The sequence below is a fragment of the Lactuca virosa genome, chromosome 3 (assembly GCF_052849685.1).
Source record: "Lactuca virosa cultivar CGN04683 chromosome 3, Lactuca_virosa_CGN04683_v6, whole genome shotgun sequence".
Taxonomy (NCBI): Eukaryota; Viridiplantae; Streptophyta; class Magnoliopsida; order Asterales; family Asteraceae; genus Lactuca; species Lactuca virosa.
Window position 1 is genome coordinate 419,972,229 of NC_136428.1, and position 72,089 is coordinate 420,044,317.

The window sequence follows — 72,089 nt, forward strand, 5'->3', positions numbered from 1 at the left end:
GCCTATCTATGTATAATAACAGTTAAATAAAAAGTTTGGGTAATTTTGGAAACTGTTTTCTATTTCTTTCACTTTTTATTCGAATAAATGCTCAAAAATCATAAAATATAATTAAACAGCTTGGAAATCCATTTTTATAATTTTCCCAGCTTAGTATTGTATAATAACAGTTAAATAAAAAGTTTGGGTAATTTTGGAAACTGTTTTCTATTTATTTCAATTTTTATTGGAATAAATACTCAAAAATCATAAAATATAATTAAACAGCTTGGAAATCCATTTTTATAATTTTCCCAGCTTAGTATTGTGTAATAACAGTTAAATAAAAAGTTTGATAATTTTTATCCTTTGAATGCTATTTCCGTGAATTTATGATGTAATAAAGACTTAAAAATTTGGAAAATTTATATTCCAATGTTGTAATTAATCGCACGATTTGTAGAATTTCATTATTTCAGAAAAAGTGTAACCAATTAATATAAAATCAAATACTAAAACATAAATTGGCATTTCACTATATGTAGAATTTAGTATATTAGCATTAGATTTCGACATGGAAACTCACTAGTGTGTGTTTGATGTCGTAGGATCCCGGTAGTAAGACGTTGGTGCATTCCGAAGTACCACTTGTACCTACTCGAAACATTGTGAGTATTCACGCACTCCCCTATTTTCAGTTTTTATGTTTTGGGGTGGAAAAGCATGTCCCGAAAAACTATTATTTTAATGTTGTATTTAAATTGATTTGTATCAAACATGATTGCTATTTTATTGCTATGTCTCTCTATGTATGTCTATGCATCACGGAACATGAGAACTTATCGTACTAAGGCCCTTCCCTTATCTCTAACCATTAACTCTTTGAGCCAATGGTCATTATGGATAGCGCTATTAGGAATTGACAACTCTTCACTCGCCCGATTGCTGGAGTGCATGATACCATATTCATCTATGGAACGATAAGCATAGATCTTGATAGGGCTTCAGTCATAGGTTTGGTTGAGACTCATTGTTTGCTCATACACATACAAACTCGTTACACATTATAGCAATAAACTTGTTATCTATTATGGCAATAAACTCGTTTATCAATTTTAGCAATCAACTTTGTTTCTCATTATAGCAATGAACTTTGTTCTCATTAAAGTAATGTACTTGTATTTATGAAAAAGTCTTATACCAAATCTTGATTTTATAAACCTGTGAACTCACCAACTATTTTCATAGTTGACGCTCGTTTTACATGCTTTTTCAGGAAATAATTAGTAAGTGGATATAGAGATTCATCATCATAGAGCATGCTGCATCGTGTGGAAGTTATTTTATGAAGTTATATTTTGAACAATGTCATTTTGGAAAACTTGTACTTTGTTTTGTTTAAGCTATGGGTTGTAAACTTTTAAATATTGCTATGGTGATGTATCTTTATCTTTTGCAATGAAACCTTTGTCGCTGTCATACCTTGCGTTTCCGCTTTAGCAGGGTGTGACATAAATGGTATCAGAGCTAAAGTTATAGAGAACATCGGTTTTTTTTTAAGAAAACACAACCTATAACTAAAACTTACAAAAAAATTCTTTTTACATCAAACATATTACTAGTATAATTAGGTCGGGAGTTGTATTATTGGACCTCGATTAAACATAGCCTGATCACCTATGTTTAATTAAGGAAAGATTTATACAAAGCTTGAGCTAATTATAATGGGAATATGTTCAACAAAAATATTTGAGAAAACTTTATTTCAAAAATTCAAAAAGGTTAATTTTGGTGTGTGTAAGCATTGCATATTATAGGTATACATTGTTATTTATTTCATATCTCATTGAAATTATGTCTCAGTCCACTATGTCAACATCGTCATCTTCCCACGCTGCCGCCTCAGCCGATGAGTCCGGCTACGTCACTATTATCCCTCGACGTAATCCCCCCGCCTCGGTAGAAGAAGACCCATCAGAGGATACGGAAGATACAGGGAACTCGGTGGAGATCAGCAATGACAACGCCCCGAGTCAACGACGCGAGGCATCACCTACATCAGTGTTGCCACAGCCGCCACTTTATGGGCTTCGTATTCGGAGGACAGCAAGGAAGAGTGTCCCTATCCCAGGAAGGATAACAACCAGTACAACAGGACTTGGCACGGCAGGACCTAGCGGGGTAGGACCCAGCGTTGCAGGACCGAGAGCACCCACACCACAGCAAGTCATAGGGATACCTGTCAGGCAGCCAGGTATGACCTCGGAGGAGTCCCGGAGATTGCAGTCGATGGTAGCGGGCCTCCGTCACAGTCTCGCTGTGATAGCTGGGCATCGAGAAGTTTTGGATGAAGTCTTGACAAGGATGGAAATCCTGTTTCAGCATTCGATGGAGGCTGCTGACACTGCTAGTGCTGCTAGATGAGTGGCATGTCGTGCGATGACCGCATATTATGTGCTTGTTGGGCTGTTACTGATTGTGGTGCTGATGATTCTTGTTGGGATAACGATTAGTGTTTGGTTCTGATTTCAGTATTTTATTTTATTTTGTCATGAAATGAAAACCCATGTTGGGTGTCTTTTGGGAAAGACATTTAAAACTTTATTTTGGGATTGATGTATTGGTTTGGTTTTAAGACAATTTCAAATGGTAATGAAGAATTTTATTTTATGTTTGAAAACTTTTACTATGAGGTCAAACCCTAGAATTTAATTGGTAAATGGTCGAATAAAGAGATTTTTCTTTTCTTTCTTTCTAAAATATATATGCCTAGTATTAATGCAAACCAATGATTTGACAACACTTACGGTTTTCAAAATAGTAGTGAACTAAATATTATACATTATTTTATGTATTTATACATATTTCTTCTCTTGTGTCTTAGAACCATGTCAGGAAGGCCTAATCGCGGGCGCCCGCAGAACGAAACACCCGATGTTGCTCAAATTGTAGCACAACAACTCATGGAAGCAATCCCAAACATTGTTACTCAAGTAACTACGGGTCTTAATGCTAACCAAGGAAGTAGTGGAGGAAATCGGGGAAACAATGAAAGAGAATGCAACTACAAGTCTTTTATGGCCTGTAAACCTAAGGAGTTCCATGGAAAGGAAGGTGCGGTCGGGTTGCTGAAATGGATTGACAGCATGGAGTCGGTCCTTCACATTAGCAAATGCCTCGAGCGCAACAAAGTTGAGTATGCATCTTGCCTATTCCAAGATAGGGCATTAACCTGGTGGAATACTCTAGTGCAAACCCGAGGCCGTACAGCGGCATATCAGCTAACTTGGGAAGACCTAAAGAAGCTGCTGATAGAGGAGTATTGTCCCAAGGATGAACTTCAGAAGCTTGAATCTGAATTCTGGAACCATTCTATGGTTGGAACACAAATAGAGAAGTACACAGTCCGATTTCATGAACTAGCAAAACTGGTACCTCACATGGTTACTCCTGAGGAGAAACGGATAGATCGTTACATCTGGGGTCTGGCACCAGAGATTCGGGGAATGGTTACCTCAGCAAACCCAACTACTATTCAAAGTGCAGTAAGCCTAGCAAATCGACTAACCAATGATGTGATAAGGATGGGAGCATCAACAAAGGAAAGCTCTAGTAGCAAGAGGAAGCCAGCAGATCAGGGAGAGAAGAAGTATGGAGGCAAGTCAGGGAGGAAGCAGAAAGTCTCAAGAAACTTTATGGTAAGAGCCCAGGAGCAAGAACCAGTGAAAACTCAGGAACAGAAAGTCATGGAAGTGCAGGAGCGAAAGCAGTACACGGGACCACACCCGAAGTGCAATAAGTGTAACTTCCATCACAAGGGAGCTTGCCCAGTGTGCCAAAACTGTAAGCAAACAGGCCATTACTCGAAGTATTGTAAGGTGAATAAGGAGGGAAAAAGGGCATGTTACGAGTGCGGGAGTATTGATCATCTCCGTAGAGCATGTCCCAAACTGAACAAATGGCCTGGTAACAATGGACAAGGCCAAGCCAGGTAAAACTTCCAAGGAAATCAAGTTGGACGGCCAAGAGGTGTAGCCTTTGTGATTGGTGCAGAAGAAGCTCGTCAGAACCCTGAAGTGATAACAGGTACGTTTCTCCTGAACAACCATTTTGCATCAGTAATATTCGATGCGGGAGCAGAAAGGAGTTTCGTTTCTTTAGCATTTAGACCGTTAATTGACTTGAAATCAAGAAAGATGAGGAATACTTATATTATTGAACTTGCTGATGGGTATGAAATTAGGGCCAATGAAATAATTCCTGGCTGTACTCTGAATTTAGCTGATAAACTCTTTAGCATTGACCTAATTCCTATCGAGCTAGGTAGTTTTGATGTAATAGTAGGAATGGATTGGTTATCCAAGAATAGAGCGGACATTGGTTGTTACGAGAAAGTCATCAGGGTACCTCTCCCCAATGGAGAAACCCTTATCATACACGGTGAGAAGCCAGGAAGAAGTTTAAACATTATATCAAGCATGAAGATTCACAAGTACCTGAAGAAGAATTGTATTGCATTCATGGCCCACGTGCTAGAAAGAGAACTCGAAGCTAAGCAACTCAAGGAGATTCCAGTGGTTCAAAACTATCCCGAAGTGTTTCCGGAGGAATTACCCGGTCTACCCCCTCACAGACAGGTCGAATTTCGGATAGACTTAATTCCCGGAGCGGCACCGGTAGCAAAAGCACCATATCGCCTCGCGCCATTCGAGATGCAAGAACTGTCCGGACAACTTCAAGAACTTCTAGACAAAGGGTTCATACGACCAAGTTCTTCACCTTGGGGAGCTCCAGTGTTATTCGTCAAAAAGAAAGACGGGTCATTCCGAATGTGTATTGATTATAGAGAACTGAACAAGTTGACAATCAAGAATCGATATCCTCTCCCTCGAATAGATGACTTGTTCGATCAGTTGCAGGGCGCTGCATACTTCTCAAAGATCGACCTCCGATCAGGATACCATCAACTAAGAGTTCACGAAGGAGACATTCACAAAACAGCATTTAGAACCCGTTATGGACATTATGAGTTCTTAGTCATGCCTTTTGGACTAACGAACGCACCCGCTGTTTTCATGGATTTGATGAATAGGGTCTGTAGACCATACCTAGACAAGTTTGTAATTGTATTTATCGATGACATACTTGTTTACTCACAAACCAAAGAAGATCATGAGAGACATCTGAAGCTAGTGTTGGAGCTGTTGAAGGAGCAGAAATTGTATGCCAAGTTCACTAAGTGTGAATTTTGGATTCGGGAAGTACATTTCCTTGGTCATGTGATCAGCAAAAGAGGAATTCATGTAGATCCAGCTAAGATCGAGGCAATCAAGAAATGGGAAGCCCCCAAAACCCCGACAGAAATACGACAGTTCCTAGGATTAGCTGGGTACTACAGACGCTTCATTGAGAATTTCTCTAGTATTGCTCAACCATTAACATCTTTGACCCAAAAAGACAGAAAATTTCTCTGGGAAGAGAAACACGAAGAGGCGTTTCAAATCCTGAAAAACAAGTTGTGTAATGCACCAATTCTGGCTTTACCAGAGGGATCAGAGAACTTTGTAGTGTATTGTGATGCGTCTCATCAAGGATTAGGATGTGTGTTAATGCAAAAAGATAAGGTCATTGCGTATGCTTCTAGGCAACTCAAACTGCATGAGAAGAATTATACCACCCATGATCTAGAACTAGGAGCAATAGTTTTCGCTCTTAAAATATGGAGGCATTATTTGTACGGAACCAAGTGCACCATTTATACCGATCACAAAAGCCTTCAGCACATCCTAGATCAGAAAATGTTAAACATGCGGCAGAGGAGATGGGTAGAGTTGTTTAGTGATTATGACTGTGAGATACGATATCACCCAGGGAAGGCTAACGTAGTAGCCGACACTCTTAGTAGAAAAGAAAGGGTGAAACCTTCCCGTGTGAGAGCTTTGGGAATGGTAATTCAGACAAACTTGAAATCTCAAATCATTGATGCCCAGGAGAAAGCTTTATTCAAGGAAAATCTTCCAGGTGAAACTTTACATGGTTTGGAAGTGAGATTTGAAACCAAACCTGATGGAGTTCGTTATTTTAAGGACAGGGTCTGGATTCCAAGGGTTAACGATCTGAGAGACATGGTACTAGAGGAGTCTCATCGATCTAAATACTCAATCCACCCTGGAGCGGATAAGATGTATAAGGATCTTAAAGAATACTATTGGTGGCCTGGAATGAAAAGGGATATTGCCTTATATGTTGGGAAGTGTTTAACTTGCTCAATAGTCAAAGCTGAACATCAAAAACCATCCGGCTTATTGCAACAACCCGAAATTCCCCAATGGAAATGGGAGCAGATATCCATGGATTTCGTTACCAAACTTCCTAGAACTTCTAAAGGTCATGACTCAATTTGGGTCATAGTGGATCGACTGACGAAATCTGCTCACTTTCTCCCCATTCGGGAAGACTTCAAGATGGAAAAATTGGCCCAAATCTACATCGACAAAATTGTTTCTCTGCATGGTGTACCCCTATCTATCATTTCTGATAGAGATAGTCGTTTTACATCTCGATTTTGGTGGATGTTACAGAAGGCACTAGGAACCAAGATAAATTTGAGCACAGCTTACCACCCTCAGACAGATGGGCAGACAGAGAGAACAATACAAACATTGGAAGACATGCTACGGGCGTGTGTCATTGAGTTCAAAGGAAATTGGGATACTCATTTGCCTCTAATCGAGTTTTCCTACAATAACAGTTACCACACGAGTATCCAATGTGCTCCATATGAAGCATTGTATGGACGCAAGTGTCGTTCGCCCTTATGCTGGACAGAAATCGGAGACAGACAGTTGACTAAAGTCGAACTTATCCAGGAAACATCTGACAAGATTGCTATCATCAAGGATAGGCTTAAAGCTGCTAGAGATCGTCAGAAAAGTTATGCGGATAATCGTCGAAAACCATTAGAATTCCAAGTAGGAGACAAGGTACTTTTAAAAGTGTCGCCTTGGAAAGGGCTTGTGCGTTTTGGTAAGAAAGGAAAACTAAGCCCGATATATGTTGGACCCTTTGAATTCATTGAAAGGATTGGTCCGGTAGCTTATAAACTCCAGTTGCCCCAAGAGTTAAGCGCCATTCACGACACATTCCACGTCTCCAATCTTAAGAAATGTCTAGCCGACGAAACATTGATAGTACCCCTGGAGGAAATTAAGATCAATGATAAGCTAAACTTCGTTGAGGAACCGATAGAAATCCTTGGCAGGGAGGTAAAACAACTTAAGAGGAGTAAGATCCCGATTGTGAAAGTTCGTTGAAACTCAAAACACGGGCCGGAGTACACCTGGGAGCGTGAGGACTTCATGAAGGAAAAGTATCCACAACTTTTCCCATACGATGACAAGCGATGACATAGAATGAATTTCGGGACGAAATTATTTTTAAGTGGGGGATACTGTGACAACTGTCAATTCAGGTCATTCTCGGACTCATGCATCTTTATAATAACCATTCATGCACATCATGCCATGGCCTAGTAGTATAAATTAGGTCAAAATCTTACATAAACTAGGATCCATCTAAGATCTAGGACTAATATACTTGACACTTACGATTCTAGTAAGTTGCTTAACTACAATAGGAAATGCCAATGCTATAATTAGAATGAAACTTTCAAGCTTTGTTATAATTGAAAAAGGGTATAAAACCCTAAAAATAAATTAAAATATTCTAATTATATTTCATTATGATGATGAATATCAAACAATATTCCAAAAACCCTAAGAGAGTTAAAAATCCAAATTTATAAATAATAAAGCTTAAAAACTTTATAAAATTTGGCTATAACTTTCTAATATCAAATTTTTATTAATCAAATTATGGATTATAATCATTGAAATAGAAATTAAATTATCATGCAATAATCATAATTTATTAGTTAAAAACAAGATTTTTTACAAATAAATCAAGAATTGCTTAATAAATATTTTTATAAAAATTAGGGTTTTTATAAAATTATTGGAGGGAATTTTATAAAATTTGAAATTAGGAGAGAGGAGGCCTAATGCATGATAGAGTCAGCCATTCTCCCCTCCCCATGCACTCTCTCTTCCCAAAACTCAATCATTAGACTTAAACCTTCACTCTACCTCTTCTCTCTTCACTCTCTCACACTCCACCCTCCTAACACACAAACTCTCTTCCTCTCTCTCTCTCTAACTCACGAAATTTCTCTCATTCCTCTGCCAAATTTCGAGATTTTGAAGACCTTGAGGTGTTCTTACTTCCCTCAAGATCAAAACCAAGGTAAACAACAACACAATCCTCCCTCATGGTTTCATGATTTTACTTCCTCTTCTTCATGATTTTCTCTACTCTTCGGATTCTATGCCCTTCCATGGCTAGAAATCCTTACTTTTCCCTTGAGGTTTGTAGATTCTCACCATAACACAATGTATGTGTTTGAGATGGTGAAAATCCGGGATCAAACCCATGCAAGGAGTGAAAATGATGCACATATGTTCATGTGACTTCAAAAACAAGTATTACATCTTCTTCTCCATTTCTTTTGTGTTCTTGCATGGTCAAAAGCATTTAAACCATTTCTAGTACATCTTGGATGCTCATTCACTCCATGCATGTGCTAGAAATCGGACCTTATCAAAGGCATGCATGATGTTCTTGTCAAAATGCCCTAAGGATGCACTCAAAGCAAATATGCAATCTGCCAGATTACTTTGTTCAACTTTGAGCGACCATAACTCGGTCATTTCTTAACCAAATCATGATATTATTTTTGTATAGGATAATTTCATGAGTTAACTTTCAAACCCAACTGGTCTTACTGTAAAATATTAAATATCCGATTTTTGGCAATTTTTACAAAATGGTTGCGCAAACAGCTCTTTTTCTATGATCACCATTTTTGCCTTGCATTATCAATGGCCTTAAACCCAACCATAAATCTGGGGAAAAATACTTTAGAAACTTAACATATGCAGTGAATGATGGTTGAAATTTCGTGGCTTAAAACCCCACTGAATGGGCTACATAAATTCATAAACTTCAGCCACATTTATATCTCATGCACCATTGCATGCAACATTTCTTAACTTGTTTGGGTTCAATACCCCTATTTCCCTTCTGAATAAATTTCGAACATTTTTCCTTTTGAAAGCCCTCACATGCATGTGATAATCTGTAAAATACCAAAAGCTTTTATCATTTCTTTGATTTATTAAAATTATTGCAAGAAAACAAGGGCATAAATCACCTAAAATACTTCCAGAGGTCTATAAATCCGGAATAAATTCATGGATGACCCCTATGGTGAATAATGACCCCTCACTAAATTTCATCGATTTTTGTTGCTGTTTGGTATGATTTCCGATTTTCTTTTTGTTTGGGTATAATAAATCACAAAACCACTTTAGAGAGTGTGAAAATTGTATCTAACAATTTTCGCAGCCCTTACCTGTGGTGGGTGACTAAGAAACATAATTTCAGAATTTTTCATCATGCCTTGCTATTTTCCCAAGTTTTGGTAATTATAATGGTTTAAAAATAGGAAAAATAGTTCTAATTATCCAAAATTCATGAAAATTTACCAGAACATCATGTTTTGCAGTAGGAGGTCACATAAAAATTTTAAGGATTTTTCTCCACTGTAAACTATTTTTCTCTTAATTTCTAAAGTTAATTACACTTAAATGCACATAAATACCCAAAACCGGATTATATAATATGAAGACCACTTTTAATATTTTTCTCAGGTTATTTATACTGTAAATGATGTTACAAAAATTTTTGGTAATTTATTTTAACTGTTTAATATTATTTCTTCAATTAAAGATTATTTAAAGGAATAAAACAAGGAAAAATAGAAATACCCACTGAAAAATATCTTTTATATTTTTCCCAGCCTATTTATGTATAATAACAGTTAAATAAAAAGTTTGGGTAATTTTGGAAACTGTTTTCTATTTATTTCAATTTTTATTGGAATAAATGCTCAAAAATCATAAAATATAATTAAACAGCTTGGAAATCCATTTTTATAATTTTCCCAGCTTAGTATTGTATAATAACAGTTAAATAAAAAGTTTGGGTAATTTTAGAAACTGTTTTCTATTTATTTCAATTTTTATTGGAATAAATACTCAAAAATCATAAAATATAATTAAACAGCTTGGAAATCCATTTTTATAATTTTTCCAGCTTAGTATTGTGTAATAACAGTTAAATAAAAAGTTTGATAATTTTTATCCTTTGAATGCTATTTCCGTGAATTTATGATGTAATAAGGACTTAAAAATTTGGAAAATTTATATTCCAATGTTGTAATTAATCGCACGATTTGTAGAATTTCATTATTTCAGAAAAAGTGTAACCAATTAATATAAAATCAAATACTAAAACATAAATTGGCATTTCACTATATGTAGAATTTAGTATATTAACATTAGATTTCGACATGGAAACTCACTAGTGTGTGTTTGATGTCATAGGATCCTGGTAGTAAGACGTTGGTGCATTCCGAAGTACCACTTGTACCTACTCGAAACATTGTGAGTATTCACGCACTCCCCTATTTTCAGTTTTTATGTTTTGGGGTGGAAAAGCATGTCCCGAAAAACTATTATTTTAATGTTGTATTTAAATTGATTTGTATCAAACATGATTGCTATTTTATTGCTATGTCTCTCTATGTATGTCTATGCATCACGGAACATGAGAACTTATCGTACTAAGGCCCTTCCCTTATCTCTAACCATTAACTCTTTGAGCCAATGGTCATTATGGATAGCGCTATTAGGAATTGACAACTCCTCACTCGCCCGATTGCTGGAGTGCATGATACCATATTCATCTATGGAACGATAAGCATAGATCTTGATAGGGCTTCAGTCATAGGTTTGGTTGAGACTCATTGTTTGCTCATACACATACAAACTCGTTACACATTATAGCAATAAACTTGTTATCTATTATGGCAATAAACTCGTTTATCAATTTTAGCAATCAACTTTGTTTCTCATTATAGCAATGAACTTTGTTCTCATTAAAGTAATGTACTTGTATTTATGAAAAAGTCTTATACCAAATCTTGATTTTATAAACCTGTGAACTCACCAACTATTTTCATAGTTGACGCTCGTTTTACATGCTTTTTCAGGAAATAATTAGTAAGTGGATATAGAGATTCATCATCATAGAGCATGCTGCATCGTGTGGAAGTTATTTTATGAAGTTATATTTTGAACAATGTCATTTTGGAAAACTTGTACTTTGTTTTGTTTAAGCTATGGGTTGTAAACTTTTAAATATTGCTATGGTGATGTATCTTTATCTTTTGCAATGAAACCTTTGTCGCTGTCATACCTTGCGTTTCCGCTTTAGCGGGGTGTGACATAAATGGTAGCAGTGTTTGTAGTGTTGGGTTTTAGTATACTACAGCATCCTATGGTGCACATACAACCCTAAATACCTTGGATCTATGTTTCTCTATTATACATGCAAATATGAAGTTTCCAAGATATCACCCTATACTAGCATACAAATACCATATACTTGGGTAATAAAATAGATAGAATACATACCTTTTTTATGTAACTTGTCTTCATGAAGCTTGAGTGCCTAGTGCCCCAAGTGTGACACCTCAAATGGTTCACACAACACCATGAGCACTTGGAATAACCTTGAGAATAAGGGTACTTTGGTTCTCTCTAGTGAAATCGGCCTTGCCCTTTTGTGTACACACACTAGTGCCAATTTCACCAACCAAGGACATCTTTATATAGTGTCGAGATTAGGGTTAAACCCTAATACCCATGACCTTTCATTTCATATGATCCATGGGTTAAACACTCCATGGACTATCCATGAAAGCTTAGCCCAACCTAAATGAACTTGGCCCATCACACACATATATCTTAGAGTCCATATTTAATTAGTTCATTTTGATCACTTAATTAATTATAAATTAATTCTTGATCAATACTAATTAAATAATATGATTATATATTAATATATTAGAACTTATAATATATTAATATAAATCACTAATATCCTTTTTCCTCATCTTGTCTATCCAATTGTCCCGATGCCATGCAACCCAAATGGACCATGCCGGGTCGGGTCAAGTCTTACCAATTATAGTTATGGACTTAGACATTAATCCAACAGTCTCCCACTTGGATAAGTCTAAAACTATTATTGAGTATGACTTCAAACCCCGACTAGCAATCGTAGCTCTCAAAAGCTTCTGTCGAACTCTGACCTTGCCGATGAACTCTAACCTTTGTCAATGACTTGTCCATTAGATAAGGGATCATATATTCCTCCATTCTAGATATCATATGGACTGAGACATGGATTATAAATCATTCTCTTTGTCCATTTTTTGTTTCCCGATTTTCGATTTATGATGACTGACTGATTGAACAAATCAAATCAGTCCTGGCTTGGCCAAGCACTCACATGTGTCATCACTAAATCATCGAGGGGCCCACAGATATCGCTTTTATCCCGAAGGTAAAAGGAATGGATAAACTTCGACTCATATGGCTTGTTCTACTACTTGTTGAATCATACACAAAGGCACGTTTTTTAACATCGAGTTACCAAATCCGTTTTCGTGCAATCAATGTATAACCAACTCATAGTAACAACTCATATCTCTAGGTTTGAAGAATATAAGATATTATCGTCTCATGATCACTCGTGATAAAATCCATGAAGTGATTCAAATGAGCGCGGGTTGAATCCAATACTCAGAACTTATGAGCACTCATGAGTGTTGTAGCACCACTTTGTCCACCAACTTGGACCTCTACAAACCAACCCATGACAGTCTTGATTCATATCTACTTCCAACATATGACCGACTGTGGATGGTTTGAATAACTTAATCATTCAGGAAGAGCGACTTAGTTATTCTGGAAGTCAAAACATGCAAAGTGAAACACAAGAATAAATGAATCAAATATGGTATCAAACCCTATGAATATAAATAAACACTTTTATTTATCACCATACTGATTACTCATTATTCATTGTTTCGGTTTTATCAACTTTATACTTGAATTAAAAACACTAGTTGTCCCATGCTCCAAGCATGTACACTATGTTTTTCTTAAACAATAGCTTTGCCATACACCAAGTATGCACTCTATGTTTGTCTATGATCCTTACTTTGTGAAATAAACCAATTGAACATAATTTCAATGATTCTAATTTCACACTCCCAAATCCTTATCGAAAAATGTGAGAATTTTAAATTCCTATCATTTATCGAAATCTGTTTAGATTTTAAACTTATATGCACTGACCCTCCTGTAATGAATATGTACAAAGTCACAAAAACTTGTCAACAGTCATTATAAGGTATTCCAATGGAGATCAACTCCATGGAAACTAAGTCTCATATTCAAAGTACATTGCTTTGGACATGCTTCTTGCATTAAGTTTTCTAATCTTACACAGATAACTTCCACCTATGGAGACAACTCCATATTCTCATTTTGACTATCACTTCTGAACAAGAGATGCCTCTTTTCAGAATATGTCAATATGGTCCTTCCAAAATTAGCACTATACTTCCAACTGTCCCTCAGCAACCAATCTTTGGTAAACCTCAGATTGTCCTCGACAATTGCTTAATCATTTTAGTCATATCCAATTCTAGACCTTTTCCCTTCTTAATGCCTCTGGGCATTTGAAAAAATTTAGAAATGACAAATATTATAGCACATGCAATCGATCCTGTACCCAAAGCAAATGGTACACGATTCATGATGTCTCACATAAAGACATGATTCTAGACCAGTCTTTTGCTACAATATTTTTATTTGCCATGTTTTTCAAAATTTGACTATGAAGAGGGATGTCGTAATCATAATCGAATTTTGAGAACGCAATATATAGAATTTCCTTAAGTTGAACCAATCCAACATGAAATTCATATATATATTCTTGACTAAAGATGATTAAGGTCTCAATCTAAGCCTTTAGAACTGAAATGAAGAATATCCTCTCCCTTAATTATAGCAAAACAACTTTTTCAATCCCTGCAGCCTCACGAATTGAAACTTTTGTTTTCTATAATTAACATTGCTAACTTGCAACACTAACAATAATTATCATGCTCCCACTAACATGATGATTATTAACATAACACTTATGCTCCCACTAGCTTTGACATGTACTCAGAAATCAGCTGGACTTCTAGAAATCAATACTTTATTGACTTTCTTACCAAAGTTCAGATTTCTGATACGAGATGCTTTGATAAAACTTTATCAAAATCATACACCTTTCCTTAGATAGCATGCATGTGTGTCTAAACAATTTCAGAACTATGAAAAGGGATGCCGTAATCATAGTCTCAATTGTTTAGACCTTTTGCCATCTGCTTCAAATCTACTTGGTGGAAGTGTTTCCTCACCATCATTTTCATGAATCGGAGAGAAACCTTATGACCCTTAGATTTTATGGTGTATGTGTTCTTATCCATGTGAATCGTCAAAACCATAGTCACAAGACAAGGATAATGACAAATCCAAACTCATATGGACTGAACTTATGCAATCTTAACTTCTTGCTACCTGGCAGTACAGGGCCTGCCATTGCTTCCAAGTTGTTATGCAACCAATTGAGAACTTTCAGAACTCCTATGCAAAGCCAACTTTAACTGGAATGGGCACATAATATGTCAACACGATAGGTTATAAACCTCAAGTCGTGTGCTAGTGAAGAACCTCAGGTTTTATTCTTGATTAGTTCTTGAAATTCTTTTTAGGATCTTTAAGACTCCTACTATCCTCTTGACATATAAGAATATCTTGCCAAATATTCAAGAGATAGTGCGGATATTTTATCAAGACAAACACTTCACACAATTGGCCTTAGTTGGTCTTTGTTTTATCCAAAACATCACAACTTACCAATTTCAAATGTACAAGAGTAGGACACTTTTACTCTTACATTTGACAAGTGTTTTAAACCTTTCTTTAAGATATGTCACTCAAGTTACAATCTTGGAGTATGACTCTAAGACTTGTTTTGAAACGAAGTATGACTCATCTTCTCGATTTAACCATTTCAACAATTCATGACTCCTATTCTTAGTCATAAGAATGCACTAAGATGTCCTTAGAATACCAATTGTGATGTGGTTCTTAAATCATTAAGATGATCACAAAACATGATACTAAAGTACTCTCCCATCTTTTCTGATTTTAGAAACTTTTATCTTTCTGCCTAATTTGATTCTTCTCATTCGTTCTGCTATACATTGAGACTTTTCCAATGTTTCAGAATTATACTTAATCTTGTAAGTATAACCATATTTACTAAACTTTAGTAAATCATGACGAATAGTCTTATCGATCTTTGTGGTGGACTTGACCAGTGCACAAGAATGTGTACTCGATCCCTTTAGTCCTTTACTTGATTCACACATCTATGTGAACAAGTCTTAATTTTCCAATGCTTGAAAGTTCACATTCATCATACTATTCAACTTGCATGATTCCAAGTTTCTATCCAACTGAAGCCTTGGGAATGAGAATCTTTCCTTATTTGGTACATTATGACACTACCACAAACGAAAGAATCAAGTCCATTTTTTTTCTAAATATTGCTATTAATGGAATCATATAAACAACCATTTTTCACAAATGCCACTCGTAAGGATATTTTAAAATAAATATAAAATTAAAACCTTTTATTTTATTTCAAAACTTTGCGGAAAAAACTTATCCTTACAGTGCAAATGCATATGAAAAACTTGTTGTTATCTATTCCTAAGCAATATATCATAACTCCTCAGTAACAGCTTCAAAAATTCTGATCACTGAACCATGCGATTGAAATCCATCTTCGCGATCAGAATCAGCATATACTTCCTTTATTTCTTCACTTTTATTTGATTCTTAAAACATCAACATGTGACCCAGTCACATCATGTAATAAGAATCTCAAAATAGAAACTTAACAGAGTTAGATAGTGGACTTTTACCTAAAGTAGAGTCAAACTTCTTGACTTGATCAACCTTATGATCTTTCAGGTAAATAGGCAGCTTCGCAATTAATGCCCCTTCCTTTGGCAAGATAAACATATGGACTCTTTGGTAATGGGACTATCTCAGACTTAGCCTTTCTCTTTACCATTTGGTCAACCGGGTTGACTATGGCCAATCCCTTTCCATTGGGAAGAGAATGCTTTTTCTGGGTATCCAACGTTACCATTGTCAATATCCATTGAGAAGTTGATCTCCTAATCAGATTTGCTCTGCCAGTGCTCTAAATCATTGCTGATTAAGCACCCCAAAGCAAATAGATAAGATCATTATGGGTCATGTCATAGTCCTTTACATGGTAGTTCATAAGGAACTTACTATGTGACTTAGAAAGTGATTGCGCATCCAACTTTCTCAAGACTTTGACACCCTACTCTCCCGGCTTGTCAATATGTGACTTCATCTCCAAGATGTGATCACACATAGACCTTGCTTGCCAATAGGGATTGAGTGACCTTAAAGTTTTCAAGAACTTGTGGGTTAGGGAGAATAATTGGAGGAGGAGAAGGAAGTGAAGGTTCAAGAGATTTGGGAAGATCATAGATGTCTGAACTAGACATCTTTTGGGAGATATTCAAGATAGTTGATTTAAGTCCTTAATATAACACCCAATATGAGATATTAAGGCTAGGACCCAACACAATATTTTATAACTTGGAAGAGGGATGCCGTAATCCAGGCTATAAAATATTTGAAGGTAGGTGAATGACGATTCACCAATTTCCACCACGAAAAACGAAATGTATTATTAGGTTTTAATTGGATTTGAAACTCCTAGATCTTTTGAGATTCATTGAACTTTTCAATGGCATGAATCAATCTCGAGTGTGCCCTTCAGGTTTTGTGACTGGGATGCCGAGGATCACAAAACAAGGTGTGAAGTAACCATGCAAATTACTTGGTACCCTTAATATTTACCCCTCAATCGATGTTCCGGTTAACCACACGAGCTCCACCGATACTATGATAAATATTAAGTTACCCTTTGCCTACCTTGTTAAATCCAGGTTAGAGTGTCGGTTAACCACACACGCTCCACTAACGGTTTAAACAAAGTGCAAAGTGTAATTTCATGGATTAGCACCTTATTCACATTTTCCTAAGTAACTAAGATTGGGAATTTTAAGTGTTTAGTTACTTAGTATTTATCATTAATACTTTTAATGAAGGGAGAATTCTAGTCCTTGTCCTACCCGTTCGGCTAACGACCCTCCACCGGTCAAGGAAGCGGTGGGTGAGAGTGGACACCCATTAAACTGCCATTTTATAGGCAGTAACCTTATACCCCCCTTATAGACCAGCTTCGTGAATGAGGCCTACTAACGGTAAGACTGACTTTACTCTTATACATATATATATATAAATGTTATTAACATATAATATTATAAAGTATAAGGGTTGAATTTTAACTTTTAAAATTCTAAGGGCTAACTTGGAATTATAGTATTCATAAGTGAAAACTTTTCAAATTCCAAAACTTGAGGGCAAGTTTTGAAACTATTCAAAACTAATTAATTCCATAACTTATGTGTTTAAAGTAGTTTTAATTAAAAACTCTTCAAGTTCCATAACTTGAGGACAAGTTATGGAAGACTTTAAACTAATAAAAGAATGTAACTTTTCTTTATTTTTGTAACTTATGGAACTAATTAAGGTTACACATTTTATTACTTAATGAAGTGACTCTTGAACCTCCATAACTTGATGACAAGTTATGGAGTCATAAAACCATTTAATGAGGGCAAAACTCTTCATTTTGTAACCTATGACAATTTTTATGAGGTTTAAGATTCATAAATGTGACTTTTCATATAACTTGAGGACAAGTTACAAAAACACATTTTATGAACTATTTCTAGATCAATTTGGATTGAAAACAACTAACACACAATTTTTTTCATTAATCTAAATTAACTCATAAAACAAGGTAACACAAAAAAAACTTTTCATGTTCCATAACTTAAGAACAAGTTATGGAATTCTTTAAAACATTAAGACCAAGTTTTGTAACTCCATAAAAAACTTTGAATCAATTTTTTTTAAAACCTTTTCATATACATAACTTATGGAGGTTTCAAAAAACTCTTTAGATCAAACTTTTAAAACTAATAAAATAATCATATCATTTTATCTTTTACTAAATTTGACCTAATTCAACTCATATAGCAAATGATTCAAATTTTACAAATAATTAGTTTTTCACAAAAACAAGTAATTATCTTAAAATTTGACAAACGTCATGTTTTTTTTTCCTTTTTTTTCAACTTTGAAAATCAAACATTTGCATGAATATAATAGAAAACAACCCATGGCTCTGACAACATCCTATGGTGCACATACAACCCTAAATACCTTGGATCTATGTTTTCTCTATTATACATGCAAATATGAAGTTTCCAAGATATCACCCTATACTAGCATACAAATATCATATACTTGGGTAATAAAATAGATAGAATACATACCTTTTTTTTATGTAACTTGTCTTCATGAAGCTTAAGTGCCTAGTGCCCCAAGTGTGACACCTCAAATGGTTCACACAACACCATGAACACTTGGAATAACCTTGAGAATAAGGATACTTTGGTTCTCTCTAGTGAAATCGGCCTTGCCCTTTTGTGTACACACACTAGTGCCAATTTCACCAACCAAGGACATCTTTATATAGTGTCGAGATTAGGGTTAAACCCTAATACCCATGACCTTTCATTTCATATGATCCATGGGTTAAACACTCCATGGACTATCCATGAAAGCTTAGCCCAACCTAAATGAACTTGGCCCATCACACACATATATCTTAGAGTCCATATTTAATTAGTTCATTTTGATCACTTAATTAATTATAAATTAATTCTTGATCAATACTAATTAAATAATATGATTATATATTAATATATTAGAACTTATAATATATTAATATAAATCACTAATATCCTTTTTCCTCATCTTGTCTATCCAATTGTCCCGATGCCATGCAACCCAAATGGACCATGCCGGGTCGGGTCAAGTCTTACCAATTATAGTTATGGACTTAGACATTAATCCAACATGTAGGCGGTCATCGGTGTGAGACGACTTCTTGATCCTAATTGGTATTCCGGAAGTTTTGGCATTGTCGTCCGGTGTGGAAGAGTAAGTTGTAAGGAATGATTTCGATGACGAAATCTAATTTAAGTGGGGGAGAGTTGTAACACATTTTTTCCAGAATGGTTTGGTTTAAGGATTTATGGAGTTAAAAGCATGGTTTTCTTGGGTTTTAGTACACTACAACATCCTATGGTGCACATACAACCCTAAATACCTTGGATCTATGTTTTCTCTATTATACATGCAAATGGTTTCCAAGGCATTAAACCAATAACTAGTATGCATTTGACATAAACCATATAATATACTAGTTAGGGAAACATACCTTTTATGTGGCTTGAAGTCTTGATGTATTTGGCCTTAAGAGCTTAGCACCAATAGTATGAAATGCCTCAAATGGAATCACAACACACCTAGGACAAAGGTGGCTCTTGAGAGAGAATTCCATGCACCAAAACACCTCTATATTTCTCTAAGAAAAGAAGTGGTGATTTTGGCTATGGAGTAACCTATTTATATGTTGGATTCCAAGGGTCATGGGTATAACCCATAATCCATACCCATGGGTTTTATGATCCATGGTTCATGTGGCCCAACTCTTTATGTATCCATACATAAACTTGGTCCAACATGGATCATAAGCCCAACACATATAAATATAACTAATTATCAAAATTAGTCCCCATAGATTTAATTAGTCTCTTTTGATCACTAAATTAATTCCAAATTAATTCTTGATCGATACTAATTAAAACATATGATTTCATATTAATATATTATAACTTATAATATATTAATAAACCATAAATAACCTTCTCTCAAAAGTCCATCCTAACAAATTGTCCTGATGATATGCAACCCAAATGGACCATGCTACTCTCGGGTCAAGTACATACCAATAATAGTTATGGGCTTAGACATCTAATCCAACAGTCTCCCACTTGGATAAGTCTAAAACTATTATTGCAAGTACGACTTCATAACCCGACTAGCAATCGTAGCTCTTAAAGCCGCTGTCGAACTCTGAACAAATCAATGACGCGTCCATTAGATAAGGGATCATATATTCCTCCATTCTAGATATCATATGGACTGAGACATGGATTATAATCATTCTCTCTGTCCATTTGTTGTTTCCCGATTTTCGATTTATGATGACTGACTGATTGAACAAATCAAGTCAGTCCTGGCTTGGCCAAGCACTCACATGTGTGATCGCTAAATCATCAAGGGGCCCACATATATCGCTTTTATACCGAAGGTAAAAGGAATGGATAAACTTCGACTCATATGGCTTGTTCTACTACTTATTGAATCATACACAAAGGCACGTTTTATAACATCGAGTTACCAAATGCGTTTTCGTGCAATCAATGTATAACCAACTCATAGTAACAACTCATATCTCTAGGTTTGAAGAATATAAGATATTATCGTCTCATGATCACTCGTGATAAAATCCATGAAGTGATTCAAATGAGCGCGGGTTGAATCCAATACTCAGAACTTATGAGCACTCATGAGTGTTGTAGCACCACTTTGTCCACCAACTTGGACCTCTACAAACCAACCCATGACAGTCTTGATTCATATCTGCTTCCAACATATGACCGACTGTGGATGGTTTGAATAACTTAATCATTCAGGAAGAGCGACTTAGTTATTCTGGAAGTCAAAACATGCAAAGTGAAACACAAGAACAAATGAATCAAATATGGTATCAAACCCTATGAATATAAATAAACACTTTTATTTATCACCATACTAATTACTCATTATTCATTGTTTCGGTTTTATCAACTTTATACTTGAATTAAAAACACTAGTTGTCCCATGCTCCAAGCATGTACACTATGTTTTTCTTAAACAATAGCTTTGCCATACACCAAGTATGCACTCTATGTTTGTCTATGATCCTTACTTTGTGAAATAAACCAATTGAACATAATTTCAATGATTCTAATTTCACACTCCCAAATCCTTATCGAAAAATGTGAGAATTTCCAATTCCTATCATTTATCGAAATCTGTTTAGATTTTAAACTTATATGCACTGACCCTCCTGTAATGAATATGTACAAAGTCACAAAAACTTGTCAACAGTCATTATAAGGTATTCCAATGGAGATCAACTCCATGGAAACTAAGTCTCATATTCAAAGTACATTGCTTTGGACATGCTTCTTGCATTAAGTTTTCTAATCTTACACAGATAACTTCCACCTATGGAGACAACTCCATATTCTCATTTTGACTATCACTTTTGAACAAGAGATGCCTCTTTTCAGAATATGTCAATATGGTCCTTCCAAAATTAGCACTATACTTCCAACTGTCCCTGAGCAACCAATCTTTGGTAAACCTCAGATTGTCCTCGACAATTGCTTAATCATTTTAGTCATATCCAGTTCTAGACCTTTTCCCGTCTTAATGCCTCTGGGCATTTGGAAAAACTTTAGAAATGACAAATATTATAGCACATGCAATCGATCCTGTACCCAAAGCAAATGGTACACGATTCATGATGTCTCACATAAAGACATGATTCTAGACCAATCTTTTGCTACAATATTTTTATTTGCCATGTTTTTCAAAATTTGACTAAGAAGAGGGATGCCGTAATCATAATCGAATTTTGAGAACGCAATATATAGAATTTCCTTAAGTTGAACCAATCCAACATGAAATTCATATATATATTCTTGACTAAAGATGATTAAGGTCTCAATCTAAGCCTTTAGAACTGAAATGAAGTATATCCTCTCCCTTAATTATAGCAAAACAACTTTTTCAATCTCTGCAGCCTCACGAATTGAAACTTTTGTTTTCTATAATTAACATTGCTAACTTGCAACACTAACAATAATTATCATGCTCCCACTAACATGATGATTATTAACATAACACTTATGCTCCCACTAGCTTTGACATGTACTCAGAAATCAGCTGGACTTCTAGAAATCAATACTTTATTGACTTTCTTACCAAAGTTCAGATTTCTGATACGAGATGCTTTGATAAAACTTTATCAAAATCATACACCTTTCCTTAGATAGCATGCATGTGTGTCTAAACAATTTCAGAACTATGAAAAGGGATGCCGTAATCATAGTCTCAATTGTTTAGACCTTTTGCCATCTGCTTCAAATCTACTTGGTGGAAGTGTTTCCTCACCATCATTTTCATGAATCGGAGAGAAACCTTATGACCCTTAGATTTTATGGTGTATGTGTTCTTATCCATGTGACTCGTCAAAACCATAGTCACAAGACAAGGATAATGACAAATACAAACTCATATGGACTGAACTTATGCAATCTTAACTTCTTGCTACCTGGCAGTACAGGGCCTGCCATTGCTTCCAAGTTGTTATACAACCAATTGAGAACTTTCAGAACTCCTATGCAAAGCCAACTTTAACTGGAATGGGCACATAATATGTCAACACGATAGGTTATAAACCTCAAGTCGTGTGCTAGTGAAGAACCTCAGGTTTTATTCTTAATTAGTTCTTGAAATTCTTTTTAGGATCTTTAAGACTCCCACTATCCTCTTGACATATAAGACTATCTTGCCAAATATTCAAGAGATAGTGCGGATTCTTTATCAAGACAAACACTTCACACAATTGGCCTTAGTTGGTCTTTGTTTTATCCAAAACATCACAACTTACCAATTTCAAATGTACAAGAGTAGGACACTTTTACTCTTACATTTGACAAGTGTTTTAAACCTTTCTTTAAGATATGTCACTCAAGTTACAATCTTGGAGTATGAATCTAAGAATTGTTTTGGAACGAAGTATGACTCATCTTCCTGATCTAACCATTTCAACAATTCATGACTCCTCTTCTTAGTCATAAGAATGCACTATGATGACCTTTAGAGGACTAATTGTGATATGATTTCTAAATCATTAAGATGATCACAAACATGATACTAAAGTACTCTCCCATCTTTTCAGATTTGAGAAACTTTTATCTTTCTGCCTAATTTGATTCTTCCCATTCGTTCTGCCATGCATTGAGACTTTTCCAATGTTTCAGAATTATACTTAAATTTGTAAGTATAACCATATTTACTAAACTTTAGTAAATCAAATAGTCTTAACGAGCTTTGTGGTGGACATGACCAGTACACAAGAATGTGTACTCGATCCTTTTAGTCCTTCACTTGACTCACACATGCATGTGAACAAGTAATTAGTCTTGATTTTCCAATGCTTGAAAGTTCTCATTCATCATACTATTCAACTTGCATGATTCCAAGTTTCGGTCCAATTGAAACTTGGGTGATGAGGAACTTTCCTGATTTGGTAAATTTAGACACTACCACAAATGAAAGAATCAAATCCATTTTCCAATATTGCTGTCAGTGGAATCATATAAGCAACAATTTTCCACAAATGCCATTGTAAGGATACTTCAAATAAATAAAATTAAACAATTTTCTTTTATTTTAAAACTTTGCGGAAAAACTTATCCTTACAATCCACATGGAAAATTGTTGTTATCTATTCCTTAGCAATATATCATAACTTCTTAAGCAACTGCTCAAAATTCTGATGCGATCGAAATCCACCTTCGCGATCAGAATCAACATATACTTCCTTTAATATTTCTCTCTATTCTTTGATTCTTAAAACATCAACATGTGACCCAGTCACATCATGTAATGAGGATCTCAGAATAGAACTTAACAGAGTTAGATAATGGGCTCTACCTGATGTAGAGTCAAACTTATTGACTTTAACATCCTTAGGTAAATTTGGCAGCTTTGCAATCAACGCCCCTTCCTTTGGCAAAATAAACATATGGACCCTTTGGTAATGGGACTATCTCAGACTTAGCCTTTCTCTTTACCATTTGGTCAACCGGGTTGACTATGGCCAATCCCTTTCCATTGGGAAGAGAATGCTTTTTCTGGATTTCTAGTGTCACCATTGTCACTGTCCATAAAGTTTTTGGGAAGTTGATCTTCTAATCAAATTTGCTTTACTATCGTTCCAAATCATTGCTGATTCAGCAGCACCAAGCAAATAGATATGATCATTAAGGTTCATGTCATAGTCTGTTTCATAGTAGTTCCAAAGGAACTCACTATGTGACTTAGAAAGTGATTGAACATCCAACTTTCTCAAGACTTTGACACCCAACTCTCCCGGCTTGTCAATATGTGACTTCATCTCTAAGATGTGATCACACATAGACCTTGCTTGCCATTAGGGCTTGAGTGACCTTGAACTTGTGGGTTAGAGAGAATAATTGGAGGAGGTGGAGGAAGAGAAGTATGACTTCCATGAGCCAAACTCGGGAAGTCATATTCATTAGGAAAGCTTGGTTTGGGAAGATCATTGTTGTCTAAACCAGACATCAACAATGGGAGAAATTCACGTAAAGTTGATTTAAGTCCTTAATATAACACCCAATATGATATATTAAGGCTAGGACCCAACAAACTATTTTATAACTTGGAAGAGGGATGTCGTAATCCAAGCTATAAAATATTTGAAGGTAGGTGAATGACGATTCACCAATTTCCCCCAAGATAAACGAAATGTATTATTAGGTTTTAATTGGTTTTGAAACTCCTAGATTCTTTTGAGATTCATTGAACTTTTCAATGGCATGTTTCAATCTCGAGTGTACCCTTCAGGTTTTGTGACTGGGATGCCGAGGATCACAAAACAAGGTGTGAAGTAACCATGCAAATATACTTGGTACCCTTAATATTTACCCCTAAATCGATGTGCCGATTAACCACACACGCTCCAACGATACTATGATAAACATTAAGTTACCCTTTTCCTACATTGTTAAGTCCAGGTTAGTGTGCCGGTTAACCACACACGCTCCACTAACAGCTTAAACAAAGTGCAAAGTGTAATTTCATGGATTAGCACCTTATTCACATTTTCCTAAGTAACTAAGATTGGGAATTTATAAGTGTTTAGTTACTTAGTATTTATCATTATACTTATAATGAAGGGAGAATTATAGTCCTTGTCGTACCTGTTCGGCTAATGACCCTCCACCGGTCAAGGAAGCGGTGAGTGAGAGTGGACACCCATTAAACTGCCATTTTATAGGCAGTAACCTTATACCCCCTTATAGACCGGCTTCGTGAATGAGGCCTACTAATGGTAAGACGACTTTATCTTATACATATCTATATAATTAAAATTATAATAATAGTATAAGGGTTGAATTTTAAACTTTTAAAATTCTAAGGTCTAGTTTGGAATTAAAGTATACATGGGGGGTAACTTTACAAATTCCAAAACTTGAGGACAAGTTTTGAAACCTTTCAAAACTCTTGGATTTTTCATAACTTTACAAGTTCCATAACTTGAGGACAAGTTATGGAAGACATTAAATCATTTAATGATGACATTAAAAATAGTGACTCTTCTATTTTCATAGCCTATGAGACTTAATGACACTTTAAAAAGAAAAACTCTTCACTTTCCATAACTTGAGGACAAGTTATGGAGTTCATAAAAACCATTAAGATCAAATATTCCAATTAACACAATAATCAAATAATTTTTCTATGATCTAGATTAAACTCATAAGTAAAGATAATTCACATCAACAATTTTAAAGAAATTAGATAATCATATAAACTAATACAAATCTTGAAACTTTGACAATTATCCTTTGAAGACTCTTGGAATTCATAACCTAAAGAGTTAATAAATGAGACATTTCACATCCATAACTTATGGAAGTTTCAAAACTCTTAAGATCATAACTTTAAAAAAAACTTTTGAGTTCCAAAATTTTATGACAAAATTTGTAACTCCTTAAAACCATTTAGATCAAACTTTTAAAACAAATAAAATAATCATATCATTCTATCTTTTAATAAATTGACCTAATTCAACTCTTGTAGTAAAGTGACTCAAATTTTATAAATAATTAGTTTTTCATAAAATCAAGTAATTATCATAAAATTTGACAACCTTCATGTTTTTTTTTCTTTTTTTTTTCCCTTCAACTTGAAAAAAAAATACATTTGCATCAAATATAATAGAAAACAACCCATGGCTCTGATACCACTGTTGGGTTTTAGTATACTACAACATCCTATGGTGCACATACAACCCTAAATACCTTGGATCTATGTTTTCTCTATTATACATGCAAATGGTTTCCAAGGCATTAAACCTATAACTAGCATGCATTTGACATAAACCATATAATATACTAGTTAGGGAAACATACCTTTTATGTGGCTTGAAGTCTTGATGTATTTGGCCTTAAGAGCTTAGCACCAATAATATGAAATGCCTCAAATGGAATCACAACACACCTAGGACAAAGGTGGCTCTTGAGAGAGAATTCCATGCACCAAAACACCTCCATATTTCTCTAAGAAAAGAAGTGGTGATTTTGGCTATGGAGTAACCTATTTATATGTAGGATTCCAAGGGTCATGGGTATAACCCAAAATCCATACCCATGGGTTTTATGATCCATGGTTCATGTGGCCCAACTCTTTATGTATCCATACATAAACTTGGTCCAACATGGATCATAAGCCCAACACATATAAATATAACTAATTATCATAATTAGTCCCCATAGATTTAATTAGTCTCTTTTGATCACTAAATTAATTCCAAATTAATTCTTGATCGATACCAATTAAAACATATGATTTCATATTAATATATTATAACGTATAATAGATTAATAAACCATAAATAACCTTCGCTCAAAAGTCCATCCTAACAAATTGTCCTGATGATATGCAACCCAAATGGACCATGCTACTCTCGGGTCAAGTACATACCAATAATAGTTATGGGCTTAGACATTTAATCCAACAGGTTTTGGGGGAAAACCAAGTGTCATGACGTGACCATAGGGTGGTCACCACGTGACAAGAAAATATGAGAAACGAGTACCAGAGTTATGGTCACGATGTGACACATAGGTGGTCAGGACTTGAAGTAGGTTGTAGCCCAAGCCCATGATCATTTAGGTTTTGCATTGTATATAAATCTCTTTAAGTCGATTTTAGGGTTCATTATTAGCCTCCATCACCCTCAAATCTCAGAAAAAACCCTAACCCTAATTCCTCTTGGTTGTTCCTGGCTTTTTTGGTGCATTTGGTAGCTTGAAGAAGAAGAAAAAGGAGAAGAAGGTGGTCTACTTGTGGATCTAGGAAGGGAACCTCATCATCATCATCATCTTGTGCTCATTCTGGACCCTTGTAAGTGTCCAAGATTCAACCTTTATGCTTCTAGGTTGCCAGATCTAAGACCTTGTCTCTTTATCTTCATGTTTGAGCAAGTTGAAGTGATGGGATTCCATAAAGTTGGCAACTTTATTGATCCTTGAAGCCTTTTGAGTATTATTTGGTTCACATCTAGGATTTGGTTGTGAATTGTGATCATTGCATGAGTTTGGAGTCATTTTCTTGTCTTTTGGCCTAGACTGTATTAAGGACATGCATGGGGCATGCATGTCCATAAAGTTGACATTTTTATGGACCTTTGGTGTCCCCTTAAGGTTCTGGAAAATTTGAAGTTGGATACTTAATGGATTAAGGACTCAAATCATTAAGTGAACGTTTCAGACTGAAGTCATGACGTGACAATGAGGATGTCACGACGTGAAAGAGTAAGGGCTCCACTACTAAGTTGTCTTGTTGTGCTCACGATGTGACCAAGGAGGGTTCATGTTATGATGCTTGTTGAGTGGGTTGTCCATTACCTAGTTGGATGAGATGAAATGAGTTGAGTTGGAATCGGGTTAAGTGAGTTCTCACAACGTGAGCAAGGGCTGGTCATGACATGAGGCTCAATGGTTGATGTTATTGGCCGTTGACTTTGACCTTGACCATTGATGTGTTGACATGGGTTAACTTTTTTTTTCAGGATTGTTGGATTTAGTGTGTAGACTAAGGTTGGACCATGTATGTTTCGATAGGGGGTTGCAGCATCTATTACGTGGCCTTAAGCTGTGGTTTTGCTTATTCGTGAGTCACATGAGTCTTCTCCCTATTCTGTGTAGGATGCTAGATGTCTTTGTGGCTCTTGCATCCTGTTGGGCGGGGCCCGTTTGTATTCTGGGCAGGCCCCGTTGGTATGTTGGGTTGGGCCCATTTGTATGTTGGGCTGGGCCCGTTTGTATGTTGGGCGGGGCCCGTGTGGATGGACGAGGCCCAATATGTGGGCAGGGCTCGATGTTATGTATGGTATGTGGTATTTTGGGGAATTCACTAAGCTTTGTGCTTACGTGTTTGTGGTTTAAACTTTTTCATGTACTTCCAGCTCTAGAGGGAAGGGTCCAGCTTGACTGCACAACATCCTCCAATGGTTTTTTCCGCACTGATTATAAATATGTTTTTGATGTTTGAAAAATACAATTTACTCTGATTGGTTTTGGAACAATTGTCTGTATGGGTTAAATGATTTAAAAATGAAAATTTTACTACTATTTTTGGGACGTTACAACAGTGACACATTCTCTTTTTCTCTTTTTTTATGTTTTATCTATTTAATAACATTATTTAGCGTAGGCCCCACCCACATAATCCTAACCTTTTTCTCTTTCTCATGAATGTGACCTTCAACAACACCATTTTTTATTTCCTTTTGTCCATTCTTCCCTTCTAACCGGCGGAACACAAATGGAGACATCTTTCCCATCGCTGACAAGAGTGATGTACGTTGTCACCATTACTGACATCAATTTCCGCTTCAATTCAATGTACATAGGGTCGATTCAACTCTAACATCGTCTACATCAAAGGTGTAAGTCAGAACCTGATTATGACAATGTTGGTAGAGCTTCCATCTAAGTCAATGGATCGCCTACTAAGGAATTTGACATCAAGAGGGGTTAGGCAAGGTGACCCCCTATCTACTTTTCTTTTTGTCATTGCTTTGGAACGTCTTCATATCTCTATGGAAGGAGCGTGTGAGCTTCCTAATTTATTTGGCATATCTCTTCTAAATAGTAACATATATATATATATATATATATATATATATATATATATATATATATATATATCATTGTTAGCTTCTTTCTATTGTTTTTGAGCTCATATTATTTTTGATTTCATAATTTATCTCGAATATCTATGACTTTCGAATGTGTTTTTTATATTATATCTCTAGTAGGCTTCATAACTTTCTTTGATACCAATCATATTTATACTTACATGGTTCTATTTGATGTGTTATGGGAAGAAGTTTTTTGGGTTTTTAATGAGCAAGTTCAATCTTTCACTATAGTTTTCTACTTTAAATTTGAATATGAAGATTTAAAGGTAGTTGATAATGTATTCTTATACATGGTTTGTGTTGCAAAATTAAAAATTTAAAACTCCATAAAAGTATGTACAAAGCCTATCATCTAGTCAAATAGAGAATTAAAGAAAGATTTGATTGTATTTTGTTAAAACTATGTAGTTTTTAATGGTTCTATACCTAATATTAGGTACATAACAGCCACATATTCCCTAAGCCATATATATATATATATATATATATATATATATATATATATATATATATATATTGATACGACGTGGTCCTCCTGTTAACTAAAGTGGTGGCTCTGTTCAGTATAAGGTGGTATTGATGGCTTCAGGAAAACCTGATAGGTCACAACAGGGGAAAACCGCCAGCCGTTCTCTGGAAGGGGCTCCCGGGAAAACGTTCTAACGGTTAAGTTAGTGACTGAACTGAGAGTGTATGGTTTGAGCTGAGGGAGAACGGATTACCGTTTGATGTGGCGAAGGAGGCCTTTTGTGCTGAGACCTCCTGCAAGTCCGTACGTGGGACAAATTCTGCAAATTTGACGAGATCCCGCATATTTATTGGTTAATTGTGCTCCTCGTTGTGCCAGAGCTAACAATTTGTTCATGTAGTAATCCTCTGAGCATACTCCTTGTCGCTTGGATTCGTTGGATTTGTCGTGGAGTGGAAGGCATCTGCTAAGGGATGAGCCTTCCACGTGGGCGTCTGGATCTGGAGGGACACCCGTGGGCACAAGCGTTCGTCAGGGCGGCTACGCTGGGAATAGCTTGGCATAGCGTCCTGCCTTGAGGCCCCTTTCGTGCGGCCGAGTGCAACTTCTATCCCATGTTAGGGGGCTCATTATCAAGTCCCCTAGTCCAGTAGTTATAGCGTTTTCTAGGCTAGCTATGATGTCTTGGATTTAACTGCATGTACACGCGTCAAGCTGGGGTTTGAGCGACGCTTTGATTTTTCCGGCAATGTGGCTGCCCATTATACCTGGCGATTACATCATTTTTCAGGGATTTTGAATATTCCGGCTTTCCTCATTCCTTAAAGTGATGATCTTCTCCTAATTCTATTCATGCATTTTATCTCGTTTCTTCCTTCTTTCTTCTTTGACTTGTCTCCTATACTTTCATGGAGAACCAACCTAGCATTGTTCTTTCTCCTGCTGATTTTGAGCTTCTACAAGATACTTATGGCTTTTCTCCGCCAGACGGCGTAGAGCTTCCGGTCGCCAACTGAATGATCTTGTTACCTCCTCCTAGGAAGGTTGGCATTTACCTGAAGACCTTCGATGTTGAGCTTCGTCTTCCTTTAACTGACTTCAGGAGGAGCTACTTTAGAAGAACGGTTGCAACATTCAGATGCTCACTCTGAACGCTGTCCACAAGATGGTGGCTTTCGAGATGATATGTCAGGCTAACAACATCCTTCCTGATTTCTTTGTCTTCAAGTTCTTCTTCTGGTTCAGTGTCAGTGGAGACAAGTTCATGTTCTCCGTTCGCCCTGGTGTTCACATCCTGGTTCTTAATGGCAAGACTCCCAATAACTGGCAAGACAAATGGTTGTTGGTTAACTGGGAGCGAGTTGGTCACGGGTACTATCGGGTGAGCAACATCTCAAATGTTACCCATAAGTTGTTTCCACACAACCAGGTCATTGCTGACTTTTTGAATACGATCAAGTTCGTTCCCGATGAGTATTCAGAAGTCATCATTCCTGGTGTTGGAATGAGTCCTGCCTAGCGTGCATGGAGTAAGGTGTCGATCTTCTACGTCGTTGTTGATGGTAAGTGCTCCTGATCTTACTATATTCTCCCCCCCTTTTCAGACTTACCGATTGGCAAATACTTTTATTGCTTTGGCAGGTGTCGAGTCTCCAGTGTCGATGGACTCCATTCTACGGAAACAATATCGCAGGAAGTTAGAGCATCGTGAGGCTGATCTCCACGATACTCTTCCACCACCACATCCTACTAAGCGTCTGGTTGTATTTCTGGCGCCAGTGGTGCAGCCATAGGAGGGTTCTTCTGCGATGAGCAGCGATTGACTTTTGGATGTTCAGAAGATCTATGTGGTTGCACCACCTTCATCTGCCGAAGTGGTTGAAGACAGCTGGGACGAGATAATTTCAAGCGTTCGGCGAGCCATGGCAAAAAAAAATGCAGTTCTAGCCATCGGGAGTCTTCCTCCGATGTCGGCATTGCCAATGTCGGGCGAGATGTTCAACAGAGGCAGGGCCTTGCCCGTCTGCTGACTTCCCTCTCTTTTGGCCCGGAGGGAGTTGTGGTGATCCCCGATGATGACGTACGCCAGTCTGAGGGGGATGAGGGGGCGTTCAAGTAGCCCATAGTTCATGTAACATCTCAAAAATTTCAACCATTTTAAACTTTTCAAAACAATCCTTTTACTAATAAAATGTTTACAAAAATAGTGTTCTCAAACATTATTTGAAAATCAGCGCCTCCCAAGATCAATGACATAAAATCAGAATGTGTACGGTCACGCCTTCTCCTTGCCACAAATCTCTAAAACACCAGAAACCATAAACCAAAAATTGTAAGCACAAAGCTTAATGAGTTTCCCCGAAAGTACCAACACACAACAGATAACATATACAACAAACAACATGCATACAGGGCCTTCAGCATGACTGGAACGCCCCACCGTCCTACAGTCTATCCGGTACGCCCACAGAGCCTTTAGTTTAACTAAAACACCCCACCGGCCTACAGCCTATTTGGTACGCTCACAAAACCTTCAGCATGACTAGTACGCCACACTGGGCCTTCATCCTATCTGGAACATTCTCCGAGCCTTCGTCCTGACTGGTACGCCCTACTGGCCTTCAGTCTATCCGGGACGCCCTGGGTATGTTGGCCTTCAGCACAAAGTAGGACCGCCTCAATCTAACCATGCACAACATGTCAACATATACATATCCAAAACACATATAAGCCCAGCAAATCATAACAACATATCGATATAACATTTTCGGGTTTGTTGACTGACAGCACAAAGCAGTGCAATCTCAACCCACCCACCCTACGGCAACATATACACAGCTAGACATATAACTAATCAAAAGCCAATTAGGCAGATCTATAGAGCATTAAACATAGCATCATCCTATCTACTGGGATATAGATATAACAAATTACTATAGTACTCAATCATACAATAACATGGATACTAATCCAAAGGGCCGCTCTTCGAACCGTAAGTACAGTGAGGAAAACTCACCTTTCACTGCCGAAAAATAAAGACGATCCCTGGCTGCTGGCTGCCAGATCCCCGAACCATGAATATCAAGACAACACCCCATCACAGTTCATCCCACGAATAGACTCTGACTGTAGATCCGCTAAAATCCATGTGTTATCAAATACCATGACGACAATCCATCAACACTCCAATCGGGGTGGATGATTGGGTACGCGGGGCGTACACCTCCTTACGCGGTGCATACTAGGGTCATAAAGTCTCCAACTTAAACTCACACTTCAGATCCAAGGTCGAGAGGCATACTAGGGTCATAAAGTCTCCAACTTTATGAACTTACACGTCCATAAGGCTCTTAATGTGAGGTCTTAATCCATTAAGACCCTTCTACCAAAAGTATGAGACACTTCTAACCATTGGGACCTCATTTTTATGACCAAGGACCCCTCCAAGGGTCTGAAAGGATGACTCAAAACATCCAAAACATGTCATGCTCAAGATGGAGCATTTGGGACAAAAAAGAAGCATAAAAAGACCCAAACATGAGATCTATCAAATGAATCATAAAGGTATGAACTTTATACCTTTAGATGATGGAGAAAAGAGCCAAACTTCCAGATCCAATGCTTGCTTCAAGCTTCCAAGCTTCTTGATGCACCTTTCCTTCCTCTCAAACACCAAGAACTCACTTTAGGGCTCAAAATCACACTCAAGGGGGGTTAGGGTTTTGCAAGAACGACTCTAAGGCTTTGGAGGCAGAAAAGGTGGGGATAAATGACCATAAGGATGCTTAAATACCCCTCAAACCCTAAAACTTAGGGTTTCTTTTGGACATGAGTACGCCCAGCGTACTAGGGCACACCCTAGTACGCTTTGCGTACTCACATGTACACTCAGCGTACCACTCCTTCTTCAAAAACTATGATCTTGCTACTAGGGCTTCTTGCGATTACTTCCTTCCAAAACAAGGACCAAAATGACATACTTTAAATGCAAGAGATGAACTTGAAGATAGCTGAAAACCGGGGTGTTACAACTCTTCCTCACTTAAATTCGATTTCGTCCTCGAAATCATTTCTTGCCATTCTCGGCTTGCCCAACATCCTGAGGGAAACACCCATAACCTAGCACATACAACGACCTTCCTAAGGCGCCCAAGTCCAACAAAAAAGTTCCAACCCGAAGAAGACGAATCCATAATCCCATGTAGCAAACCCAACCTACTTTATCTGAAATCTGAAATCCCGAAGTTGTCTGACTCCCCGACAGACCACCCATACTAAACCCATTGCTTACCTGTGGGTCCTACTAGAAAACAGAATCGCAGACCAACTGTTGCTTCCGACAACCCTCCACTCGACCAAATGGGATTAGATATTCCTTCGAGAGAAGTCTCATCCTATTAATAGCAATTCCATGAACACAATGAGATACAAAATACTGACTTCCTTAACCCTCGGACTGATACACTACTGCTATAAGCCTTAAACCGCATCACTTGCCCAACCTTCACAAAGGTAGAACCATCCTGGAGCATAGACACATAAGTTAAATCCTAAACCCTCCAGCTGATTGCTTGACATACAAATTTCTTAACCCACATCTCTCTGGATACAGACCTTGCACGGATACACTCGTTATTCCCAACGCGATTTTCCACAAAAATCCTATTCAAAAATGGCCACACACAATATCTTCTCACATAACCTTCCGTAACACCGATGAGCATCCATTTGAATCTACCCCCGGTCCCTAACCGAGGACACTACCAGAAACACACAAAATTGATCCTCAAAACATACCGACCGCAAACTTCAACCAAAACCAAACCATATGATGTACCAAAACCTTAACAACCCTTGACTCTCTGCTATAACATTACTAATCACTGTTTCGTCGGGAAAAGATGATTAAACCAAGAATTTACGTGTTACATCCAGCCCCTTATAGGCTCGGGTGTACCCCCACCTGGGCAACCACTCTAGACAATCATATAAAACTTTATGACTTGTGACCTCATAACCAATCCCCATCTTGAAAATCAAAACCCTAACAACGACTTGCGAACAACTAGAAATATAATATATACATCCCACATAGACTTTCTGATACCTGACTGATACTCCCCACAACCCTTACTGCTCCCTTTATCTAACCAACAGATTTGTGACTCGCCCGACTCCCATCAGCGCGTCAACATCGAAAGTACCACAAGCCGAAGAAATGAACAATCATGATCACTAGGCCCACAACCTATGGCTGAAATGCTCCCGATATCACACCGACCTTGTCATCATCGCATCATTCTCCCAACACTCCGGGCCTGAAGATACCCACCTCATTCCATTGCCTTGAAGGGACCTAATCAACTCTCTTACAACGCCAACTGAACACCACAAAGCCACTACCAAAGCAAAACCTTACGAAAACATGGACGCACACGACACACGAATAGGATAACGGTTGCACTCTTGATCCAATTCGGAAGCTAAAACCCAAAAGAACCATGCACATAATTTGAACCAAGTGCTCCAATGCTATGTTGCCCAACTCACATGAAATACCCGCATACACATACTTAGGAAACCCATAATCTCATCCAAAGAGAAAATAAACACCAGTGATAATTGAAATAACACCTCAATCAATAACAGAAAACATCCTCATGATCTGTCGAAACAAGATCCCACACTTGATTGAGACTGAACGGATTCCCCCACTACGCAACTACCTCGAGAAGAATTCCAAGGTGATCCTGAAGGTTGCCAATATTGGTTTTTGAGCATTCTAACACTCGTATGGTGTACATGCAACCCTAGATGCTTTGGAACTATGTTTTCTCTATTATACATGCAAAGTTTCACTTTTCCAAAGCATCATCCTAAGTAGAATACAATGGAGTATCTATACTACAAGATTCTAGTTAGATTACATACCTTTTGTTGTTGCTTGCTATCCTTGATGTATTTGTCCTTTAAGAACTTAGCACCAATAGTGTGAATGCCTCAAATGGAATCACAACACACCTAGGACAAAGGATAACTTCAGAGAGAATGGCTTGCTCTAGAAATCGGCTCTATGACTCTTCCAAATATCACTAGTGCCCATTTTAACAACCAAGGGGCTTCTTATATAGTATGGCACAACTAGGGTTACACCATGCAAACCCTAATCTGCATGACTTTCCACATTCCTTAGGCTCCATGGGTTTTAACCTCCATGGAGTATCCATGGGTCACCACATGAGTTTAGCCCAACATAAAGAACTATGGATCATAAGCCCACTTTATAAGAATGAATGATCTACACAATCAATCCCCATATATTTAATTAGTCTCTTTTGATCACTAAATTAATTCCAAATTAATACTTGATCAATACTAATCAAATAATATGATTTCATATTAATATATTAGAACTTATAATATATTAATAAATCATAAATAACCTCTTCTCAAAAGTCCATCCTATCAAATTGCCCTAGTGATATGCAACCCAAATGGACCATACTACTCTCGGGTCAAGTACATACCAATTATAGTTATGGACTTAGACACTAATCCAACAGTGTCCCACTTGGATAAGTCTAATAACGATTATTCCAAATACGACTCCACAACCCGACTAGCAATCGTAGCTCTTAAAAACCGCTGTCGAACTTTGACCTAGTCAATGACACGTCCATTAGATAAGGGATTATATATTCCTCCATTCTAGATATCATATGGACTGAGACGTGGATTATAACCATTCTGTCTGTCCATCTGTTTTTTCCCGATTTCCGATTTATGACGACTGACCAATTGAACAAATCAAATCAGTCCAGGCTTGGCCAAGCACTTCGAGGTGTCATCACTAAATCATCGAGGGGCCCACAGATATCGCTTTTATCCCTTTAAAGGAAAAAGGAATGGATAAACTTTGACTCAAATGCCTGCTTGTACTTACTCATCAAATCACACACAACAATATGTTTTATAACACCAAGTTACTGGTGCGTTTACATATGTCAATTTGCAACAGACTTGTAAACTACAACTCACATGTCTTGGTTTCAAGAATATAAGATATTATCGTCTCATGATCACTCGTGATAAAATCCATGAAGTGATACAAATGAGCGTGCGTTGAATCCAATACTCGAATCTTATTCCAGGAGCACTCATGAACACTACAACTATGTCTAAAACACCTAGAAAAACTACAGACCCATTCATGATAGTCTTGCCTCAATACCTACTTCCAAAGTATGATCGAATGTGGATGGTTTGAATAACCTAGTTATTCGGGAAGTGAAAACATGCAAAGTGAAACACAAGAATAATACTAATCCTATATGGCCCCAAAACTTTTGAGTGTAAATAAAACACCTTTTATCTAATCGCCATATTGATTACTCATTATTCATTGTATAATGTTATGAATAATCAACTTAATACTTGAATTAAAACAATAGTCATGCCATGCTCCAAGCATGCACACTATGTTTTTCTAAACAATAGTTATGCCATGCTCCAAGCATGCACACTATGTTTGTCTATGGTCCTTACTCTGTGAAATAGATCAATTGACAATATTTCAATGATGCTCATTTCACAATTCCAAATCCTTACCGTAAATGTAAGAATATCAAATTCTTTTCAATTACTGTAATCTGTTAGATTTTAAACTTATATGCAATGATCCTCTTGTAATGACTATGCACAAAAGTCACAGAGAAATGGCAACAAACATTTCAAAGTATTCAAATGGAGAGTAATTACATGGAAACGAAGTCTCAAATTCAAAGTACATACCTTTGAACATCCTTCTTGCATTAAGTTTTCTAATCCTACAAAGATTTAAGGAATAACTTCCACCTATGGAAACATATCCATATTCCTATTTTGACTATCACTTCTGAACAAGAGTTGCCTCTTTTCAAAATATGTCAATATGGTCCATCCATTTTTATTATACTTCCAACTACAAGTGACCAATCCTTGGCGGACCTTAGATTGTCCTTAACAGTTGTTTAACCATTTTAGTCATATTCGGTTCTATTCCTTTTTCCCTCTTAATGCCCTAGGCATTTGGAAAATTTTAGAATGGATAAATATTATAGCACATGTAATCGATCCTATACCCGAAGCATATTGGACACGATTCATAATGTCTAACATAAATACATGATACTTGATCAGTCTTTTGCTATAATATTTCTATTTGCTATGTTCTCACAATTCAAATTATGAAAAGGGATACCGTAATCATAATCGAATTTTGAGAATGCAATTAACACAACCATGACTAAATTTGATTAAAATCTCACAATCTAAGCTTTCATACACCCTTCCTTAGATAGCTCACATGTGTGTCTTAACAATTTTAGAATTTACAGCCATAAGTCTGAAATGTTTAGATCTTTTCCATTTCTCACAATTCGAATTATGAAGAGGGATGTCGTAATCCTAATCGAATTTGAGAATGAAAATATCACAATCGCTATCTCTTTAAAATCTACTCAGTGAAAGCGTTTCCTCACAATCATTTTCACGAATTGGAGAGAAACCTTATGACACTTAGATTTTATGGTGTATGTGTTCCTATCCATGTGAATTTGTCAAACCATAATCAAAAGACAAGGTTAGTGACAAATCCAAATTCATATGGATTGAATTTGTTCAATCTTAATTTCTTGCCACTTGGCAGCACAAGGTCCTACCATCGCTTCCAAGGTTGTTATACAAACAACTGAGAACACATAGAACTCATATGCATAGACAACTTTAACTGGAATGGGCAGAGAAACAAGAATATGTCAACACGATAGGTTACAAACCTCAAGTCGTGTACTAGTGTTTAATAATAGGTTTACTCTTGATTAGTTCTTGAAACTTACAAGATCTCTAAGACTCCCACTGACTTCTTGACATATAAGATTCACTTTGTCAAGGAACATTATTTGACAAACAAATATTCAAGAGTTAGTTGGGTTTCTTATCAAGACAAACACTTCACACAATTGGCCTTAGTTTATCTTTGTTTTATCCAAAACATCACAACTTTACCAATTTCAAATGTACAAGGGTAAGAAACATTTTACTCTACATTTGATAAGTGTTATAAACCTTTCTTAAGATTGTGTCACTCAAGGCACAATCTTGGAGTATGAATCTAAGACTTGTTTTTGGAACGAAGTATGACTCATCTTCTAGATTTAACCATTTTAATAATTCGTGATTCCTCTTCTTAGCCATAGAAATGCACTAAGATGACCTTAGAGGATCAATTGTGATATGGTTTTCCATAATCATTAAGATGATCATAAAACACGATAGTAAAGTACTCTCCCATCCTTTCAGATTGGAGAAACTTTTATCTTTCTGACTAATTTGATTCTTCTTATTCGTTCTGCTATACATTGAAACTTTTCCAATGTGCAGAATTATACTTAATCTTGTAAGCATAACCATATTTACTAAACTTTAGTAAATCATGACAAATAGTCTTATCGTTCTCTATGGTGGACCTGACCAGTGCACACCCAGTGTACCCGATCCCCTAATCCTTCACTTGACTCACATATACATGTGAATCAAAGAAGTAGTCTTAATTTGCCAAAGACAAAAATTCTCATTCATCATACAATACCAGTTGCATGATTCCATGTTTCTGTCCAATTGAAACTTGGGTGATGAGAATCTTTCCTAATTTGGCAAATTCTTGACACTACTACAAACGAAGGAATCAAATTCATATTCCAGTATTGCTATCAATGGAAACATATAAGCAACAATTTTTCACAAATGCCATTGTAAAGAAAATTTCAAAATAAGATAAATTTCAAAATTTTTCTTTATTTATAAAATTGCGGAAAACTTATCCTTACAATGCAAATACAAGTGAAAATATGTTGTTATCTATTCCTAAGCAATCTATCATAACTCTTAAGCAGCAGCTCACAAGCCTAATCAGCGAATCATGTGATCGAAATACATCTCTTCGCGATTAGACTCAGGATACTCTTTCCTTTAAGCTTCCTTTCATTTCTTCGATTCTTCAAAACATCAAAATGTAATTACATTACATCATGTATTAAGAATATTCAAATAGGAACTTAATAGAGTTAGACAGTGGATTTTACATGAAGTAGAGCCAAACTTTTGACATTACCATCCTTGTGATCTTTCAGGTAAATATGGCAACTTCACAACCAATGCCCCTTCTTTTGACAACAAAAACATATGGAATTTTTGGGAATGGTATACAGGACTATCTCAGACTTAGCATTTCTCTTTACCATTTGGTCAAATGACTTGACCATGGCCAATCCCTTTCCATTGGGAAGAGAAAGCTTTTTTGGACTTCGAATATTACCATTGTCAATGTCCATGGAAGTTTGGGAGTAGATCTTCCAATTAAATTTTCTTAACCAGTGCGCCAAATCATTGCTGATTCAGCAGCAACAAGCAAATATGTTAGATCAATAAGGGTCATATCGTGATCTCCCATATAGTAGTCCTTAAAGAACATGCTATATGACTTAGGAAGTGACAGAAGAACCAAGTCAACAGCCAACTTCCTTGAAACAACGACACCCAACTCTCACAACTTGTCAATGTGTGACTTCATCTCCAAGACATGTGCACACACAGACCTTCCATCCTGGTGTTTGATAGCTAATAGGGTTTGAGTGACCTTGAAAATTTTCAAGTCTTTGAACTTGTGGGTTAGGGATAATTATTGGAGGAGGTGGAGGAGGTGGAGGAAGTGAAGTATGATTTCCAGTCCTATAAATGCACGGCAAAGGGATTAATCTTTCACCTTGATCGCCATGTGAGACATCATCTTCATTAGGAAGGCCTTTTCCAAAAGGATAAGGAAGACCATAGTTGTCTGAACTTAGACATTTATGAGGGAGAAATTCAAGTTTACTTGCTTTTAGTCCTTAATTTAACACCCAACATGAAATATTAAGGCTAGGACCCAACACAATATTTTACAATTTGGAAGAGGGATGCCGTAATCCAATTGCAAAATATTTGAAGGTAGGTAAATGATGATTTACCAATTTCCACCACGAAAAACGAAAAAGAATTTTAGGTTTTAAGTGAATTTAAACTCCTAGGTCCTTTGAGATTCATTGAACTTTTCAATGGCATGTTTAAATCTCGATTGTGCCCTTCAAGTTTGTGACTGGGATGCCGAGGATCACAAACAAGGTGTGAATAACCATGCAAATTAGCTTGGTACACTCAATGTTACAACCACCTAATCAATGTGCCGGTTAACCACACACGCTCCATTGATCTATTATTAACATCAAGCTACCCTTTCCCATGCAGCGTCAGTCCAGGTTAGTGTGTCGGTTAACCACATACACTCCACTAACGACTTAACAAGGTGCAAAATGCAATTTCATGGGTTAGCACCAAAATCACATTTTTCCTAAAGTAACTAAGATTAGGAATTTAATAAAAGTTTAGTTACTTTATAATTATCATTATATTTTTAATGAGAATTTAAATGTCCTGTCAAACCCGTTCGGCTAACGACCCTCCACCAGTCAAGGAACCGGTGGGTGAGAGTGGACACCCATTAAACTGCCATTTTATAGGCAGTAACCTTATACCCCCCTTATAGACCGGCTTCGTGAATGAGGCCTACTAACGGTAAGACTGACTTTACTCTTATACATATATATAAATATTAAACCTATAATATTATAATAGTATAAGGGTTGAATTTTAAACTTTTAAAATTCTAGGGTTTGAAACTAAATGTTTCAAGGTAAGACTTTGCATTTACAAATTCCAAAACTTGAGGGCAAGTTTTGAACTATTCAAAAACTTTTGGTATCCATAACTTATGAGTTTAATATAGGATTTAATGAAAAGAGTCTTGAAAATCCATAACTTGAGGACATGTTATGGAGTTCATAAAACCATTTATGGGAAAAAGACTCTTCAAGTTCATAACATGTGGTTTTAATGATCTCTTTAAAAGAAAACTTTTCATTTTCCATACCTTGAGGACAAGTTCCTCAAGTTATGGAATTCATCAAAATCATTTAGATCAAAAATTCTAACAAGAAAATCAAACAATTTGCCTATAATCTAAATTAAACTCATAAGAACAAGACAATTCATATCAAACAAATTTCATGTAAATAGCCTAACCCTATATAAACTAATAAAAAAACATGAAACTTTGACAATTATCTTTTAAATTGGATAAGCATGATCATTACCACATCAAAAACAGGTTTATAAGTTCAAAAACAGTTTAGGGTAATGATCCTAGTCCAATTCCAGCCTTAAAACTCGAAAATTTGCACTCAGGAGCACCAACTCGTCGAGTACATGAACTGACTCGGTGAGTTGGTCAATTTATAGGGTGGACTCAGTGAGTTCCCCAGTGGACTCGGCGAGTTCACTGTCCAAGAAGCAGAAAATCGATTTTTTCAAGCTTTGAAAACAAGTAGCATCAAGTATAATGGAAAACAACGCTATGCTTTGATACCACTTTTGGGTTTTGAGCATTCTAACACTCGTATGGTGTACATGCAACCCTAGATGCTTTGGATCTACGTTTTCTCTATTATACATGCAAACTTTCACTTTTCCAAAGCATCATCCTAACGAGCATACAATGGAGTATCTATACTACAAGATTATAGTTAAATGACATACATTTTGTTGTTTCTTGCTATCCTTGATGTATTTGGCCTTTAAGAACTTAGCACCAATAGTGTGAATGCCTCAAATGGAATCACATCACACCTAGGACAAAGGATAACTTGACAGAGAATGGCTTGCTCTAGAAATCGGCTCTATGACTCTTCCAAAGATCACTAGTGCCCATTTTACCAACCAAGGGGCTTCTTATATAGTGTGGCACAACTAGGGTTACACCATGCAAACCCTAATGTTCATGACTTTCCACATTCCTTAGCCTCCATGGGTTTTAACCTCCATGGAGTATCCATGGGTCACCACATGGGTTTAGCCCAACATAAAGAACTATGGATCATAAGCCCACTTTATAAGAATGAATGATTTACACAATCAATCCCCATATATTTAATTAGTCTTTTTTGATCACTAAATTAATTCCGAATTAATTCTTGATCAATACTAATCAAATAATATGATTTCATATTAATATATTAGAACTTATAATATATTAATAAATCATAAATAACCTCTTTAAAAAAGTCTATCCTATCAAATTGCCCTGGTGATATGCAACCCAAATGGACCATCCTACTCTCGGGTCAAGTACATACCAGTTATTGTTATGGACTTAGACACTAATCCAACAACCACAACCTGAATCTGCTATGAACCAAGTTCCCATTCCACCATTGAGGGTAAACATACATGAAGACCAAAGGTGATGGGTTTTAGTATACTACAACATCCTATGGTGCATATACAACCCTAAATACCTTGGATCTATGTTTTCACTAATTATACATGCAAAGGAGTTTCCAAGGAATTAAACCTATAACTAGCATGCAATTTGACATAAACAATACAAGATACTAGTTAGAGTAACATACCTTTTTATGTGGCTTGAAATCTTGATGTATTTGGTGTTGCTTGAAACACTTTGGCCTTTAAGAACTTAGTGCCCCAATTCTTGCACCTCAAATGGAATCACAACTCACCTAGAACAAAGGTGATTCTTGAGAGAGAAACTCCATGCACCAAAAACCTTCATGAACTCCAAGAACATGCACACACACCTAAGGTGGCGGTTTTAGGTCATCATATATGTATTTATATGTGTGGTATTTCAAGGGTCATGGGTATAACCCAAATCCATACCCATGGGTTTTTATGATCCATGGTTCATGTGGCCCAACTCTTTATGTATTCATACATAAACTTGGTCCAACATGGATCATAAGCCCAACACATATAAATATAACTAATTACCATAATTAGTCCCCATAGATTTAATTAGTCTCTTTTGATCACTAAATAAATTCCAAATTAGTTCTTGATCAATACTAATTAAAACATATGATTTCATACTAATATATCATAACTTATAATATATTAATAAATCATATATATAACCTTCTCTTAAGATTCCATCCTAACAAATTGTCCTGGTGTTATGCAACCCAAATGGACCATGCTACTCTCGGGTCGAGTACATACCAATAATAGTTATGGGCTTAGACATCTAATCCAACAGTCTCCCACTTGGATAAGTCTAAAACTATCATTGCGTATGACTCCAAGATACCGACTAGCAATCGTAGCTCTTAAAAGCCGCTGTCGAACTCTAACCTAGTCAATGACGTGTACATTAGATAAGGGATCATATATTCCTCCATTCTAGATATCATATGGACTGAGACATGGATTATAATCATTCTCTCTGTCCATTTGTTGTTTCCCGATTTCCGATTTATGATGACTGACTAATTGAACAAATTAAATTAGTCCAAGCCCGGCCGAGCACTTACGTTTGTCATCACTAAATCATCGAGGGGCCCACAAATATCACTTTTATCCCTCAAAGGGTAAAAGGAATGGATCAACTTTGACTCATATGCTTGCTCTATATACGCACCAAATCACACACAAAAATGTGTTTTATAGCACCAAGTTACTGGTGCGTTTTAACATAATCAATGTGTAACCGACTTGTAGACTGCAACTCATGTCTCTTGGTTTGAAGAATATAAGATATTATCGTCTCATGATCACTCATGATAAAATCCATGAAGTGAGTAAAATGAGCGTGGGTTTAATCGAATACTCGAATCTTATTCCAGGAGTACTCATGAACACTGCAGCCACTTTGTCCCAGACAAACTACAGACCCATTCATGACAGTCTTGCCTCAATACCTACTTCCAAAGTATGATCGACTGTGGATGGTTTGAATAACTTAGTCATTCAGAAAGAATAACCTAGTTATTCTAGAAGTCAAAACATGCAAAGTGAAACACAAGAATAATCGAATCCAATATGGTCTCAGAATTTATGAATATAAATAAAACACCTTTTATTTATCACCATATTGATTACACATTATTCATTGTATAATGTTTCGATTTATCAACCTAATACTTGAATTAAAACAATAGTCATGCCATGCTCCAAGCATGCACACTATGTTTGTCCAAACAATAGTTATGCCATACTCCAAGTATGCACACTATGTTTGTCTATGATCCTTACTTTGTGAAATAGACCAATTGAACATGATTCCAATGATGCTCATTTCACAATCCAAATCCTTATCGTAAATGTAAGAATTCCAAAATCCTGCCATTTACCGAAATCTGTTAGATTCTAAACTTATATGCATTGATGCTCTTGTAATGACTATGCACAAAGTCACAAAGACTTGTCAACACACATTACAGAGTATTCCAATGGAGATCAATTCCATGGAAACGAAGTCTCAAATTCAAAGTACATTCCTTTGAACATCCTTCTTGCATTAAGTTTTCTAATCCTACACAGATTTGAAGAACAACTTCCACCTATGGAAACATTTCCATATTCCCATTCTGACTATCACTTCTGAATAAGAGTTGCCTCCTTTCAGAATATGTCATTATGGTTCTTTCCAAAAATTTACACCATACTTCCAACTGTCCATGAGCAACCAATCTTTGGTAAACCTCAGATTGTCCTCGACAATTGCTTAATAATTTAAGTCATCTCCAGTTCTAGTACTATTTCCCTCTTAATGCCCTAGGCATTTGGAAAATTTAGAAAGGATAAATATTATAGCACATGTGATCGATCCTATATCTGAAACATATGGGACACGATTCATGATGTCTCACATAAAGACATGATCCTAGACCAGTCTTTTGCTACAATATTTTTATTTTCCATGTTTTCATAATTCGACTGTGAAGAGGGATGCCGTAATCATAATCGAATTTTGAGAACGCAATATATATAGAATTTCCTTATGTTGAACCATTCCAACATAAAATCCATATATATATCCTTGACTAAAGATGATTAAAATCTCAATCCTTGACTAAAGATGATTAAAATCTCAATCCTTGACTAAAGATGATTAAAATCTCAATCTAAGCTTTTAGAATTGAAATGAAGTATAATTTCCTCTCCCTTAATTATAGCAAAACGACTTTTACCCAATTGAAACTTTTGTTTTCTATAATTAACATTGCTAACTTGCAACACTTATCATATATGATTATGCTCCCACTAGCATAAGAATTACTATTAGCATAACACTTATGCTCCCACTAGCTTTGACATGTATTCAGAAATCAGCTGGACTTCTAGAAATCAATACTTTTTTGACGTTCTTACCAAAGTTCAGATTTCTGATACGAGATGCTTTGATAAAACTTTATCAAAATCATACACCTTTTCTTAGATAGCTCACATGTGTGTCTAAACAATATTTAGAACTATGAAAAGGGATGTCGTAATCATAGTCTCAATTGTTTAGACCTTCGCCATTTCTCACAAGTCCATGTTAGTGTGCCGATTAATCACACACGCTCCGCTAACGACTTTGAGAAGGCAAATATCACAATTGCTATCTACTTAAAATCTACTTAGTGAAAGCGTTTCCTCACCGTCATTTTCATGAATCGAAGAGAAACCTTATGACACTTAGATTTTTATGGTGTATGTGTTCCTATCCATTTGAATTTGTCAAAACCAAAATCACAAGACAAGGTTAGTGACAAATCCAAACCCATATGGACTGAACTTGTGAAATCTTAACTTCTTGCCACTTGGCAGCATAAGGGCCTGCCATTGCTTCCAGGTTGTTATTCAAACAATTGAGAACTCATAGAACTCACATGCATAGTCAACTTTTAACTGGAATGGGCACAAAAACAAGAATATGTCAACACGATAGGTTACAAACCTCAAGTCGCGTGCTAGTGATAAACAATACCTTTGATTAGTTCTTGAAACTTTCCAAGATCTTTAAGACTCCCACTGACCTCTTGACATATATATGATTCTCTTGTCAATAACCATTCCTTGACAAAACAAATATTCAAGAGTTCGTGCGGATTCTTATCAAGATAAACACTTCACTCAATTGGTCTTAGTTGTTCTTTGTTTTTATCCAAAAACATCACAACTTACCAATTTCAAATGTACAATAGTAAGAAAACATTTTACTCTACATTTGAAAAGTGTTATAAACCTTCTTAAGATTATGTCACTTAAGTTACAATCTTGGAGTATTACTCTAAGACTTGTTTTGGAACGAAGTATGACTTATCTTTTTGATTTATCCAATTCAACAATCCACGATTCCTCTTATTAGCCAAACAAATGCACTAAGATGTCCTTAGAGAATCAATTGTGATATGGTTTCATAATCACTAAGATAATCATAAAACAAGATACTCAAGTACTCTCCCATCTTTTTCAGATTGGAGAAACTTTTATCTTTCTGCCTAATTTGATTCTTCTCATTCGTTCTGCCATACATTGAAACTTTTCCAATATTTCAGAATTACACTTAAACTTGTAAGTATAACCATATTCACTAAACTTTAGTAACTCATGACGAATAGCCTTATCAATCTTTGTGGTGGACTTGACCAGCGCACAACCAAGTGTACCAGATCCCCTAGTCCTTCACTTGACTCACATATACATGTGAACAAGGAATGAGTCTTAATTTTCCAAAGATGAAGAATTCTCATTCATCATACAATACAAGTTGCATGATACCAAGTTTCTATCAAACTGAAACTTGGGTGATGAGATTCTTTCCTTATTTGGCAATTATGACACTTCCACAAAAGAAAGAATCAAATCCATTTTCTAATATTGCTATTAATGGAATCATATAAACAACAATTTTTCACAAATGCCATTGTAAGGATATTTAAAATAAATTAAATTAAAACCTTTTCTTTTATTTTAAAACTTGCGGAAAAACTTATCCTTACAATGCAAATGCATATGAAAACAATGTTGTTATTTATTCCTAGGCAATCTATCCCAACTTTTAAGCAACAGCTCAAAATTCTGATCACCGAACCATGCGATCGAAATCCATCTTCGCGATCAGAATCAACATATTCTTCTTTTAAGCTTCCTCTCTTTTTCTTTGATTCTTAAAACATCAAAATGTGACCCAGTCACATCATGTAATAAGAATCTTCAAATAGGAACTTAATAGAGTTAGATAGTGGACTTTACCTGAAGTACAGTCAAATCTTTGACTTTTACCATCCTAGTGAACTTCCAGGTAAATAGGGCAGCTTCGCAACCAATGTCCCTTCTTTTGGCAAATAGAAACATATGGACGCTTTGGGAATGGTACACGGGACTATCTCAGACTTAACCTTTCTCTTTACCATTTGGTCAACTGAGTTGAATATGGTCAATCCCTTTCCATTAGGAAGAGAAAGCTTTTCTGGATTTCCAATGTTACCATTGTCAGTGTCCATGAAAAGTTTGGGAAGTCGATCTTCCAATCAAATTTGTTTTACCAGTGCTCTAAATCATTGCTGATTCAGCAGCATCAAGCAAATAGGTAAGATCATTAAGGGTCATGTCATGGTCTGTCATATAGTAGTCCTAAAGGAACTCACTATGTGACTTAGGAAGTGATTGAAGAACCTAGTCAACAACCAACTTCCTCAAGACTATGACACCCAACTCTCACGGCTTGTCAATATGTGACTTCATCTCCAAGATGTGAGCACACATAGACTTTGCTTGCCAATAGGGCTTGAGTGACCTTGAAATTTTCAAGAACTTGTGGGTTAAGGAGAATAATTGGAGGAGGTAGAGGAAGAGAAGTATGATTTCCATGATCCAATCACGGGACATCATCTTCATTAGGAAAGCTTGTTCCAAGGGATTTGGGAATATTATAGTTATCTGAACTAGACATCTAAAATGGGAGAAATTCAAATTAGTTGATTTAAGTCCTTAATATAACACCCAATACGTAATATTAAGGCTAGGACCCAACACAATATTTTATAACTTAGAAGAGGGATGCCGTAATCCAAGCGATAAAATATTTGAAGGTAGGCGAATGACGATTCACCAATTTCCACCATGAAAAACGAAATAGGAATTAGGTTTTAATTGGTTTGAAACTCCTAGATCTTTTGAGATTCATTGAACTATTCAATGGCATGTTTAAATCTCGATTGTGCCCTCTCAAGTTTGTGACTGGGATGCCGAGGATCACAAACAAGGTGTGAATAACCATGCAAATTAACTTGGTACCCTTAACTTTATCACCTAATCGATGTGTCGGTTAACTACACGCGCTCCACCGATATATGATAAACATTAAGTTACCATTTGCCACACTTACTAGTCCAGGTTAGTGTGCCGGTTAACCAAACACGCTCCACTAACGACTTGGTAAGGTACAAAGTGCAATTTCATGGGTTAGCACCAAATTCACATTTTCCTAAAGTAACTACGATTGGGAATTTAATAAGTGTTTAGTTACTTAGTATTTATCATTATACTTGTAATGAAGGGAGAATTAATGTCCTGTCAAACCCGTTCGGCTAACGACCCTCCACCAGTCAAGGAAGCGGTGGGTGAGAGTGGACACCCATTAAACTGCTATTTTATAGGCAGTAGCCTTATACCCCCCTTATAGACCGGCTTCGTGAATCAGGCCTACTAACGATAAGACTGACATACTCTTATACATATATATAAATATTAAACCTATAATATTATAATAGTATAAGGGTTGAATTTTAACTTTTGAAATTCTAAGGGTCTAACTTGGAATTAAAGTATTCATGGGGGGAAACTTTACAAATTCCAAAACTTGAGGGCAAGTTTTGAACAATTCAAAAACTTTTGGTTTCCATAACTTATGAGTTTAAAGTAGTTTTAATGAAAAAACTCTTCAAGTTCCATAACTTGAGGACAAGTTATGGAAGACTTTAAAACATTAAAAGGATGAGACTCTTCATTTTCACAACTTATGGAAATCTTATGATTTTTAAAAAATCATAAATGAGACTTTTCAAATAACTTGAGGACAAGTTACAAAAAACACATTTTATGAACAACTTTTAGATCAATTTGGATCGAAAACAAATTATCACATGATTTTTCTATTAATCTAAACCAACTCATAAGAACAAGATAATTCAAATCAAACAATTTTCATCTAATTTGTCAAACTATTAAACTAATACAAAACATGAATCCATTGACAATTTTCTTTGAAATTGGATTAGCATGAACATTTCCACATCAAAAATAGGTTTATAAGTTCAAAAACAGCTTAGGGTAATGTTGCTAGTCCAGTTCTATCCAAAAAAACTCGAAGATAGCTGTCAGGGGGTCCAACTCGCCGAGTGCAAGAACCAACTCGACGAGTTGGATGAATTTGTACATGGACTCGTCGAGTCCCCTATCCAGACAGCAAAAAACTTCGAATTTCAGCCATTCGCATCAAGTATAATTGAAAACAAGCCTTGGCTCTGATACCACTGATGGGTTTTAGTATACTACAAAATCCTATGGTGCACATACAACCCTAAATACCTTGGATCTATGTTTTCACTAATTATACATGCAAAGGAGTTTCCAAGGCATTAAACCTATAACTAGCATGCAATTTGACATAAACAATACAAGATACTAGTTAGAGTAACATACCTTTTTATGTGGCTTGAAATCTTGATGTATTTGGTGTTGCTTGAAACACTTTGGCCTTTAAGAACTTAGTGCCCCAAGTGTTGCACCTCAAATGGAATCACAACTCACCTAGAACAAAGGTGACTCTTGAGAGAGAAACTCCATGCACCAAAAACCTTCATGAACTCCAAGAACATGCACAGACACCTGAGGTGGCGGTTTTAGGTCATCATATATGTATTTATATGTGTGGTATTTCAAGGGTCATGGGTATAACCCAAATCCATACCCATGGGTTTTTATGATCCATGGTTCATGTGGCCCAACTCTTTATGTATTCATACATAAACTTGGTCCAACATGGATCATAAGCCCAACACATATAAATATAACTAATTACCATAATTAGTCCCCATACATTTTATTAGTCTCTTTTAATCACTAAATTAATTCCAAATTAATTCTTGATCAATACTAATTAAAACATATGATTTCATATTAATATATTATAACTTATACTATATTAACAAATCATATATATAACCTTCTCTCAAGAGTCCATCCTAACAAATTGTCCTGGTGTTATGCAATCCAAATGGACCATGCCACTCTCAGGTCGAGTACATACCAATAATAGTTACAGGCTTAGACATCTAATCCAACAAAAGGAACATAGAACATACTGAATTTGATGACGGATTAGCCCGACCGCTGAATCTCGGATGAAATAGTTAAACTTTCGAGTGAACCTATGTTGAATGATGAACCCCATAACTAGTGGTCAAGGACACATTAACACTTAATCCAGAGAATCAAGACTCACATGGAACTGAACATAATCGCTTCTGGAAAAGATCCACTGATCAATATCTGCCCAACTAATCTGAAAACAGCAACCCAAACAACGAACTGGAAAATCCCTCAACGGCTAAAATACTCAACCCGAGAATCCCAGTTCTCCTCCACTTACGGCTCGAACTACCACTCGTTGACGCTAAAACCAAATAGTAACTCAAACCAGCGTAATCAGGTACTACCCTTCCTAACTCTGGAAATTACGATCCTGCACACTCATTCTCCAAACTCGGAAGGACTTAACGGGCATAACCCTTGCCACAGATAACAACATTCCAATCCATCGATCAACCAACCCACTTCCAGTTGTAAAACCCAAGCAGATCATAATCATTGTCCCCGTCTTGAGTCCCGCGACTCGAATACCCGGCCTCGAGCAAAACCTTCGAGGCCTCAAACCAATAAGCTTACTAGGTCTACATCAAACAACCCAAATCGATAATGCCACTGGGGCTCAAAACAATTGTCAGGACCAACCTCAGGCCTAAGCAGCCACAACCAAAAGATTGATAGGAACAGAAACACTACCGCGAATTACGGTATCCAACCATGCTATCTTCCCCGACCAGCCCTTAGAATCCCCGAAACCTTCCTTGATTCGAGTATGGATCCTGTACTTCCAGTAGTACGGGCTAAATACTACCTTCCACACCTATCCATACTTTCCTCAAGAATCATTTCGGGTCCTCCAAGACCTACCCATGAAATACTCCTAATACCTGCTCTACACTGAAACAACCGTACTAAATACTTAGTAGGCTCTCCTAGGGTTCCACCCACATTTCCTCTGCCATCCGCTGCTAAAAAACCCCTACCAATGTCAGCTAATCACTTCATGAATACAATCACATGCAATAAATCTTAAATAATCCTTCTACTAATGGACTCAACTCGACAACGGGTGGACACAGACAAGAGCTGCGCAATAAGTCCAAGTCCTTTATTCTAAGATTATTTAACCCTCATAGCATGTAATTTCATGTATTCATTTTATGGTTAACTCTCATCGACAAAGGTCACACAAAGCACGAAGCAAACAACATTCGAGAAGAGGAGCCGACTGGCAATAAAACACAATAAAATCGGACAGATTTTCATACAAACTCTCGATCTCGGACTCCCATCATCACGAGCGCACCTTCGCCCTACCCCCACTCTCTCAAGAGTGGCTAATCATTCCTCACGCTGATCCGCTATGAACCACACACATTCTAGGGAAACCATCACCTCCTCATCTAATAACGCAACTGGTCAGCTGACCCCGCACGACTCACCATACCACTAACTGTCGAGCGACTCTCTATTGGTGCCAGATGACTATTGCATGAATACAATCACATACCCCATAGTTTAAGAAATCATAGGCTAGAAGATTCAATACCACAACGGTTGGAATCAGACAAGAGCTGCGTAGCTTGACCAAACCCCTTATCCTAAGATCATTTAAACCATGGAGCATGTGACTTAGAGTATTCACTTAATAGCCAATTCACATGCGAAAGAGTCATACCACAATCAATCAGGGATTCTATAAGAGATAAGGAATCATATAATCAGGCCATTCTATCATGCAATTCCTGAAGATCTCTAGCCTATCACTAGCATGTTGTTCTTACATATCACAATATCAAAGAACAGTTTGGTAATTTGGGGTCATCTTACTAGATCCGGCTTATCGTACACATCACATCCTCTTCTGGTTATTTTGAAAGCAACTTTGAAAGTTATTTTTAAAATATTTACTTTGAAAACCATTTTTGAAACCCTTTTTCCTTAGTTTGAGACTGGATTCACATGAGTGTTCCTCTAATTCACTCAAACCAAGGCTATGATGCCAACTTGTAACATCCCAAAAATTTCAACAATTTTAAACTTTTCAAAACGAACATCTTACTAATAAAATGTTTACAAAAATAGTGTTCTCAAACATTATTTGAAAATCAGTGCCTCCCAAGATCAATGACATAAAATCAAGATGTGTACGGTCACTCCTTCGCCTTGCCACGAATCTCTGAAACACCTGAAACCGTAAACCAAAAACTTTAAGCACAAATCTTAATGAGTTTCCCCCAAAGTACCAACACACAACAGATAACATATACAACAAACAACATGCATACAGGACCTTCAACATGACTGGAACGCCCCACCGGCCTATAGTCCATCCGGTACGCCCACAAAGCCTTTAGTCTGACTGGAACGCCCCACTAGCCTACAGTTTATTTGGTACACTCACAGAACCTTCTACATGACTGGTACGCCTTACCGGGCCTTCAGCCTATCTGGAACGTTCTCCGAGCCTTCAGCCTGACCGGTACGCCCTACTAGCCTTCAGTCTATCCGGGACGCCCTGGGTCTATTGGCCTTCAGCACAAAGTAGGACTGCTTCAACCCAACAACGCACAACATGTCAACATATACATATCCAAAACACATATAAGCCCAGCAAATCATAACACCATATCGATATTACATTTTCGGGTTTATTGACTAACAGCACAAAGCAGTGCAATCTCAACCCACCCACCCTACGACAACATATACACAGCTAGACATATAACCAGTCAACAGATGATCATGCAGATCTATAGAGAACTACAGTACTCAATCATACAATAACATGGATAATAATCCAAAGTGTCGGCCTTGGTGCCTTCGACCCGTAAGTACAGTGAGGAAAACTCACATCTCACTGCCGAAACATAAAGACGATCTCTGGCTGCTGGTTGCTAAATCCCCGAACCGCCAATATCAAGACAACACCCCATTACAGCTGATCCCACGAATAGACTCTGACTCCAGATCCGCTAAAATCCACGTGCTATCAAATACCACGACATAAATCCATCAATATCTGGCCCCTGACTCACACTATAAGTCCAAATTACAGTAAAAGACCTTTTAACCCTTCCTCAAGCTTGGCGTAAAGCCAAGGCGCAACTAGATGATCAAAGGCCCAAAATCCAAAAGTAAACATCTAAGGCCCAAATATGGCCCAATTTTCCAAATTGGGCCCAATTCCTTTCGTGGGCCTTCACCCAAGAAAGTCCAACAAGACAAAAAGCCCAAACCATAAAATCCACTTGGCCCAACATGGCCCAAGACAAATCGAGCCCAAAACTGAAGCCCAAAACGAAGAGGCCCAATACTGTCGTGTACGCGAGTCGTACTCTAGTGGTACGCTCAGCATACACGAGGCTACGTAGAATCCACCATCGGGGCTGATTGTGTACGCGGGGCGTACACCTCCTTACGCGGGGCGTACCCTCATAAATCCCATTTTCTTCACAAGTGCTTAATGGCTTCAACACATAAGCTCACACTTCAGTTCCAAGGTGCAGAGGCATACTAGGGTCATAAAGTCTTAAACTTTATGACCTTACACGTCCATAAGGCTCTTAATACTAGGTCTTAATCCATTAAGACCCTTCTACCAAAAGTATGAGACACTTCTAGCCACTGGGACCTCATTTTATGACCAAGGATCCCTCCAAGGGCCTGAAAGGACGACTCAAAACATCCAGAACATGTCATGCTCAAGATCGAGCATTTGGGACCAAAAAGAAGCATAAAAAGACCCAAACATGAGATCTATCAAATGAACCATAAAGGTATGAACTTTATACCTTTAGATGATGGAGAAAATAGCCAAACTTCCAGATCCAATCCTTGCTTCAAGCTTCCAAGCTTCTTGATGCACCTTTCCTTCCTCTAAAACACCAAGAACTCACTTTAGGGCTCAAAATCACACTCAAGGGGGGTTAGGGTTTTGCAACAATGGCTCTAAGGCTTTGGAGCAGAAAAGGTGGGGATAAATGACCATCAGGATGCTTAAATAACCCACAAACCCTATAACTTTGGGTTTCTTTTGGACATGAGTATGCCCAGCGTACATATGTGTATGCCCTACGTACTATGGCACACCCTAGTACGCTTATTGTACTTACATGTACGCTCATCGTACAACTCATTCTTCCAAAATTACGATCTTGCCACTAGGGCTTCTTGCGACTACTTCCTTCCAAAACAAGGACCAAAATTACATACTTTAAAACCAAGCGATGAGCTTAAAAATACCTGAAAACTGGGGTGTTACGGTTCCGATGAAGGTTATCGCAAAACCTACCCCCAACCCGTCCTCTTCAAGGGGGTATAGGGGTGTGCACCATGAAACTCCCTCAAATGAGGTTCTATAGGGCCTTGTTGGCCCTGGTGTGACCCCCTTTGTTCCAGCTTGGAATCTTTGCAACGATTCTTTGTTGTATATTTGCACCAACGCCTTGGATTTTGCCCGCCATGTTCTTCCACTGGCGGTTGTTACTGATGTGGATGCCAATATCAGTTTCGCCCTTACTCATAATATGTCCTATGTTGTTGCTCAGGCCATGTCTTACTTAGTGGTCGTCTTCCGACGCATTCAACGTCTAAACGAGGTGGAGCACGCTCATGTTGGTTTTGTTGCGAAAGAAGTTGAACTCAAACGCCAGAACTCAATGGTCGAGAAAGAGGACTGCAGCTTTAGGCAGAAGTATGATCTCCTCATCTCGGAGAAAATGGATGTGGAGGAAGTGTGGTTGCCATTGGAAGCAAATGTGGACTCTCTCACCTAGTCTAATGAAGTTTTGATGATACAAAACGAAATCTTAGATCGCGATGTTGTTGACTGGGACAAGCTTGTGGAAGAAGCACGGTCTAAAGCTGAGGTGTTACGTCGAGACAAGGATTAGATTTTGTAGGTTTGGGTCATACGCATCATGGACAAGTTGATCGAGCATCCAGAGTTCATTGGCGGGGTTAGCAAGATTCACCATGTTGTGTTTGCGGCTGGGGAGAAATCAGGTCGTGCAAGACTGAAAGCGAAGATTGATTCTGGGGCTTACAAACCTGAAGCGAGTGATTCTCAGTCTATCCATACCATGGGGCTGGATGATGCATTGGTCAGCTTTACAACCCTTAACTATGCTGATCTCCAGCTTGATATGGTTGGTATAAGGCAGCTCTGCGTTCTGGAGGATGTTAACTAGCCCATGGTTGACCCTGCAGGTAAAGATGATGTTGGTGGCAATGGGGTGGGAACTGGTGGCGGTATTGTGCAGAATGTTAAAGAAGGTGCTGGTGGTTTTCATGGGCAGAATGTTGAAGAAGCTGTTGGTGGCGGGGATGAGCTTGTTGTTGTTGGAAATGTTGGTGGAATTTGAGGTACTTTGTACCGTTGTGGTTCCCTTTTGGGGTGAAAATTGTTTTATGAAGTTGTTTCTTTTGTTGTTCCTGGATGTATTAGGCCCTTCAGGGCGTGACTTGTTTGGGACATGCATGACCATAAATGTAATAGTTATTTGAGTTTGTCCCATTGTGTAAATGGATATATCGTTATGTGTCTTATTTGATATGTTTCTGAATGCATGCAATCCTTTGTTTATATATGCATAGCTCTGTGTGTTTTTTATATTGATCCATTTGCACAACCTCTTCCCTTGATCAATTGTGTTTTGGTTTTTGGGGATGCAATTTCTTGTTATGAGAAACATCTTAACTTTGTAAAGAAGATATTCAGCCTGATGGGGTGCCTCTAGCGCTAAGCTTCTTGTTAGGAGTGTTATAAACTTTTTCTACTCATTGGGAAGTGGGCGCTTTGATTTTCTAGTATGTATTGAGTATTTGAACGAAGGGTGCACTAAGCCTTTGTATGCCGAGAGTGTATTACGCTTTTTGGAGTGGCGTGCACTAAGCCTCTTGTAATACATCAAGTGTTTGAATTTAATAAGGGATACTCTAAGCCTTTCAAGCTAAAATACATTAAGTATTTGGATACGTAAGGAATACTCTAAGCCTTTTAGACTGAATTACATTGAGTATTTTAATGTGCAAGGAAAACTCTAAGCCTTTTAGACTATAATACACTAAGTATTTTAATGTGCAAGGAATGATATAAGACTTTTAAACTGAAATACACTAAGTATTTTAATAAACAGGGTATGCACTTAGCCTTTACCGTTGAAATATACTAAGTATTATTCATTAGTCCGGCTGGTACATCATTACAAAGTCATTGTTATCCCTCCTAAATTTGAGTATTTGTATGCTCTTCCCTCTAAATGGGGCCATTTTCAATTGCTTCTTCTGGATGGGTGCTGGCCCACAGTGGTTCCTTCCTGGTGGGGATTAAAAACGGAACTTCTTGAGGTTCCCGACATTACATGTTCTTGGAATCGGCCTTCCTTCAATTTTCTAGAGTGTGTAGGACACGTTTCGGAGTGCTTCGGTTACTTTTATGGTCCTTCCCATGTGGGGCCTAGTTACCCTCGTGGTTGAGCATGGCCTGCCTCGTTTTTCCTTAAGATATAGTCTCCCACTTTGAAGGCTTTCTCCTTCACCCTCTGGTTGTAGTATCCTTCTACTGCATTCTTGTAGGCCACTTTTCGGACGTTGGACTATTCGCGCCGTTCTTTGATGAGATCTAGGTTCTGTCTTAGATCCTCGTCGTTTTTTATCTCTAGGAAGTCCATTGTGCGTGGTGAGCCGATCATCAGTTCTACTAGTTGCATTGCTTCTGTGCCATAGGCCAGACTGAACGGGGTCTCTTTCGTGCTTGTCCTTGGAGTCTTCTTGTATGACCAGACGACTCATGGGAGTTCTTTTATGCAAATGCCTTTGGCCTTTCCTACCCGCTTCTTTATCCCATTTACTAGTGTCATGTTGGACACTTCCGTCTGCACATTGGCTTGGGGGTGTGCTACCGACGTAAATCGTTGCTCTATTCCTCTTTCTGCACACCAACTTCTGAATGGATTTCATGCAAATTGTAACCCATTCTCGTTGACCAGTACTTTCGGTGTTCTGAATCTCGTCATGATGTTCTTCCATAAAAACTTAATCATCTGCCTCCCTACTATGCACACAAATGGTTCGGCTTCGATCCATTTGGTGAAGTAGTCCATTGCGACCACCAGGAACTTCACCCTTCCAGGGGCCTTTGGGAACGGCCCAACAATGTTGATTCCCCACTGGTAAAAGGGCCAAGGGCTAGAGATGCTCTTTATCTGTAACGACGTAAATTTTAAAACAATTTTTCATTTTTCAAACATAATAAAACTCATATAATATTCTCAAAATCTCATGTATCAATTGTCATCACACTAAAACATATCCCAGAATCTCAACGCATAATCCTCTACCAGTGTGTACAAATCATGCCGGCGCCTTCCCGCGATCCTCGCTGGTACCTGAAACACATATCACATAACACGGTAAGCATAAATGCTTAGTGAGTTCCCCAAAATACCACATACAACACATACGCCGCTCAAGGCTATAACTCGGTACAACCCTCCGGTCGATGTGTCTCAGCGGGACCCTCCAGTCCCGTAGCTCGTTGGACCCTCCGGTCCGGTCTAGCACGTTGGACCCTTCGGTCCGGTCTAAATCGTTGGACACTCCGGTCCGGTCTAATCGAGGACCCTCTGGCCTTGTAAGTCATTGGACCCTCCGGTCCGGTCTATATAACACATAGCATACACATAACACAATGCACATAATCTCAATCATACACATAACACATAAGACGCTCCGGTCTTCACATACATACCACTCTAGGTAATGTATAGTGAGAAGACTCACCTCGGGTAACTCGGATGAATCTCGAATCTCGAATGCCGATCTAGCCTCCGCCTAATCACATAAAGTAATTATCTCTAATTAATACGGCTCTCAAAGACTAGACTAGTTCCTCCCTATATTCTCTCAGAAGGGGAAAAGACCATTTTACCCCTCCAATGGTTCAATGTCCAATTGTTGACCAAACCCTAAAGTCAATGAAAGTCAACTCAGCCAATGGTCCAACTTTGACCAGACTCGCCGAGTGCACTCATGGGACTCTGCGAGTTCATGCTCATCCTCTGAATCCTTCTAAGGCCTCACTCGACTCGTCAGGTTATCCTTTTACTCGACGGGTTACCACTGATCACGAATCGCGGGGCAACCCGACTCGACTCGTCGAGTTCTCTCATGGACTCGGCGAGTTTTCTCCATGGCAACTCCCAAATGACCTTCTAAGGTCAGATCTGTTTCTCTAACTTATAGATCTGACCTTTAAACACTCAAAAGTCACGTAAAGGTCCAAACTTTATGCTCATGCAACACTCATATGGCTCTATTTGATGAATTAGCCCTAAAATGACAACCATGATCCAAAACCCAAAAAGGGACTGCATAAAGCTGGATTCTGGGGGCTCTCTGGACCTCTCAAGGTCCATATCTAAGGTCTATTTCACATTGGGACTTCTCATGCTCTTATTCCAACTCAAGAAAGGGTAAAGAAACCCTTGATTCAAGAAGCCTACACAATAAAAAAGAAAAGGGCCGAATTGCTACCTCAAAGTGAAGCCTCCTTGCTTGAAAGTCTCAGAACAACAACCTCCTTTGGTCCTTCTTGCTGGATTGCTTCTCCTCCTGGGAATCCAGATGTTACAATTCTCCCCCACTAGAATCAGACTTCGCCCTCGAAGTCTTACTCAAACAACTCCGGATGCTGCTCCCGCATCTCCGACTCCGTCTCCCAGGTCAGCTCGGACCCTCTCTGATGCTGCCACTGGACCTGAACCAGGGGTACCTCCTTGTTCCTCAGAACCTTGATTTTCCGATCCAAGATCGCGATCAGCCTCTCAATGTAGTTTAGGCTCGCATCTATCTGAGTATCCTCTAGCGGCACTACCGCCGTCTCATCGGCTATACACTTCCTCAACTGGGATACGTGGAAGGTATCATGAATCTGACCCAATTCCTCGGGTAGATCTAAATGGTATGCTACCTTGCCCACTCTGGCAATCACTCTGAAAGGACCAATGTATCGGGGCCCCAGCTTGTCCCTTTTCCTGAATCGGATCACTCATTTCCAAGGAGATACTTTCAGGAGTACGAAATCTCCAACCTGGAACTCGAGCTCAGATCGCCGCCTATCCGCATAACTCTTCTGGCGGCTCTGGGCTGTCAGCAACCTCTGTCTGACCTGTTGTATCTGCTCAGTCGTCTTAAGCACTATCTCAGTGCTACCCATCACTCGCTGCCCTACCTCTCCCTAGCAGATGGGAGTTCGACATCTTCTCCCATATAAAAGCTCAAAGGGAGGCATCTCAATGCTCGAATGGTGGCTGTTGTTGTAAGAAAACTCAACCAAAGGTAGGTAGGTGTCCCAACTTCCACCGAAGTCCATAACACATGCTCGAAGCATGTCCTCGAGCGTCTAAATCGTCCGCTCACTCTGTCCATCCGTCTAAGGGTGGTAAGCAGTACTGAAGTGCAATATCGTACCCAACTCCTCATGGAACTTCTTCCAGAACCTGGAAGTGAAACGTACATCTCGGTCCGACACAATCGAGATCGGCACTCCATGCCGTGACACCACCTCTCTCACATATGTCTCTGCTAGCCTCTCCGCAGAAGAGCTCTCACTGATAGCAAGAAAGTGAGCGCTCTTCGTCAGTCGGTCCACAATCACCCAAATTGCATCAACACCTCTCGCGGTCCTTGGCAATTTGGTGATAAAATCCATAGAAATTTGTTCCCACTTCCACTGGGGAACCTCTAATGGCTGCAACTTGCCATGCGGATGCTGGTGCTCGGCCTTAACCCGGTGACAGGTCAAGCACCTCTCTATTACCCATGCAACATCCCTCTTCATACAGGGCCACCAGTAGTCTCTCTTCAGGTCCAAATACATCTTAGTGGCCCCGGGATGGATCGAGAATCTCGATCTATGTGCCTCCTCCGTCAGAGTGCTACGTGCCCCGCCCGTATACGGCACCCAAATCTGACCATGAAATGTCAGAAGCCCTCGGCTATCCGTCACAAACTCGGATACCTGTCCAATCACCCGCTCTCTTTTGCGGTTCTCCGGTCTCACAGCCTCTGCCTGTGCCTCTCGAATGGTATCCAACACTGGAGTCATCACCGTCATCGTCATACATATATCTCGAATCGGGGCACTCTCCGCCCTGCAGCTCAGAGCATCGGCTACCACGTTAGCCTTGCCCGGGTGGTACAGGATCTCACAATCGTGATCCTTTACCACATCCAACCATCTCCTCTGGCGCATATTCAGGTTGGGCTGATCCATCAGATACTTCAAACTCTTGTGGTCTGTGTATATGGTACACCGAACCCCATACAAATAATGACGCCATATCTTGAGGGCGAACACCACCGCCCCGAACTCCAAATCGTGGGTGGGATACCTCGTCTCATGAGGCTTCAGCTACCTCAATGCGTATGCTATCACATGCCCTCTCTGTATGAGCACCGCACCCAACCCCGATATAGACGCATCACAATACACCACGAAATCCTCCATTCCCTCCAGAAGGGCTAACACCGGGGCTTCGCATAATCTCTGGCGAAGAGTCTCAAACGAGGTATGCTGCTCGGGACCCCAAACAAAAGCAACGCCCTTCCGGGTCAGTCTGGTGAGGGGCACGGAAATCTTGGAGAAATCTCTGATAAACCTCCGATAGTAGCCGGCCAAACCCAGAAAACTCCTGATCTCGGTGGGGGATCTCGGCACCTCCCAACTCATAACCGCCTCAATCTTGGCCGAATCGACCAATATCCCATTCTGATTAACGAGGTGTCCCAAAAACTGGACCTCGCGTAACCAGAAATCACACTTGGAGAATTTGGCATAAAGCCTCTTCGATCTCAACTCTCCAAGGATCTCTCTCAGATGCTCCTCATGCTTCTCTCTGGATCTCTAATACACTAGAATGTCGTCGATGAACACAATCACCGAACGATCCAACATCGGCCTGCACACCCGGTTCATGAGATCCATGAACGTTGCAGGTGCGTTGGTGAGCCCAAAAGGCATCACCACGAACTAGTAATGCCCATAACGAGTCCTGAACGCCGTCTTCGAGATATCCTCATCCCGCACCCTCATCTGATGATAACCCGACCTCAAGTCAATCTTGGAGAACCAAGACGCACCCTGCAACTGATCGAACAGATCGTCGATCCTCGGTAATGGATAACGGTTCTTGACCGTCAACTTGTTCAACTCCCGGTAATCAATACACATCCGGTGCGACCCATCCTTTTTCTTGACAAAAAGGATCGGCGCTCCCTACGGCGAGCTACTCGGTCGGATGAACCCCTTCCCCAGCAGCTCCTGAAGCTGCAAGGATAACTCATGCATCTCTGGCGGCGCAAGGCGATAGGGTGCCTTGGCAATAGGCGCCGCTCCCGGAACCAAATCAATATGAAACTCCACCTGCCTCTCCGTAGGCACACCCGGCAACTCCTCGGGGAAAACATCCGGGAACTCACGCACTATCGGGACCTCATCAACTGAACTCGGCCTTTTGGCGGCAACTCGTGTATCCATCACGTAGGCTACAAACCCTCTGCAGCCCAGCTGTAGACTCTGCCTCGCTCTGGAAGCCGAGCAAAACGCTGACCCAGATCGGGTACCCTCGCCATACACCGTAAGTACTCCCCCACTGGGGTCTCGTATGGTCACCAACTGACACTCGCAGTCGATAACAGCTCCAAATCGGATCAACCAGTCCATGCCCACGATGACATAGACATCCCCCATCGCAATCGGTACCAGATCTATCGGGAACTCAACCCCGAAAATCTCGAGTACACATCCTCGGATCACATCAGTAGCATACACCGCTCGCTCGTCGGCTATAGAAACTCGTATAGGTCGACTCAACGCCTCTCGTCGGATACTGATGTGCTGACTAAACGCTAATGACACGAAATATCGACTAGCACCCGAGTCAAATAACACCAAAGCAGGTACAGAACTCACAAGAAAAGTACCAATGCATACCACAGTATAAGCACAATATCTCAACTCAGTACAAGTAAATAAAAGAATACATACCAGCCACGACGTCGGGCGCTGCGCGGACCTCCTCCACTGTCAACTGAAAGGCTCTCCCGTGAGCCTTCGGTGCCTCGGCCTTCGCTGGTCGGGCCTTGGTAGCTCTAGCAGCAGGTGCAGATCCATGTGCTGATCCCTGAAGTAGCTGTGGGCACTCGGCCTTCCGATGGCCAGTCTGGTTGCAGTGAAAGCAAACTGCAAACCCTTGGGGCAATCCCTCGCGAAATGCCCCTCCTTGCCACACTTGTAGCACACCCCTGCTCTGCACACTCCCTCATGGCTCTTGCCGCACTCCCCGCAAGTGCGGCCCCTCGGACCTCTAGATCTGGAATCAGTGGGCTTTGCCCGCTTGGCTGTCGGCTGAGACTGTGCCGGCCGCCTATCCCTCCTCTGAGACTCGGCCTCCTCCCTGGCCTGAGTCTCTAGCTCAATTTCCCTCTTCCGGGCATTTGCCTGGAGCTCGGCAAATGTCTGGTACGTCGAGTTCGCCACAAACTCACGAATGTCTCTCCTCAGTACGCTCAGATATCGGCTCATACGTGCCTGCTCAGTAGACACATGCTCAGGGCAAAACAACGCCCTCTCATGAAACATCCGTGTAATCACAGTCACGGACTCCGTCCCCTGCTTGAGGGACAAGAACTCCTACGCCAATCGTTCCCTCTCCACCGGGGGAACATACTCATCTCGAAACATGGTGGTGAACCTCTCCCAGGTCACCGCTGTAATTTCTGCCGGAGTGAAGTCTGCCATCACAAACTTCCACCAGTCCTTCGCTCCCAAGCGAAGCTGGTTCAGCGCGAACCGTACTCTCAGATGCTCCGGACAAGAACATGTGTAGAAGCATCCCTCAATGTCAGAGATCCATATCATCGCAGCTATCGGATCCTGAGTCCCATCATACTCTGGTGGCTTCGTGTTGCTGAACTCCCGGTACAGCAACGAGTCACCCCCATGTGGCCTAGCAGCGGCAACGGCTGCGGTGGCGGCAGCAATAGCAGCATCGATAAGAACAGCATACCGCTTGTCAAATGTCTCAATCAGCGTGGTCTTGATAGACCTAAACATCTCTGGTATCTCAGCACGAATGGCTGCTGCCACCTCATCATGAATCATCCTGCGAATCTCATCATCGCTAACACCGCTACTCTCTGGAGTGTGGCGCATGCCCACCATAATGTCTCTGAAACACAACACAAAAGAAATCAGAGACTCGCTCGAGTATACTCGCACTCGATAACTCAACCCTACTTGTTCCTTAGTATCCTAAGGATTCTTACTTGAACTGCTTGCTGATCCGGTGTTTCCAGTAGTACGGTCCCTATAGTACCTTCCACACCGCATTAGTATTCACCCCAAGTCCTCCTCCTAGGATCCCAGATCACAAGTACCCTATATCTCGCTGAACACAGGCTACCCTCCAGTAGACCACTCATAAGCTCCTCGCTGCTACCTACTCACTCTCGAAGTAACTCATAGTAGCAGTAATCTCCTAGGCTAAGGCATCACAAATCAGGCGACTCTAGTCCTAGATATGAATACCTAGCCTACTCTAGCATGCATAGCGTATCACATAATATCTCATAACACATAATGTAAGGGTATTTTGAGAAATCATCGTTCGGGCGCTGGCTGATCGTACACACTGCTCCGTTCTGCTTTTCTCAAAATCTTTTACTCTTTTAGAAAAATTGTTTCTTTTATGAAAATTTTTCTCAAATCCTCAGTTTGACTTCAGATACGCCCGAAGGTGCATCCGAATCCCTCAAACCAAGGCTCTGATACCAACTTGTAACGACGTAAATTTTAAAACAATTTTTCATTTTTCAAACATAATAAAACTCATATAATATTCTCAAAATCTCATGTATCAATTGTCATCACACTAAAACATATCCCAGAATCTCAACGCATAATCCTCTGCCAGTGTGTACAAATCATGTCGGCGCCTTCCCGCGATCCTCGCTGGTACCTGAAACACATATCACATAACAAGGTAAGCATAAATGCTTAGTGAGTTCCCCAAAATACCACATACAACACATACGCCACTCAAGGCTATAACTCGGTACGACCCTCCGGTCGATGTGTCTCAGCGGGACCCTCCAGTCCCATAGCTCGTTGGACCCTCCGGTCCGGTCTAGCACGTTGGACCCTTCGGTCCGGTCTAAATAACACATAGCATACACATAAAACAATGCACATAATCTCAATCATACACATAACACATAATACCCTCCGGTCTGCACATAGATACCACTCTAGGTAATGTATAGTAAGAAGACTCACCTCGGGTAACTCGGATGAATCTCGAATCTCAAATACCGATCTAGCCTCCGCCTAATCACAAAAAGTAATTATATCTAATTAATACGGCTCTCAATGACTAGACTAGTTCCTCCCTATATTCTCTCAGAAGGGGAAAAGACCATTTTACCCCTCCAATGGTCCAATGTCCAATTGTTGACCAAACCCTAAAGTCAATGAAAGTCAACTCAGTCAATGGTCCAACTTTGACCAGACTCGCCGAGTGCACTCATGGGACTCGGCGAGTTCATGTGCATCCTCTGAATCCTTCTAAGGCCTCACTCGACTCGTCAAGTTATCCTTTTACTCGACGGGTTACCACTGATCACGAATCGTGGGGCAACCCGACTCGACTCGTCGAGTTCTCTCATGGACTCGGCGAGTTTCCTCCATGGCAACTCCCAAATAACCTTCTGAGGTCTGATCTGTTTCTCTAACTTATAGATCTGACTTTTAAACACTCAAAAGTCACGTAAAGGTCCAAACTTTATGCTCATGCAACACTCATATGGCTCTATTTGATGAATTAGCCCTAAAATGACAACCATGATCCAAAACCCAAAAAGGGACTGCATAAAGCTGGATGCTTGGGTCTCTCTGGACCTCTCAAGGTCCAGATCTAAGGTCTATTTCACATTGGGACTTCTCATGCTCTTATTCCAACTCAAGAAAGGGTAAAGAAACCCTTGATTCAAGAAGCCTATACAATAAAGAAGAAAAGGGCCGAATTGCTACCTCAAAGTGAAGCCTCCTTGCTTGAAAGTGTCAGAACAACAACCTCATTTGGTCCTTCTTGTTGGATCACTTCTCCTCCTGGGAATCCGGATGTTACATTAGCGGTGTCGAGGGAGCTTCCTATGTTGGCGAGTGGGTTTGGCATTCCACATATGTCCATGTCAGTGTTGTGGCGTATCGATGGATGTCAAGCTAATAAATCCCCATTCTGAGTATCTTTCCTGTGAGATCCCTTCCTCCCTCATGTGTGTCGGTTGGCCCGACATTTGGTTCATGCAGCGTCTTCTTGCTGTTGGCCTCATCCATACATCTTAGCCATGGGGTCATGAATCCCTTCCGGTACAACATTCCCCCGACTATTGTATATTGTGGAGCTTTTATCCTGATTTTCCTGACTTCTCCATGATTATCCGGTAAGATGCCATGTTGCAAGTAATCGATAATTGGTGTCATCCAGTTGGGTTTGTGTCGGCATTAGGGTATGTACATGGTATTCCTATATTCTCCTTTCTTTGAGTACTTCGACCATGACTTATTTGGAAAGGTGGTTGAAGTACGTCAGCACGAGTTTACTAAGAGCGTCTGCCCTTCTATTCTCGCTTCATGGTATTTTCTTGATAGTTAAGCTCTTGAACGGTTTCACTAGCCTCTGGATAGCTCTCACGTATTGTCAGCGTCGAATTTGGAGCGGAGGCTCCTTGCGATCTCTATTAGATTCCCTTTTAGTTGTTTCTCCGCCATATCCTGTTTTAGCACTGAGCAGTTGGTGGTATCATAAGTCTTGCTTTTATGGTATTTGCAGTAGTGTCCTTTCACCCCCTTTCCCGCCTGTCTATCAGTGACGACATAGATGTCTAGTCATCGTCATCTTCTTTCGTCTCTTGGGAATGGTCTGAAGTGCCCTTGTGGGTACCTCGTACATCCAAAGTGTCTGCTTCCTCCCTGACTCTATTGATGGTAGGTAGGCTGGTGATGTTGTTTTGTGGTTGGGGCGGTCATGGCGTTGAGGTATGCTTGCTTTGCTGCCTCTCCTTCCTCATGCCTTAGGTAGCGTTATGCCTTCTATTTCAACTCGGCTCGTGTTTGGGGTTTCTTTCCCATGAGCTTCTGAGACAAGGGTCTAGGAAGAAGGCCCCACATGAAAGCTCCAGCTATTAGCCCTTCATTGTGTCCTGGAACGTCTAAGGTGGCGTTGGTGAATCTCACAAAGTATTCTCTCACCGTCTCCCCCTCCTTCTGTTTACAGTCGATAATAGATTTTGAGTCTCCCTTGTACTTCCATATTTACATGAATTTCGTCAAGAAGAGATACTTCAGCTAGCCAAAGTTGTATATGCTTCCTGGGCGGAGTGTCTTAAACAACGTTCCTGTGACGACATCTAACGTTGTTGGGAAATACGTGCACCCGGACCGCTCGTCAAGCTTTAGAGAGGCCATAGTCCAGCTATTAGCCCTTCATTGTGTCCTGGAACGTCTAAGGTGGCGTTGGTGAATCTCACAAAGTATTCTCTCACCGTCTCCCCCTCCTTCTGTTTACAGTCGATAATAGATTTTGAGTCTCCCTTGTACTTCCATATTTACATGAATTTCGTCAAGAAGAGATACTTCAGCTAGCCAAAGTTGTATATGCTTCCTGGGCGGAGTGTCTTAAACAACGTTCCTGTGACGACATCTAACGTTGTTGGGAAATACGTGCACCCGGACCGCTCGTCAAGCTTTAGAGAGGCCATAGTCCACTCATACAGATCGATATGGCTATCTGAGTATGTAGTCCCATTGTAGGTTTTGAGGTGTGGTAACTTTGCAGTATTTGGTATTTCATAGTTTAAGAGCTATTTTACGAAAGATGATGTCATACTTCTAGATAAGCAGTCTTGCTGTGGGATTTGAAGGATATGATTGGGGTGGAACCGTTGGGTGGTGATGTTAGCTGCACCAACGTTTTGTTGTATGCTGAGAGGTTTGTTGGAGTTGGGCCATAGAAGCTTTGAGGCTGGAATAGGAAGGTAAGTGGCCGATTTGTTTCAAATGGTTGGCTCGTTGTTAACAGCTGGTTTGTTGAGAGAAATTGATTTGTTGTGAACGGTGGAAGTTGTTGTAATGGCATAGAAAGCAATGTAGACTTTGTGAACGAGGTTGCATGGAGGGCGATGGTTTGTTCGTCGGCGGTTTGGTTTAGCAGCGGAGGTGGCGTTTGCATGAAGGTAAATGTTCCACCGGTGGTTTGTACTATCGGCAACATCATGTTGCTAAGAATCTACGTCGCTTAATGGTTGTTTAACATAAAACTTCGTGGCGGTGTAGTGGCAAAGGGTATCGGTTCTTCCATTGTTGGCCTCCAAAGTTTACTTATTGGGGTGCTAATCGTCGTTGGGCCATTGGATGGTGGCACATTAGTCACGACAATTGTTGACTGGTGTGATGTGGTAATGGGAGTGATGCCTAGTTCTAACGTCATCATGGTTCTGATTCTGCTTCTCGACGCTTCGCTAGCTTCGCCGATGTTTTCAGTTGTCATCTTCAAGGTTGATGATGTGTGGTTTTTTGTTATCGTATGTCACACACCGGACGACGCCAAATGATGTGACTTGGTCCTCCGTTTAACTGAAGCGATGGCTCTGTTCACTATAATGTGGTACTGATGGCTCTGGGAAGACCTACGAGGTCACAGGAGGGAAAAACCATCAACCGCGCTCCGGGAGGGGCTCCGGGGAAAACGCTATGACGGTCAAGTCCGTGACTGAACTGAGAGTGTATAGGTTGAGCTGAGAGAGAACGACTTACCGTTTAAGGTGGTGGAGGAGGCCTTTTAATACTGAGACCTCCTGCGAGTCCATACGTGAGACAAATTCGTCAGACCCAACAAGATCTGGTGCCTTGATTGGTTAATCATGCTCCTCATTGTGCCAAAGCTAACGATTGGTTCAGGTAGTAATGCTCTGAGCATACTCCTTGTCGCTTGGAGTCGTTAGATTTGTCGCGGAGTGGAAGGCGCCCGCTGAGGGCTGATCCTTCCACACGGGTGTCTAGCTCTAGAGGGACGCCCGCGAGCGCGAGAGTTCGTCGGGGCGGCTACGCTGGGAGTAGTTTGGCCTAGCGCCCTGCCTTGAGGCACCTTTCGTGCGGCTGAGCGCAAATTCTAGCACATTTTAGGGGGTACGTTATATATATATATATATATATATATATATATATATATATATATATATATATATATATGTATGCTTATGACATGATGTTGATTGGTGAATGATTCGAAATTAATTTTGTAAACCTAAATAGATTGTTTCATTTTTTTTCTTCCAATTTCGGTTTAAAAGTGGACTCATATGTTTATGGTGTGAGTGTTAACAAGTTGGAGGTCGAGAGACTTGCTAGTATTCTAAAATGTGGGCCCTCCTCTTTTTCCATTCTCTTATCTAGGGTTCTGAGTGGGCATTATGAAGCTTGCTAAACATTGAAATCCGGTGGTTGATTAATTTCAAGCTAAGTTGTCTAAATAGAAGGCTAAATACCTATTGTTTAGTGGTCGACTTACGCTTATATATTCGGTGCTAAATAATATCCCTTTATATTATGTTCTTTATTTCATTCTCTAAAGAAGATCATAAACTTGCTTGAAAGGATTAAAAGGAAATTCCTATGGGGGTGATGAAAAGAAGAAAAAGAATTATCGGGTCGCTTGGGATGTTGTCATTAAACCGAAAGACATGGGGGCCTTGCAGTTGGAAGTCCTGACTTGACGAATTTGGCGCTTCTTACAAAATGTTGGTGGCGGTTAAAGATGGAGCATGACTCATTTTGGTTATCTTGTATAAAATACTTGCTAAATCTCAAACTTATTGATGGTAAATCACTCTCTAAAAGATCTTTAAAGGGTGTGTATCTCTCTATCTCAAAAATTATACCAAGTATGAAGATAAAGGAACTAGTTTGGCTAACTTATTTACAAGGGTGGTTGGAAAAAGAGATAATACATATTTTTGGAAAGATGTTTAGTGTTGTGATTTGCTATTATAAAAGATATTCCTAATCTTTATGCTACTGAAAGAAACAAAGACTGCCTTGTCATGGATAGAGTTAACACTTGCCGTAATTATCATATACAGTGGAATTGGGGATAGTCTAGGATGCTTCGGAGGGGAAGAGAGGCTTCACAATTCTCGGTTTTAACCATTTGTTTGGTAAAATTTCATTTTTATAGGTGGTTGTGACAGATGGTTAAAGAGATTAGATCATTGTTGGACAGCAATGACGATGGCCTGTTGAAATTAATTAAACGGATGAGTTTGATTCCTCTTAAAATTAATTGTCTGATTTGAAAGGATGGTTAAAAATAGAAACCCCACTTTTGTTAACCCGATAAAAAGAGGAGTGATGATTTCTTCCAATTTATGCCCCTCTTTCATGCTAATGAAGAAGACATCACATTTTCTTCTCTTGTGACCACATTTTGAGGCTGTGGAATTAGTTATTGGAGTGGTCCCATGTTTTACAAATAAAATCTTCATCTTATTTGGATATTTTGGAGCTGCTGGACAAGATTTTACATGAGATAAAAGGGCTAAAAAATTGAAAGCGTATATTTCTTATGTTACTCTTTAGATGATTTGTAAATCTAGAAATACTATAGTTTTCATAAACCAAAGGCGGCCGATGATGTTTATTGCAGATGATATTATTACTTGTACTTTTAACTTAAAAATAGATCCAAGTTTAAATACATTGATTGGACAATTTGGTCTATGTCTCAAATTTCAAACTTATTTTAATTTTACACGAGCTCCTCCCTTAAGTTGTTTTTACTTCCCTTTAATGCTAATTTTTTTTTTGCAGCCGTTAAAAAAAACTAATAAAATGCATTTTTAGGTTTGTTTTAATAAAAAAAGAAGACAAAAATATGTTAATCTTATACACAGTTTTATAATACATAGTAAAATAAGTCAAATAAAAAAATAAATAAATAAATAAAAACTCATTGGTTTCGTAAACGTTTTCTGTAAAATCAAAAAATAAAACAAGAAATCATCTATAAACCGAAAAAAACGTTATTTTGGGCTAGGAAAAAGCCTTAGTAACCCCCAAAATAATCAATATATGTAAAACATATTTTTCTCATATATATATATATATATATATATATATATATATATATATATATATATATATATATATATATATATATATATATATATATATATATATATATATATATATATATTATTATTTTTCAAATGAAATCTCTCAAAAACATTTTCACTATTTAAAACTTCTTTTTATATGGATTCAAATACTTTCATAAAAAAATGTTATTTATAAAAAATTGTAGATCAAATATGAGAAATTAAGAATTTTTCATATTAGATTTGCAAAATTATATATATATATATATATATATATATATATATATATATATATATATATATATATATATATTAATTTTTTATTGTTATTATTATGTTGAATTTTTCCATGTTAAAATTGTAATATAAAGCTTTTTTTTATTACTTTTTGGAAATGGACTTTAAATAATACAAAAAAAAAAGTTTATTATATTTTTGCGTTTTTACGGGTAAAAGTTTTTGTTTATGCGAATAGTATCTATGAACGTTTTATTTAAGAAATGTTGTCGTTTAACCCCTATAAATGTTTTTTTTGGAAAGGGAACTTCCTAACGAGGGTTTCCGAACCAGCTTTCGCGAACTCCTATAAATGTTAATGTTTTTGTTTGGTGGTTTTCCTTGAACAAAGTTTCTACTAGGCATAATCTTTCTTCAAGAGGCTTGAAGATAAATTATATTGTTTGCCACATCTGCCACAAGGTTTTGGAGAATATTTGCCACCTTTTTTCTTTCGGTGTGACATGACTCTAGATTTTATTATGGTTGTTATGTAGATGGTGGAGTGTACCGGTTCCTATTCTCTTCTCGTTTCAGGATTGGATCGATTGGGTCGATGCCATGGCCATGTCTAGCGTGTGAAAGGAGTTTTTGATACACTATATTGTGGTCTAGTTGGTGTTTTAGCAATTCCTTCTTATTTGGTAAAGTTAAGCCTAAAAAGAGTTTGTTGTTT